At 57.9% G+C, this 57285-nt stretch overlaps 2 protein-coding genes and 2 long non-coding RNA genes across 5 annotated transcripts; 1 reads left to right on the forward strand and 3 right to left on the reverse strand.

Moving 5' to 3' along the window:
- Positions 1 to 13709: 13709 nt before the first annotated feature.
- Dhrsx (dehydrogenase/reductase X-linked) lies at positions 13710 to 28838 on the reverse strand. The gene is made up of 3 exons (XM_078035229.1): positions 28705 to 28838; positions 15935 to 16042; positions 13710 to 14881 (listed from the first exon to the last, which is right to left on the reverse strand). Exons 1-3 carry the CDS (start codon positions 28811 to 28813, stop codon positions 14778 to 14780), a joined length of 321 nt encoding a protein of 106 aa, XP_077891355.1. The 5' UTR covers positions 28814 to 28838; the 3' UTR covers positions 13710 to 14777.
- Zbed1 (zinc finger BED-type containing 1) lies at positions 19504 to 23063 on the reverse strand. Its single transcript, XM_005335560.4, has one exon. It carries the CDS (start codon positions 23061 to 23063, stop codon positions 20835 to 20837), a length of 2229 nt encoding a protein of 742 aa, XP_005335617.2. The 3' UTR covers positions 19504 to 20834.
- A 2414-nt stretch (positions 28839 to 31252) lies between the features above and the next one.
- Positions 31253 to 33184, forward strand: LOC110599144 (uncharacterized). Its single transcript, XR_002485084.3, has 3 exons — positions 31253 to 31939; positions 32080 to 32135; positions 32259 to 33184. It is a non-coding gene; the product is annotated as an uncharacterized LOC110599144 (long non-coding RNA).
- Positions 33185 to 38454: 5270 nt separating this feature from the next.
- On the reverse strand, positions 38455 to 49465 carry LOC110599150 (uncharacterized). Of its 2 annotated transcripts, XR_013431994.1 has the most exons (4): positions 48971 to 49454; positions 40891 to 41018; positions 39776 to 40054; positions 38455 to 39598 (listed from the first exon to the last, which is right to left on the reverse strand). It is a non-coding gene; the product is annotated as an uncharacterized LOC110599150 (long non-coding RNA). The 2 variants fall into 2 exon arrangements; XR_013431993.1 differs by lacking the exons at positions 39776 to 40054; positions 40891 to 41018 and having other exon boundaries at positions 48971 to 49465.
- Positions 49466 to 57285: the final 7820 nt, after the last annotated feature.

Below are 57285 nucleotides of genomic sequence, written 5' to 3' on the forward strand. Positions count from 1 at the left end.
AAGGGCAGTTGTCACGGAGCTAGAACGGAACGCGCCATCAGTGACGGCGGATTGGGCACGTCAGAGCCGGGGTGAGACCCAGGGAACCGCCACCTGTTCAAACACAGAGGACGACGCCAGGAGAATGTTCTCTTGCTCGATTGGGACGACATTCTGGAACATTCTCCGTGTCTTTTCATGGTCTTTTCTTTTCCATTCAAAGAGTGTTATTCAATGCATATGGCGGCTCCATCCAGGACTACTTCACGCATACAAAAACTCAGCACTAGTTAATGCATACGGCGGCTCCATCGCACGTCCACTCAATGCATATGGCGGCTCCATCCCAGGTCCACTCAAAGTCTCAGTACTACTTAATGCATATGGCAGCTCCATCACAGGTCCATTCAGACTCAGTACCATTCAATGCATATGGCGGCTCCATCCAGGTCCACTTAAAGACTCAGTACTACATAATGCATATGGCGGCTCCATCCTAGGTCCATTCAAAGACTCAGTACTACTTAATGCATATGGCGGCTTCATCCCAGGCCCATTCAAAGACTCAGTACAACTTAATGCATATGGCGGCTCCATCCCAGGTCCATTCAAAGACTCAGTACTACTTAATGCATATATATGGCAGCTCCATCCCAGATCCATTCAAAGACTCAGTACTACTTAATGCATATGGCGGCTCCATCCCAGGTCCATTCAAAGACTCAGGACTACTTACATATGGTGGCTCCATCCCAGATCCATTCAAAGACTCAGTACTACGTAATGCACATAGCAGCTCCATCCCAGGTCCATTCAGACTCAGTACCATTCAATGCATATGGCGGCTCCATCCCAGATCCACTCAAAGACTCAGTGCTACTTAATGCACATGGCATCTCCATCCAGGTCCACTTAAAGACTCAGTACTACTTAATGCATATGGCGGCTCCATCCTAGGTCCATTCAAAGACTCAGTACTACTTAATGCATATGGCGGCTTCATCCCAGGCCCATTCAAAGACTCAGTACAACTTAATGCATATGGCGGCTCCATCCCAGGTCCATTCAAAGACTCAGTACTACTTAATGCATATATATGGCGGCTCCATCCCAGATCCATTCAAAGACTCAGTACTACTTAATGCATATGGCGGCTCCATCCCAGGTCCATTCAAAGACTCAGTACTACTTACATATGGTGGCTCCATCCCAGATCCACTCAAAGACTCAGTACCATTCAATGCACATGGTGGCTCCATCCCAGGTCCATTCAAAGACTCAGTACCATTCAAAGCACATGGTGGCTCCATCCTAGGTTCATTCAAAGACTCAGTACTACTTAATGCATATGGCGGTTCCATCCCAGATCCACTCAAAGACTCAGTACTACTTAATGCATATGGCGGCTCCATCCAGGTCCATTCAAAGACTCAGTACTAGATGGGCGCGGTGGTGCTGCCTGTCATCCCAGCTACTCGGGAATTTCCCTTTGGATCCCTGTCTACTTCCTCTCCTTACGTAAACTTCCGGAATAGGTCCAGATGGATGCCATCTCCTGTTGACGTTGGACTTTTCCAATATGGAGAGGATCTCGAAACACCCTAAATCTCCTGGGATCTTAAATATTCTCACGGCACCCTGGGAACCGGGGAACTCACCGCCTCCCTGGGACCATCCGCTCTTCCCTGTGGCCTCTCCGTCCGTCTTTGGAGGCTGTCACCAAACTCCGCAGCCTGGGTCCTGCCCCTATTTATGGCAAAGTCTGTCCCTGGAGGGGGCCATCTATCCATGAACTTGTCACAACGTGAATGGATTCATCCATTTCTGGACGCAGAGCCCTGGTGACCACATCCCACTTGGAGGTGTCACCTGGCTAGGAATGGAACCCAGGGGGGACTTCACCACGGAGCCCCCGTCCCCAGCCCTTTTTATATCTTATTTTGACGCAGGATCTCACTAAGTTGCTAAGTGGTCGAGGCTGGCCTCCCACTTGCCATCCTCCTGCCTCAGCCTCCCGAGGGGCCGGCATTACAGGTGGGCACCTCCCTGGGTCTGGTTCGCCCATCCCTCCACCCACACCTACGCTCCAGTGTCCAGTGACGGCTGGTTCTCAGCGCCTCTGCGCGAAGAGTTTCTGGAGGCGGGGATTGGAATGAAGACCTGCTCCCGCCACGTCTTGCCCCGGAGGCTGTTCTGCGCACCGTGAAGGAAAAGCTGGACGCCGTGGTAAGGGGCGGGTGCTGTCCACAGCTGGACCCCAGGACCTGGGAGTGGGACCTGGTGTGGGAACAGGGTCTCTGCAGAGGTCACTAGTGGAGGGTCCTGAGATGGGCTCCTCCTGGGTCAGGGGGCCCTCGTGCCATGGCCGTGTCCTCCCAAGGGACAGAGGAGGGGACAGAGATCTCAAAGGTGACTTCCCAGAGGCACAGGTTTAACAAAGGACGCCAGCTGCATCGTCCTGGATCCGCGTCCTTCCGACGCACTCGGCTGCTGCAGAGTTCAAAAGAGCTGGCCGAGAGACGGTGGCACGTTCCTTCCCCACCGCGACGGTGAAGCGCGACAGGTGACAGACGCACGGAGTGTCCCCACTGGGTCGGGATGTGACGCGTGACTCTCTCAACCCAACACCCGAGTTCTTCTCAGTAAACATGAATGACGACGGAGTGACGTGGGGAACAACAAGAACAACACAACAAAAACCTGAAGACGAGGGTAAGGGAGTGAGGGGCCAGCTCCGCGGCAGAGCAATGGCCCTCCCGCGGGTCTGCGTGGGTCTCCGAGCGCCGTCACGGTCACCCCCGGGACACCGACCCCCAAGGACGAGAGGATCCCGGCAGCTCAGGGGTGGGAGGGTTTCATCCCCGGGTCTGGGGGCTACCTGTGCTTCGGGGTCCATGGAAAAGATGGCCTCATGGTGGACCGCGGGTGGGCGGCCACTCCCCGCCTCCAAACTAGGTCCTGTGCCCAGGTCTGGGGATTCATGTGGAATGGAGTTTGGGGAGAACCAGCATCAGATCTGCTACGACTGGACACAGCGCCCTCCTCACCAGGTCCTGGGTCCAGGGGTGGACAGGACCCGCCTCCACCATGGTGTCCAGCTCCCTCCAGGGCTCCAGGGGCTCCTCCTGCCTCTCCAGCTCCTGGGCTCCAGGTGGCCCTGGGCAGGGGGCCCCTCACTGCAGTCTCTGCCTCCGTCCCCACGGGGCTCCTCCTCTGGGCCTGTGTCCCCTCCTCTGTCCCTTGGGAGGACACGGTCATGGCCTGAGGGCCCCCTGACCCAGGAGGAGCCCATCCTCCACATGAGATTCCCACCCAGGGTCCCATCATGGTCAAGCAGGTCCAGCACGGATTCCTTAGACCGTCACCATCCTCCAAAGTGACGGCGTGGTGACCAGAGGTAGCTCAGGGCCCGCGTCCAAGATGAGAAAGCTCAGAGTCTAAGCAGGAGCTTAATGGCCCGTTGGGTCAGAGCCTTGCCCGGTCACCTCACTGTGTCGTCAAAGCACGACCCGCCACAGCATCTCGGAGTCCCCTTTACCGGGCCACCGTCACCCTGGACCTTCACCGGAGGTCCCAGGGCTGCTTCTATTTGTAGCTCCTGGGCGGGAGGTCACCGCAGCGGGCGCTGACCGGCGAGCCCATCTGGCCGGCTCCTCTCTGCCCTTGGGTACAGTGTGGCCTTCCTTCCACGTCCCCGAGCACAAAAATAGCTCCCAGGTCCACTCAGCAGCTGAGAAGCACAGGAGCCGTTCAGGCCCTTCCCTGGGAACTCATGGACGCCCGGGCTGGACCCCGAAGGGACTCTGCCTCCCAGCTGGCCCTGGGGCTCCATGGGTCACATCAGCCCCTCCCCGTGTCCATCCTGATGGCCGCCCGGCAGATTGAGGGCTTCCCACTGGACTATCCCACCAGCCCACTTCTTTCCATAGACACACACCTTTATGCATTCTGTCCCTCTGGGGGACAGTGACCCATGCCCACGGACCCTGCTTCCCTGGAACATCTTTCTGCAAAACCCTCATTGCCTGACGTCGCTGACCCTTAGGACATTGGGTCAGAGGGAGGTGACTGGGAACAGTGAATCCTCCTGAGATGGGACCGTCCTTTGCCTTCTGCAGAGTGGACGGTTGTCCAGTCCCTCTGCGTAAGGGACAGAAGGAGCCATCGAGGATCCATCCTGTGTCCTCCGGGTCCTCGGTGGGCGCCCACCATCTTGTGGGCAAATGGGTGACTTTTCCACCACCCGGTTGTCCCGCCTAAGCTGCCCGCTGTCTGGCGACTGCTGTCAAAGCTTTTCCACGAAATCGCACAAATCCCTCCGTCCTCCTCTGGTGACCTCCTCCAGCTGCTTGTCACCCTCAGCCTAAGTCATCTGGAAGGACGTCCACCCCCGAGTCTAACCCCTTTGTCACTCCTTCCCGAGGGCAGACAGAGTCACACAGCGTTGGCTCAGTACCAACGTCTCTGTTGCATATCACGGTTCAAGGGCAGCTCCTGACCCCAGGTGGACTGTGAGCTGCCCATGGGGTCCTCTGTCCTCGTGGACCATTGCTATGGTCAACGGGTGACCCCTCCTGCTTCCCCAGCTTCTCCAAGGGAGCGAGTGTCCCCACCAGTCCCTGCAGCTGAAGGATCTCGGAGTTGCACCTGCTGGACATGCCCCTGCTCTGGTGCAGGTCAGCTTTGGGCACAGGCTGTGTAGACAGTGGCTGGATCATGCAGGTGATGGGGGGATGGAAAGGGATTATTCAGGTCCCTGTGAGACCCCTGCCATGAGCAGAGGCACCAAGGGGTGCTCAGCGGAGCAAAACGGCATCCAGTGTCCTGCTCTGGACATTCGTGACCTTCGAGCTAAAAAAACCCATTTTCTCTACACGTGAAGGGGTCTCGGGTATCTCATTATAGCAACGGAAGGTGGACAAAGGGACCCACCAATTCCAAGCCCAATATCAGGCGTGGAACCCAATCCAGGTCCACCCAGAAAAGACGGAGAGAAGGTCATCAGGAGGTTGGGGAATGGGCATCCTGGGGGGCTTGGCTCTCAGGTCCTGGAAGTGGACACTGAGCCAGGGGAGGAGCTGACCTGCAGGCAAGGGCAATGTCGCCCACCATCTGGTTCCACGTGGGGTCAGTCCCTTGAGTTGTGACGCCCGCTGGGGATGGGCAGGTCTGTCTGTTCATTTTCGTTCACTGAAAAAAGTGGAGGCAGCCTCAGGAAAATGGCAGCCGGAGGACCTCCCAAATTTTAAAAAAAGGAGCCGGCAGATGTTGTGTGGGAAGAGGCACAGCCCAGATGGGAATCCAGCGCAAGGAAGGGGCCAGATGTCAGCCAAGGAATTATTTTCTCCCCCCCTCGCGAGGAGAGAAAAACAAGAGCCCTCGCAGGTACATTCTCACACGCGAGGTGTTAGGAGAGGGGAGCAGTCGGGAAATGTGTCATCTGCAGGGACGTCTCCGTGCGGGGAAGAGAACAGGGCGCTGTCACCAGGCTCTCAAACGCTTCCAGCTGCATCCAGAAAAATCAAGATACTTGGGTATCTCTCCCAAGGACACGAAATCCAACGACAAAGACGCATCTGTAGTCCCCAGTCCGCGGCTGCGCTATTGCAAATGGCCAGGGTATGGACGGACACTCGGCCAGTGTCCATCACTGGATGAGTGGATAAAGACAAGGGGGTAAGAATACCCAGGGGAAGACGATTGAAGTTGAACTGGGGCTCGTGGATTCAGAGGGTCAGTCCCTGGTGGCCGACTCCATGGCTCTGGCCCAAGGGGAGCAGAACAAGATGGCGGCAGGGCCTGGAGGAGGAGAGCAGCTCAGGACAGGGCACCAGGGAGCAGAGAGAGCTCTGCCCACCAGGGACAGGACAGAGACCCCAAAGGCACAGCCCAGGGACCCCCTCCTCCAGCCATACCCCACCTGCTGCAGTCACCACCCAGTGAGTCCATCCAAGTGGATTAATCCACTATTAGTCTACACCCAGTGAGTCCATCCAAGTGGATTAATCCACTATTAGGTTACACCAGGGAGCAGAGAGAGCTCTGCCCACCAGGGACAGGACAGAGACCCCAAAGGCACAGCCCAGGGACCCCCTTCTCCAGCCACACCCCACTTGCTGCAGTCTCCACCCAGTGAGTCCACTCAAGTGGATTAATCCACTATTATTCTACACCTCTCACAACCCAATCATTTCACCTCTGAATGTTCCTGCACCATCTCACACATGAGCATTTAGAGGAGGAGGAGAAATTGATCTGGGGCTCCTGGTGTCCAAGGCTCAGTCCCTGGTGGCCGACTCCATGGCTCTGGCCCAAGGGGAGCAGAACAAGATGGCGGCAGGGCCTGGAGGAGGAGAGCAGCTCAGGACAGGGCACCAGGGAGCAGAGAGAGCTCTGCTCACCAGGGACAGGACAGAGACCCCAAAGGCACAGCCCAGGGACCCCCTCCTCCAGCCACACCCCACCTGCTGCAGTCACCACCCAGTGAGTCCATCCAAGTGGATTAATCCACTATTAGGTTACACCAGGGAGCAGAGAGAGCTCTGCTCACCAGGGACAGGACAGAGACCCCAAAGGCACAGCCCAGGGACCCCCTCCTCCAGCCACACCCCACCTGCTGCAGTCACCACCCAGTGAGTCCATCCAAGTGGATTAATCCACTATTAGGTTACACCAGGGAGCAGAGAGAGCTCTGCTCACCAGGGACAGGACAGAGACCCCAAAGGCACAGCCCAGGGACCCCCTCCTCCAGCCACACCCCACCTGTCTACGGTCCCCACCCAGTGAGTCCATCCAAGTGGATTAATCCACTATGAGTCTACACCTCTCCTAACCCACTCATTTCACCTGTGAGCTTTCTCGCATGGTCTCACACGTGAACTCTGAGGGGACACCTCGTCTCTACACTCTAACATGGATGTCCTAAAATGATCAAACTCACAGAAGCAGAACCATAGTCATCAGAGACCAGGAGGAGAGAAGCCAGGTGATACATAGGTGCTCCGTTAAGCAAGATGGAGAATTTTAAAGACCCTCCGCACACCACTCCTAGGTTGACCGTGGCGCAGTGAGCCTGACCTTTTTTTTTTTTCCTGTTGAGTGTTGCTAACAAGATAAAATAGAGTCTAACAGAACAGGAGAAATTAAAGGAGGTTCCGTGAGCACTCAAGCACACCACGCGATTCGAGCGAAGACTGGTCACCCTTCCTTATCTGCTTTGACGAGGACACAGGGACGCTGGCTCTGCAGTATCCGCTACTGAAAATATCTTCCCGCTCCTATCAGGTGCCTTGACAGCTAGCGAGGCTGAGCCTGTGGCTGTCCCTGTCGACGGAGGGAGCAGCGGACACCACAAAACTTGTAGCGGGGGGAAAAAACACCACTCGCATCCTTTGAGTAACGGGATCCAAGATGGCGGCCACCCCATGCTTGGACCATTTGGGACCACTGGGCACACAGCCTTACAGTGGAATGTGGCCCCAAATACCTCGAAATACTTCAGTTTGTTAACATTTTTAACCAGAATTGGGAGGAACGGTGTTAATAATTCTCATAGAATGGGTGGACCCAAGAGCCCTATCAGTACCATCAAAATGGCGGAACTGAGTTACATCAGCACTGTCCCGCGAGAGTAGGACACCCGATGACATCTAATGAAGACAAGGAACTCTCTGTGAAGGACAGGGTGACAAGATACTAGAGAAGATCATCAGAGGGATGGGAAATTGCCACCCGAGTATCTTGTCACCCCAGCGTCTCGTCCAAGAGAATGTCACCCAGTGGATCTATTTGTCTGTTTTGTGTTGCTATAACACAATACCTGAAGACGAGTACTCCTAAAGGAAAAAGGGTTCTGAGCTCATAGTTCTGAAGGTCCCGGAGCACCCACTCACCTCTGGTGGGGACCTACTGGCTACACCACCACATGGCAGATGGCATCGTGGTAGGGAATGACCACAGAGGGTGACAAAAGGCCCTAATTACCTCCCCAGGGCTCCATCTCTTAAGGATTCCACCACGGGTCCATGGATCATCACGTCTGCAGCTCATGAATCGCGCTAACCCACCGCCCAGCCCCATCGGTGGGTCTCATGCCCTACACAGCTTCGTATCATTGTACCCAAGACACATGACGAGAACTTTGAGGAGGACAGGTCCCATTTTGGCCCTACACCTGAGGTGACACAGAACATCATGGCAGAAGGGCTTGATGGAGGACAGCTGCTCAGCTCCTGGCAGCCAGAAAGACGAGGGGAGACTGAAAGAGGGGAGAGAGAAGCCAGGGACATGATATAGTCTCCCAAAAAGCCAGGGACAAGATATAGTCCCTAAGAGCATGTTCCCAGAGACCTACTTCCTCCAACTATGACCCATCGACCTCTGGTCTCCACCTTCTCCCAGTTGCTCCTTCGAATTCTGAACCCATGAAACACACTGAGGAGGGGACAGCTCTCACCGTCCAATCATGTCACCTCTGAGCTTTCCTGGGCTGCCAAGCCCGGGAGCTCTTTGGAGGACACCCAAAATGCCAACCATAACGGGGACCCAGTGCTGGGGGTACGTGGCGTCAGTCCTCCTTGTTCCGAACCCTGAGGACAAAAGCCATCCAAAAGGACGAGCTGTCACCCTTCCCGGAAACGTGACGGTGCTTGTCTGGTGACCCCTTTGGGTCTTATCCCCGAGAGTGTTGGTCCCGGGACTTATCTCTCAGGCTTTGTGACTAAGCAGTAAGATGATAACTAAGCCCTCAATTCCGCGGGATTTTCCTTCTCTGCACAAAATGACCAGAGGGCACAAAGCCATCGCCTAAATCCCCGGGGGGACTTTGTTACCTAATCACGTCTGTGAAATCCCTACAGAGCCGAACGTCTTTTTTTCTGCAGCCATCAACGACATAACGTCCGTGGCTCTAGGGAGACAGTCGGTTGCCCTCTTGAACCTCGATGGAGGATTAGATGGACTCACAGAGACCGCAGGGGGACTGGCGATTTGGTGGCTTTCGTTACAATCCTATTCTTAGCTCCCTTGATGGCTCATAAAGCTCTAAATCTCTTGAGCTGGTCACTGCCCTCCAGGTCGGCCACGGCTTGCACGTGTGGTCTCCGAAATGAGGGTCCTGGAGGTGCCCACCTGCCAGGTTCTCAACTTGGGTACGTTTCAAAATGGCGCCAGGGAATGGATGCCTCCCAGAGACTTGTTGGACGGGACGGTGGTTTGAAGATAGTTTGCTGGAAGATTAACGGGACTGAGGTGGTGGGACCTTGAAGAGGTGGGATTAATGGTGTCCCAAGGGACGGTGTCCGTCCACTATGACAGAATTAGGTCTCATGAGAGTGGGTTGCTGTGCACCACACTCCTAGTACCTCTTGAATATGGTTGGTTACCGTCCTCCTTCTCCTCCATATTGTAACACAACTGGGTGGCCTCTACCTTCCTCCTTCCCCGCCATATTGTAACACAGCTGGGTGGCCCTTACCACAGCCCGAGGAATGCCATTGTGGCCTTCCAACCATCAGAATCCTGGGGTCTACCTTTTTCCTTTCTACTTCACCCCGCCTCAGGTATTTTGTGATAGCAATATTCACGGAAAGGACAGTTTTTTCAGGGACCTTGTGATAAAGGTTTTTAAAAGACTGTTCAGTGATTCTCCTAAGGACACTAGCGTGTCTCTGCCATGCACACCTTCTAGAACCTTCTGTGCTCTTCAAAGTCCTTGCAAACACTCGGGTCGGAGGGTACTGGGGCTTTGGGCAATGTCTGCATTTTCCAATTGGTATTCCAGAGTGAGTTTTTTAAAATGAGTTAATTTATTTTAATTAGGTATCTGTGTCAGCCGAATGCATTTTGACTCATGGTCTACGATGACAGCCCAACTTTACACGTCTACGGTTGTCCCCGATGTAGCGTCACACCGTACGGGCGGTCACGCGTGCACCGAGGGTAATGGTGTCCACCTCCTTCCACCATCTTTCAGAGTGAAATTTTTAATCAAGAGGAAAAGCCCTGCCCCACGATGGAGAGAAAGAGGACAGTGTCATGGTTTGGATTAGGAGGTAGCTCCCCAAAAGTCAAGCGTGGGACAGAGCAAAAAAAATATTCAGAGATGAAATAATTAGATCATGAGAGCTGTAGCTTAATCAGTGGATTAATCCACTTGGATGGACTCACTGGGTGTAGACTAAGTGGATTAATCCACTTGGATGGACTCACTGGGTGTAGACTAAGTGGATTAATCCACTTGGATGGACTCACTGGGTGTAGACTAATAGTGGATTAATCCACTTGGATGGACTCACTGGGTGGTGGCTGCAGCAGGTGGGGTGTGGCTGGAGGAGGGGGTCCCTGGGCTGTGCCTTTGGGGTCTCTGTCCTGTCCCTGGTGGGCAGAGCTCTCTCTGCTCCCTGGTGCCCTGTCCTGAGCTGCTCTCCTCCTCCAGGCCCTGCCGCCATCTTGTTCTGCTCCCCTTGGGCCAGAGCCATGGAGTCGGCCACCAGGGACTGGACCTCAGACACCATGAGCCCAAATTATTATTTTTTTCTCTTCTAGGTTGTCCTTGTTGGGTCTTTTGGTCACTAGAGGATGGCTGTGTTCCTGCAGATGCAATGTTCTGGATTGTTCCTTCAATGAGGAGGACGGTGGACCCCATCGTACATGCTTCCGTCAGTGGGGGTCACTGTGACAACGTGACACATGAGTCAACATCCCCAGGAAAAGGGCCACCTAAGGAGACCCCTGAGACCAGAGGCCAACTGCTTGGAATCAATATGGAGGCATTTCCATCCCAGTCAAAAACGAGTCCTTTCCCAACTTGGAAGAAGGGACTCAGAGGCATCAGTGTGGATGGGGGCTTGGGCCTGGAGGGACAGTGACGTTTTAGTGACTTCCCTCGCGATCATCCGACCCTGAGACCTGAAATTTCAGGGACAAGATGGCGCTGTGGTTGGGATGAGTAGCCACAAACAGACCCAGGGCTTGGTCCCCAAGGTGGACTACTGAGACGTGGTGGAACTTGTAGGAGGTGGAGCCCAATAGGACGCCTTCAGGTTGTTGGGGACATTGTCCCCAGAGAGAACTGTGGGACCCTCTTCTCTCAGTCCTTCTCTGCTTCCTGGCTCACGGTGTAAGAGGTTTTCTAAGCCACTGTCCTTGCCATGACGAGGTGTCCTTCAGCAGAGGACCACGACGTGAGGACACTCTGTCTTGGACCCCCAGATCCATGAGGGCAAGCAACCCTTTTTGGTTTTGTACATTAATTCCCTCAGGTGTTTCCTTACAGGAATAAACACAGGTAATGAATCTGTGTCTGTCTGTCTGTCTACCCACCCATCCATCCATCCATCCGTCCAGCGACCTGTCCATGCCTCCGTGTGTCTGTTTATCCACCTGATCTGCCTTTCACCTGTGGATCTACCCATCGATGTCAGTATCTGTGGTGTCCATTCATCTCTCTAGGACCTACCTGTAAATCCACCTGCCAACTGTTTACATCTGTCATTTATGTCTGTCCGTCCCCTTAATCCATTATCTATTTTATCCTGTCTCTCTGCCCACCTACCCAACGTCATTACCCATCCATCTCTCCATCAACCCCCCTACCCACCTACCCAACATCATTATCTCTCCATCCATCCATCTGTCCATCCATCCATCTCTCCATCCATCCGTTTCTCCATCAACCCACCTACCTACCTACCTGACATCATCATCTCTCATCCATCCATCTATCTGTCCATCCATCTGTCCATCAACCCACCTACCTACCTACCTGACATCATTATCTCTCCATCCGTCCATCTCTCCATCCATCCACCTCTCCATCCATCCATCTGTCCATCCATCCATCTGTCCATCAACCCACCTAACCACCTACCTGACATCATTATCTCTCATCCATCCATCTCTCCATCAACCCACCATCTGTCCATCCATCCATCTGTCCATCCATCCATTTCTCCATCAACCCACCTACCTACCTACCTGACATCATCATCTCTCATCCATCCACCTCTCCATCCATCCATCTGTCTGTCCATCCATCCATCTCTCCATCAATCCACCTACCTACCTGACATCATTATCTCTTCATCCATCCACCTCTCCATCCATCCATCCATCCACCTCTCCATCCATCCACCTCTCCATCCATCCATCCATCCATCCATCCATCTCTCCATCCATCCATCCATCCATCCATCCATCTCTCCATCCATCCATCCATCCATCCACCTCTCCATCCACCTCTCCATCCATCCATCCATCCATCTCTCCATCCATCCATCCATCCATCCATCCATCTCTCCATCCATCCATCCATCCATCCATCCACCTCTCCATCCATCCATCCATCCATCCATCCATCCACCTCTCCATCCATCCATCCATCCATCCATCCATCTCTCCATCCATCCATCTCTCCATCCATCCATCTCTCCATCCGTCCATCCATGTCTCCATCCATCCATCTCTCCATCCGTCCATCTCTCCGTCCATCCATCTCCCCACCTACCCCACTACTCCCCTACCCTCCTGACACCACGATTGATCCATCCATCTATCTACCTACCCACCTCTCCTGTGTGCGGTTCTCCAACAGGAGCAATTTCGCCCACCGTGAGGCCATCTGGCACCAGCCCGACACGTCACGGAGTGTCACACTGTGCTGATTCCTACACATGGAGACCAGATGCTCCTCAGCACACTCCCGGGCACCCAGCGGTCCCCGGGATGAGATTTAGGTGGCCTCAAATGTTCGGAGCGTAAGTTGGGAAACGCTGGTCTGCAAATATCAACATGTAAAACTCCGCATTTTCCAAACGCGCTCTGGTCACGTTCCACTCTGTGACGGAGGCTGAACCCTCCTCTCGCCCATGACCACAGATGGCGCCCGAAACTCAGACCGACCTTCTGAACGCACAGAGCTTTAACCTTTGGGGGCCGAGGTGCGGGTTCTACATTGTGAACGATGCTCGGCAAGGACGACCTCTCTGTCCTCTTCCACCTCACCGAGAATGGAGGCCAACGAGAGACCTGGCCAACCACCACCCAACCCCAAGGACTTCCCCTGCCGCCATTTTGCATGGTGTAGACTGAAAGTGGATTAATCCACTTGGATGGACTCACTGGGTGGTGACTGCAGCAGGTGGGGTGTGGCTGGAGGAGGGGGTCCCTGGGCTGTGCCTTTGGGGTCTCTGTCCTGTCCCTGGTGGGCAGAGCTCTCTCTGCTCCCTGGTGCCCTGTCCTGAGCGGCTCTCCTCCTCCAGGCCCTGCCGCCATCTTGTTCTGCTCCCCTTGGGCCAGAGCCATGGAGTCGGCCACCAGGGACTGGACGTTTTCTAAAGCTGTGACCAGAATAGACTTTTCTTCCTCTTCATTCTTCTTGCTGGGTCTTTTGGTCCCAGTGATCAAAAGGCTGATGGAAGCAAGTCCCCTTGGCCACGTGCCACCTTTTACCTCGATAAGGTCTCCGAGGTCATCTTCTAACAGACTGCAGAGCGCCTCCCTGTGTGCAATCTTAAAGCCTCTCCAGGTCACTTATGAAACCACCTGGTGACGTGCCAACGCGACGTGCGCCCGTCCACTTTCCACTAGCGGAACCCCGACCTCGGGTGATCGACAAACAAAACAGAAAGGGTTGAAGGCGGCTCTCGGTTTTGGAGATTTCAAAGTTCCTCGGAGCCCTCGCTCTCGAGGATCATCGTGGTGGGAAGGACGGGGTGCAGGAGATCATTCCCTTGTGGACAGGAAGTCGGGGAGGAAGAAGAAGGCACTGGAATCCCGCACATACACAGTGGAATATTACTTAGTCATGAAGAAGAATGCAATGATGGCATTTGCAGGTAAATGGGTGGACCTGGGGAATATCCTGCTCATGGAAATAACCTGGTCACCCCAAAAACCAAAGGCTGAGTGTCCTCTCTCTGATAGGCGGACGCTAACTGCATGCAGTCACTGCCGGAGGCGGGCAGCAGGTGGACACTAACAACAGTGCACGGCAGGTCCCTTCCTGCCTGCGGTGACAGACAGCATCTCCCCACCTCCTCTAAGCCCCCGGAACCCACAGGGGCCCCCTCCCAGCCCCGCGAGGCCAACAAGAAAATCATCAAACGGATCCTCAAAAACCCTACTTCTGCAGCCCGCAAAGAGACTCTGTAATACCGTTCCCACCCGTGACCCACATCCAGCTTACGGGGAGCCCAGCGCCGGCTCCTTTCACTCAGAGCAAACCTGAGAAATGACCGCAGCGTCCCCCAACCCCCGTCCAGCGTCTCAACAAGGATGGCGCGACCCACTGTGGGCGGGAGGTGCTCCACCTCTCAGGGCCTCACCGAGACGCTGGCTGGGGAGGGTCATTCAGGGCCCTGGCCAGTCGCCGGCCACCTCACAGAGGGGGCCGCGGAAGCTCCAGTCCTCAAGATCGAGGACTCAGCTTGTGCAATGGCTTGCACACATGTCCACCCAGAACGCTGTCCACCACCATTTGACCAAGTTCTCGCACTCCTCAGGTTATACCATGAGGACTTAAAATGGGCACTGTCCAGGGAACATGGCCACGTCCATGTTCACAGCAGCTCGATTCACAGTAGCTAAGCTACGGCCCCAACCTCGGAGCCCTTCAATACAAAAGTGGATAAAGAAACTGTGGTACGTATAGTAAGTGGAATATTACTCAGCCATGAAGAGGAATGAAGTGATGGCATTTGTAGGTAAACGGACGGAGCTGGACACTCTCATGCTCAGTGACATAAGCCAATCCCCACCCACCCCCCAAAAAAACCCAAAGGCTTAATGTTCTCTCTGATTCAAAATAAGGCGAAAGGAAGCGACAGAGCCTGACCTTTGCTGTTGAGCGTCTCTTCTCTGATCTTGCGGATGACTTCTTGGGCTTTGGCGTCATTGTTCCCAGCTACAAGGGAAAAGGAAAGAAAAAATTAAAAAAAAAAAATATGCAAACCGTGAGTGACGTGGCCTCCAACTTGCCATCCTCCTGCCTCAGCCTCCAGAGCCCCTGGGACCACACGAGATGAGACACGTGTCGGAGCTGACGGGGGAGCTTTGACGGACAGGTGACCAGAAGCTCTTGGGGGCCTTCAGAGGGGCAAGGTGGCCCGGGACACCAGCCAGAATCGTCGGAAGGGAAACCTCGGCCTCCATGAGCCGACCCGAACCTTTCCTCTCTCTAAGCTGCGGACCTCGGGTGTTTGCTCACGGCTCCGTCTCCGTCACCACTGAGACGCAGGAGCCCCGGCCACGGGATCCCAGGTCCTTTTACTGCTCAGGATGTGTCTGCTGCTTCGGGAGCTTCCTGGATAAATTTAGGGTAGGTGGACCATGGGAGCTATCCATCTCCTCACGGGGCATCCAACCCAAACGGATCCGCATGCGGGAGGGACATGGGCTCCGCCATATGCATTTCAGCAAGGTGCAGAAGCCAGTGACCTCGGTGCCTATGGACCACGGACAGGCAGAAGTGGTTTGTGGGTGGAATACTATACAGCCATGCAAAGGGACGCTGCTCTGTCATTTCTCAGCAGCACGGGAGGATCCGGAGGGCCTTCCGCTAAGCGAAATACACAAAGTACGGAAAGCAAATGGGCGGGATGTCCCGAGACTGTGTCACAGTAACGAGATGGCAGACGTTAAAAAGAAAAAAAACAAATGTTAGGCGGGTGCACACGGCTCATCCCAGCAGCTCGGGAGGCTGAGGCAGGAGGATGGTAAGTTGGAGGCCAGCCTCAGCAACCGAGCGAGGCTGCAGGCAACTCGGCGAGACCCTGAAGCAGAACGTGCATCCGCACGTCCCAAGGGGCTCGCCGGCCTCCGGGTCTCCCTGTCCCTGAGTATCCACTCCCCAGGGTCCGCTCGACCTGACCGTTGGGTCCACCTGGAAGTGGCCGCCTACAAGAGAAACCCGGAGTCCCCTCCCCGGGGGACAAGAGAAGCGATCATAAAGGATCACCTATGATGACGTGCATGCCCAGCCTGGCCAGGTACTTGGCGGTGGCGTAACCGATGCCATCCGTGCCTCCCGTCACGATGGCCACGCGGTCCGGCTGCTGGCAGAAAACTGAGGAAGAAGCAGAAAAAAAAAAATGAGGTTTAAAAAGTAGCGTCCAAGCCGGGAGGGTAGCGCCCCCCTGTCATCCAGGTGCTGGGGAGGCTGAGGCCGGAGGATGGCAAGGTGGAGGCCAGCCTCAGCCACTCAGCGAGGCTCCCAGCAACTTGGCCAGAGCCTGTCTCTCAATGGAAATCGTCACCAAAAATGTCCCCCGAAGACGAGGGGGTTAAGAGAGGGTCACTCACGGTGGCCAAAGGAGGCTGGTCATGGCCTCTTGGGGAGGCACAGTGCTCAGACTCCAGAGTCTGGGGTGGAGGTGTCGCTCTGAAACCCGACCGTGGGCAGCCACAACCCTTCGTTGTCCACGCCCTGGAGGACCCAGCTGCACCTCCCCCAGGACCGGGATCCACGGGGAAGCAACGGGTCCCCACTTTGTCCCCGTCCTGAGCACGCCGGCCCTCTGGGAGTTGGGTGGGCCTCACCCAATCAGTCGACGACGCCACGAAACGGGGTCAGAGCAGGGTGGGGCTCGCGCGAGCCGGCGAGCACTCACCATAAAGATGCACCATCTGCATGCAGTCGCGATGTGACCGTCCACAGAGTCAGTATGAAGGTGCAGCATTGGCATATGGCGTCACCGCGGCGTATTTAACACGATTTTATATAAAGGTGACGTTTGGGCAGACGATATGTCACAGGGAGTCATTGTCCCTGATACCAAGGCGCGACATTTGCATAGGAGAATCTCTACAATGGGGTGAAGTGGGTCATGGGAGACCCTCAGCACGATCACGGGGTGCGTCTGGGGTGCAATCCGCACGGGGGGGGGGGGCAGGTTTGGCAAACGTGTCCATGACGTAACATGACGTAATACGCAGCAGGAGTGACGTCATGGCGCTCTTCTTGCCCGGGGGGACCTGGGACGCTGCTTCGGGGACTAGGACCCCGGGTCCCCGCGCAGATGGGGGGTGACTCTCCTTTTGCTGCTTCCGGCCCGAGAATGAGCGCATCCGCGAGTGCAGAATGTGCACCGCAGAGCGCCGACTGTATTCCCCCGCGTGCGCCCGGGCGGGGGTCCACCGTGTGACCCCAGTGACACTCCCTGCACCTGCAGTGTCCCCCCGGGGGACAGCTCAGACCTCCCTGATGGGAACTGGGGGATGGGATGGGGGGAGGGGCGCACAGGTCAAAGCCGGACACAGGGCGCGGGGACTCGCAGGTCCCTACGCAGGACGCGCCAGGCCTGGGGAGCCACAGGGCAGCGGCGCCCTCCCCGGTCCCTCCCAGGCCTCCTGGCAGATTCCGTCACATTGTCCCCCGGGCTAAAGCCTCGGCGCCTTTCCCGCCTTTAATCTTGGGTTAATCCCGACTCCCAGATGTCGGCTCCTGTCCAGGGAGATCAGGGGGGGCCGGCCCTGGCCACCTCCCCCAGCCCCACCTGCAGCTGGTGTCCGGGGGACTTCAATCTGCAGGCTCTGCGCGCCCGCCCGCCCCCAGGACCGTGTGCAAAAGGATCCCCGGGCTGCATTGGCGCTGGAGGCGACCGTGCAACTGGACAGACAAGACACGCACCCATGGCCCCCCTCGCCCCACAGCTGGCGGGGGAAGCCCGGGCACGTCCCCTGCAAAGTTTAGAACCCGCTGAGGTCACGCCCCTGGGGCCAGAGGCTCAGCTGGGGGGCTGACCTCATGCCTTCGTGGAGGCCAGCCTCGACCTGGGCGAATTCCGGGCTCGGAGGGCTCCGCCCACCTGCTGCCCTTCCCGCCTCCCTCCCTCTGTGTGGGAAAAGAGGCCTTTGTATCCACCTCCCCGCGTGCAAAGGAGCAGAAAAGGCACAAACAGCCCCCCCCCCCCGGTGTGCAAAGAAAACACGGGCAGGGGACACGGTGTGCAGCCGGCCTTCTGTGTCATTCCAGGGGTCTAGAGGCTGAGGCAGGAGGACGGCAAGTTGGAGGCCCGCCTCTGCAACTTAGAAACCCCATTTTTCAAAATAAATAATAATAATAATAATAATAATAATAATAATGGTCGCCATTGGTGGCTCTGTGTCTGTTGGATTCCTCGGCGCATCTGCTGACCTCAGCGCTGGACACGCAACCCAGGCCCGAGAGATTCCAATAGCAACGTCTCGGGCAGGAACCCGCATGAAATGCACAGACCAGACGTCCGTCCTGTGCGTGCACAAAGTGCCTGGGGACAGGTCCTTTAAGCAGCTGCTTCTGAGACACAAAGAAAGCAGGAGGGGGGCGGAGGCCCAGGCGCAGGGTTTGCAGAGCCTCCTCCGCGGTCGGTTGCTCTCTGACCTCTGCAGCCAGAGCCCAGCCGCTGACCCCCAGCAGGCCTCCTGACCCCCACCAGCCTCGCTCCAAAGCCCCCTGAGGCCCCTGGACGCTCCGCTCCGCCGGCAGGAGCTGTGGGCCTTGCACCTGCCCGCGGCGGGCTCTGGGCATGTGCAGGAGAAAGAAGAGTCTGAGGTCCGGGAGGCCCGCACCACCGCCACCGCCTTTGCCACCTACTGGCTGCTTCCGGTTGCTGGATGTGTGGTTGGTTTTATTTTATTTTATTTTTCCGTGTCCCTTGGCAGGGCAGGTCGGCATTTGCAAGTGACAACTGAGAACTACCCAGAAAAATGCTAGAAAAAAAAAAATACTTAAATGATTTTTTTTTTTTTTTGAGAGCTGCACGGCTCCCTAAGAGTCTCCTGTCACAGTCACGTCGGGGCCGGATAGATTTGTCACAGGGGGAAAGGAAGGGGGAAGAGCTTCCTCTGGATCCCTGGTGCAGCCTGAGTCCCCCCAACCTGTGTCCCCAAGCCTCTACGTACCGTCACCTGAGGTTTTTTTTTTTGGGCACCAGGGATTGGACCCAGGGACACGTAACCACCGAGCCACGACGTCCCCAGCCCTTTTTATATCTCAGTTTTAGAAATAGTTGTTGCTAAGCTGCCTAGAGTCTTGCTTGTGCAGAGGCTGGCCTCCAACTGGCGATCCTCCTGCCTCAGCCTCCCGAGCTGCTGGGATTATAGGCGTGGATCCACCACGGCCAGTCCCAAGTTCCCCTTGAAAGGACCCCAAACCCCCAAATGTCCCCCGATCCCTCTCAAGGTGGCCTGCGCTCTGCCCCACAGAGAGCCCCTCTGGATTTCCTGAATAAATCTCCGTGCATCGACAAGTGACCGGTGCCCACATGAGGTCCCCCTGTTGGGGACCTCCTTGGGCGACTGCACCCACCGGGTCCCATAGGTATCTGACACCAAAGAGAGAAAGAGAACAGAAAAACGCAAAAAAAAAAATCCCCATCTGAACTCGAAGCTGCAAGACCCCAGGGTGAGACCTGAGCTGTGAGTGGCCAGTTCAGGTGTCCTTTAAGGCCAGCGAGCACGGCCACCCCTCCCGAGGCCAGCCTGTGGGCAGACCCGAGGGTCCCGGGGACGGACGCACGCGCAGCAGACGAGCCCAGGAGCAGCGGCGGCTTTGCGTCTCTGATTTATTGAGCAGAAGCCAAGGTCGGAGCTTCCAGGAAGGCAAGGAGAAACCGGCAAGAAGCGCAAAATCCCGACATGGTCGCGACGCTGTCCACCCGGCCCCGCCCAGCCCGGCACCCTGGGTGCTCCCAACTTGCACAAGGAGCTGGGCGCCTCTGGACCCTTCCCGTAAGCCAATTCCGAAAATAAATAAGTTTTATTTTATTTTATTTTATTTTTGCAAATTAAATCTCCCCCATGAGCTTGAGTTTTTTTTTTTAAAGAATTCGAACGTCTTCTCCCGTCCAAGAACCTCAACTTCCCACCTCCATGCCGGGAAGCCGGCCTCAAGCAGGTTTAAACAAAAGCAGAAAAAGAAAAAAAAAAAATAGGGGTCTTTGACTACCCCCCCCCAAAAAAACCTAAAAAACAGCTCACCTCGGCTCATGCATCACAAATAAAACCCAGAACCGCAAGATGCGTGAACTCCCCGGCTTGCAAGTGGCTTGAAAAGCGGGAATGCTTATCATCGCAGCAGCCCCGGAGGCTGAGGCCGGAGGACCTCGAGTTCAAAGCCGGCCTCTGCCAAAGGGAGGCCCTGAGCCGCTCAGGGAGACCCTGTCCCTAAATAAAATGCCAAATAGGGCTGGGGACCGGGCTCAGGGGTCAAGTGCCCCTCTGGGTTCAACCCCTGGACTCTGTGGTCTCCCCGACGGAGAGCAACACCGTGCAGAGTCCCCGGGGAGAGAAAATCCTCAGGGCTTTGACGGACAGGTGACGCTCTGCTCGGTGGCACTCGGCCCCCCACCCAGATCGGGATGGAACTTTCCAGACTGACTCAGAACCCTCTCTGGAGACACCCACGGTCACTTCTTGGGAAGGAACAGGCGGAGAGGGAGGGGAAGGAGGTTCATGCAGAAGCCGGTGTTGCCTGAGGTCCCCCACCCTGTGTCCCCAAGCCTCACCCCACTGCCACCTGGTTTTTTCTTGGGGGGGGGAGGGGACCAGGGGTTGAACCCAGGGACAGTGAACCCTGAGCCATGTCCCCAGCCCTTTTTATATTTCCGCCTTAGAAATAGGGCTGCGGAGGGCCTCGCTGGTTGCAGAGGCTGGCCTCCAACTGGCGATCCTCCTGCCTCAGCCTCCCAAGCTGCTGGGATGATAGGCCCTGACCACCGTGTCCAGTTCTTGGGGGGGGGGAAATCAAGCTGTGGCCTTTGGTTTGTGGAAGGTGACCGAGGACAGGGCGCGAGTCTCTCTGCGCCCCTGGGCACCCCCAGCCGCGTGCGTCCTTCCTTCTCGGCTCTTGACGGTCCAGTGTGCACGGACAGCGTCCCCTAGAGGAAGCCCCCGTCCCTGAGCCCGAAGAAGCCGCCGCTGGCCGGGTCCCCGAGCGGGAACAGCTGCTCCTGGTCCAGCCCCCACTCGCCCTCGTCCTCGTCCTCGGGCTCGGCCTCCGCGGAGGCCGCGGAGGCCCGTCCGTTCTCGTAGAGGAACACCTGCTGGTCCACGTGCGCGGGGGCCAGGCGGTTGCGCTTGGCGCTGACCACGTTGGCGGCGGAGCCGAAGAGGCGCTCGGGGGGGACGCGCGTGGCGGCCACGCACCAGTACTTCTGCAGGACCTGGGGCAGCACGGGGAAGAGCGCCAGGCGGCCTGACCACCACTTGAGCGGGTCCTCGTGCAGGCCCAGGACCTTCTGCGACTTGAAGTTGCTCAGCTCCTCCAGCAGCTGCGCCGTCACCTCCTCCTGGTCCTCGGCGCCGGCCGCCGGGCAGAAGATCTCGGCCAGCAGGCTGTGGATGGCGCTGGCCGGACGCTTGGCCGGAGGCTCCTCGGGCCCCGCGCACGGCTTGTCCTCGGCGGGCAGCGGCGGCGGGGGCGCGGGGCAGCCGCCGTCCTTGGCCCTGTCCAGGAGACTCTTGGCCTCCTGCACCACGCGGTTCTCCACCTGCTGCCTCTCGAAGGCCGACAGGAAGGGCAGCCTCTTGTAGCGCGGGTCCAGGAAGGTGGCCACGTTGAGGAACAGGTCCGTCTCGGGCGCCTCCTGGTAGGTGCGGGTCAGCTCCTTGGCCATCACCTCCTTGGCCATGCTCAGATCCTTGGGGTCGCCGTCCTTGGCGTGCAGCGTCGTGTTGAGCAGCATGTGCAGCAGCGGCTTGACCATGCTGATGGTCGGGTGCCGCGCCGCGGCCAGCACCTCGGCCACCTGCTTGAAGGGCTGCAGCAGCTCCACGAGGCCGTCGATGGTGGCCCACTCGGCCGCCTCGAGCATCAGGTGGTGGTTGTTGCTGTCCTCCACCAGGACGCCCGCGATGGCGAACTGCTGCTCCCGCAGCCGCTGCAGCATGGCCAGCGTGCTGCCCCAGCCGGCCACCCGGTTGCTGACCAGCATGCCGCGCGCGGCGCCCTGCAGCCTCTGCTTCTCGGCCAGCATGTACCTGGCCACCGACGACTGTTGGAAGTAGGCCACCAGGCGGCGACAGCGCGCCAGCAGCGCGGCCAGCTTGGGCAGCCGGAAGGCCTGCTGGATGGCCGCGTCGAAGGCGCGGCCCAGGCACGGCATGTGCACGGGGATGTCCAGCAGCGAGCAGGCCTGCGCCACGTCCTTGCCGCCGTCGGTGGTGGCGCCGGACACCTTGGCGCTGACGCCCCACTCGATGAAGGTCTCGTAGAGGACGCGCGTGATGGTCTCGGCCGCGTTCTCCTCGGGCACCTCGAACGTCTTCAGGCACCGCGAGGCCACCGACAGGCAGTTGGGCGACGCCAGGCCCAGGTAGTGCGCGGCCAGGGTCACGTAGGCGCGGTTCTGGTTGTCGCTGCGCCACAGCTCGGTGGACACGCCGCACCACGCGGCCTCCGCCAGCTCCTTGCGCACGGCCTCGCGCACCGCCCCGTAGCGCGCGGGCAGCGCCCGGCTGCCGAAGAAGCGGGCGCTGGGCAGCTCGTAGCGGGGCTCGGCCGCCCGCAGCAGCGCGCGGAACGCGGGCTCGTCCACGGTGGACGCGGGGAAGAGGCCCTCGCACAGCAGCGCCAGCACCGCGCCCGTCAGCTCCTGCTGCCGGCGGCCCTCCAGCCCGGGCTTCCCGGCCAGCGCCTCCTGCGCCCCTGGCAGCTGCGACGACGCGGACGGCGGGGGCGGTGGCTGCGACGTCGAGGGGGACGAGGAGGAGGAGGAGGACGAGGCCGCGGAGGAGGAGGCGGCGGCGGCGTCGGGCTTGAGCTTGGAGAAGGCGGTGGCGAAGGCCTCGCGCATCTGCTCCGTGTTGCTCTTGATGAACTCGCAGAACTCCTCGGGGTGGTTCTTCTCCAGGTGGTAGGAGAGGTTGGACGTGTTGCCCGAGTAGGCGATCTGCGACATGCAGATGCGGCAGTAGATCTTCTTCCACTGCAGGATGCACCCCTCGGCGTTGGTGTCGAAGCCGAAATACTTCCACACCTTGCTCTTGGCGCGGGGGTGCGCCACCAGCTTCAGGTCGGCCTGCGACGACGACGGGTCCCCGGCCTTGCTCTCCATGGCGGCGGCGGCGTCGTCGTCGTCCGCACGGCCGGCCGGGCGACCGCTCATGCGCGGGCACCTGCTAAATAAGCACCAAGACAAACACAGCGTGAGAAGAGACGCGCGCCACGGCCCCCCGTGCGCTCCGGGAGACACAGCCAGGCGCAGGGCAGGGCCCAGCGGGCATGCGCGGAGCAGCACAGCCGTCCATCAAACGCACCGCGCACGCGCGTGCGTGCGCCTCGCTCTCTTGCAGAGCTGGGAGCCCGACTCTAGGGGGCGCTGCTCGGGTCACTGCAGACGCCCCTGTAGCCCATCGGCCTTGGGCCAAAGACCCAGAGGGTGCACCATGCGGCGCACGACGCGTGGAGACCCACACCCTTCAGGGCCCGCGGGGAGCAGCAACCAGCCCCCAAGGTCAACAGAGGTCATTGCTGGGAAGCCCAGAAGCGGACACCGGGATGTGGCTTTGGCTACCAGGGTCCTGGGTTTGGCCAAGAAGCGCTGGACCCCCAACTTTTGATGCTTCCAAACGAACTGGAGGCCCTTGGTGAACGTCGCAGGCTCCGGAGCAGCCTAAGTGCATCTGAGCTTGGGGACACCCATGCACCTGGGAGCTCTTGGAGCAGAAGATGGGATGATCCGCGACACAGCCACATCCCCAGGTCCTTGGAGCCGCCACCCAGGGTCCCCTCTGTGCGCAAGGACCTCCCACACAGCTCGGTTTTCTTGAGACCGGGGACCCCTAAGCCAGGCACAGCGGTGGCCCACGCCTGTCATCCCAGCAGCTCAGGAGGCCCAGGCAGGAGGATGGTGAATTCCCAGCCGGCCTCAGCCAAAGCGAGGCTGGGAGCCACTTAGCAACGCCGCCACCGCCGCCACTGCCACCACCGTCCTCTAAATGAAATATGCAAACGGCTGGGGATGCAGCTGGCTCCGTGGTTCAGTGGCCCTGGGCTCAGTCCCGGTTTAAAAATAAATTAAAAAATAAGTTAAAAGAGAGAGAGAGAGAGAGACGCAGGCTGGGGACACTCGCAAGCTGTCAGCGCTGAGCTGAAGCCAAAACCACGACGCAGGGCTCAGAGCCAAGCCAGGCCATGTCCCCCACGGCCCGGGCAGGCTGCAGAGGGCCCACCTCCAACCCAAGGCCAGGTCCTCCCAAGGGACAGAGGAGGGGACACAGACCCAGAGGAGAAGCCTCATGGAGACGCAGGCGGAGACTGCAGTGAGGGGCCACCCGCCCAGGGTGGGGCTGGGGACCAGGTTCCTTTGCAAGACCCCAGAGCCCTGCCTGTGCCGCGCTGGGGGGTCGGGAGAAGCACTCAGCAGGACAAGCAGGTGGACTTCCAGAGAAGGGAGACCCCTGAGCTGCTCGCCACTAGGCCAGTGAGGGTAGCATACCCAGGGCGGACACGTGGGCCAGGGGCTTGGAGATGACTTCCTGCTGCCCCAGGGCCTCCAGTGTGACCGCAGCAACAGCGTGGGTCCTCGTCACCACTGTTGTGTTCCTATAGAGTGACCACCAGGGCCACTTTTATGTTTTACCTAAAACAGAAAAATTTTACATCCGATTTATTATTATTATTCTTGCTATTATTATTGGGCTGAATAGGTCCCTGGTACCTGTAGGAAAGTTTCCAATTTAATATTTAATTTATTTATTATTATTATTAGGCTGAAGAGCTCCTGATACCTGGGAGAAAGTGATATATTCAATTTTTTAATTATTATTATTATTATTATTATCTGGTAGCGGGAAGAATTTATTACCTGGCATTCAGTAATTATTTATGACTTGCTATGATCCTCATTCCTTCTTGGCAGAAAAGAGGTCGCAGAACATGAAGGAAAATTTTTTTTCAATCTTCAATACTGGTGATTGACTTTATCATTTGTCATGATTTATTTATTTATTGCCCAAGCATCCGAGTGTCTCCGGAGGCCAAGGCCTGGAGGATCGCCAGTCGGAGGCCAGCCTCCACAACTTAGCAAGGCGTGAAGCAACTCGGGGAGACCCCTGTCTCTAAATAAAATATAAAAAAGGGCTGGGGGCGGGGGTTCCGGGGTGAAGCACCCTTGGGTTCCATCCCTGATACCCCCCCAAAAAAATCATTTATTATTTTTGTTATTCTTTGGAAATAAGAAGGCCTGGTACCCGGAGAGAAGTTTTAGCATTGGATCATTCTTACTTTTATTGTTGTTACGGCTCTTATTTAAGTCCTGAACTTGGAGGAAAGTTTCCTACATGTTGTCATTATTGATCATTTATTATTATTATCATTATTATCCCTTTTATTAATCAGGCTGAAAGGTTTGGGCACCCAAAGGGGAAAAAACTTTCGATTATTCTTGTTTATTATTACGGATGCTAAAATTTGGCTAAAAGAGGTTTTGGTGGCTGGAGAAAAGTTCCATATTCAATTATTATTATTATTATTATTATTATTAGGCTGAAAGAGATCCTCAGAAAGTTTATTATCATCATTATTAATTTTTACTGCTATTTTTATTATTTTTTTTGTTCAAAAGAGGCCCTGGTACTAGAGGAGCATTTTATAGTCATTTTGAGTTTCTCTGTTTGTTTTGGGGGTACTGGGGATTGACTTCAGGGACCCTCGACCCCTGAGCCCCGTCCCCAGCCCTATTTTGCATTTTATTGAGAGACGGGGTCTCCCTGAGTTGCTTTGGCCTCCCTTTGGCAGAGGCTGGCTTTGAACTCGCCATCCTCCTGCCTCAGCCTCCGCTGCTGCTAGGATGATAGGCGTGTGCCGCGGCGCGCGGCTTATACACCATCATTTTCAGCGTGAAGATGATTATTCTGAACAGGGTCCTGAGGCCTGCTGGGCAGCGTGGGATTGGACTGTGGTCATCCCTATCATTATTGCTCCTGTCTGATTGACAGGCGCTGGCAGCGGGAGAATGTCTTATCAGCAAGTGTCACAGTTACAGATAGGACCTGGCCTCGACCCAGCTTCCAAGGACCCCCGCCTGCAGGTGCCGCCTGTCAGTTCCTCAGAACCCGCAGCCACAGGGACCCGGGAGCCCCTTCCCTGCAGCTGGGTGGAGCGGGCTCCCAGCTGCAGGTACAGTTGGCTCCAGGCGCTCCCAGGCTGGTCTCGGGGTCCCTGAGCTGCTGCCCAGGCAGCGGGTCTTGCCTTTTCTAATTGCACATGAGTGAGCCAAGGGGCTGCATTGTCCAGCTATTGTCCCCCAGACTCAAGCAAAGCCACAGTATTTCCTCAGAGACGCAGTGACCTTGAAAAGCAATAAATATCGCCTACAGGCAAAAGAGGGAAGGGTACAAAAAGATATCCCTGGAAGCTCTGGTGTCCATCACATGGGAAAGGAAGAAAGGGAGGGAGAGAAGGAGGGAGGGGAAAGACACAGGGGCTCGGGAGGCTGGGGCAGGAGGACGGCAAGTTGGAGGCCAGCCTCAGGCACTTAGCAAGGCCCTAAGCAACGTAGCGAGACGCTGTCTCTAAATTAAATAAATCAATAAATAAAAAGGTCTGGGGATGTGGCTCAAGGGGTTCACACCCCTGAGGTCAAACCCCAGCACCAAAAAATTCAAACTAATAAGCACTATATCCTGCAAATATTTATATATATATATTTTTTTTGTCTGTGCATGAAAAATAAAATACACGTCTGCAGGGGTCGCTCCCTGGTACAGCGTGAGCTTTGCAAACCTGAGGCCCTGGCTTCCGGTGCGTGAACTTTGTTTCCCTCAGGGTCACCGTTCGGTGATTGACAGGCCTGCACCCCACACCTCTGCACCCCGGTGCACTTTGAGCTACGAAATGCAATCCTTCACCTCCCGCCTCTTGCGATGTGATTGACAGGCCAGGCCTTCCTTAGAGTGTGGGCCATTTAAATGTGGCCTCCTCCGGGAGGTGGGGGACAGACCCTAACTTGCCCGGCCAACCCCTCCCAGCTCAGGAATGCCATTCCTTGGCAATTAGTCTGTTTTTGCAGAAGGCAGTTGAACCAGGCTGGCAGTCAGACTCCAGGGTGGACTTTCCCCGCCCTCAGGTCGCTGTGCCCTCCAGCCACACCGAGGGGCACAACCCAAGCTGGATCCAGCCCCTTTATTAAAAAAAAAAAAAAAGACTCTGAGAGTCCGGCTTGTTTGCAACCCTCCTGCAAAGGCCAGGGTGTAAAGGTCAAGCTTTGCACGTTCAGAACGAATCAGAAGCTGGATCCACGGCACAAAATGAAACAAAGTGGCATTTTTGAGCGCGGACAGAACATGGAGGCCTCAGGCAGAGAGGGCAAGGCCCGGCGTGCTCTGCCAGCTCCAATAATGGCCCAGGCGACCGGAGGGGAAGGACGACACTTGGAGAATGCAAAAACTGTCAATCAAGGTGCACATGCACCGGGGACACCGGTTCCTGTCCACCGAGAGCTTTTGGACGACTTTTTTTTTTTTTTAAATCCACAGGTGGGACCCACAGTGGCCCCAATGGCAGCTGCCCAAGTCCCCCGAGGCCGTGTCGGGCAGGCAGCAGCCTCGCTGAGCTCAACTGAGCTGAAATCCAGTTCTGCGTCCAAGGCTGCGGCTCCGCTGAGCGCATTCCCGCGCAGGTGACGCGGCTGTCGCAAAGCAAAACTTGCACGGGCCAGCACCGGCGGGCAGGGTGCACCTGGACCCCGCCAGGGACTGCCCCTTGCAAAGGGGACCTTGCCCCGCAGCGCCCTCCCAGGGCCAGTTCCTTGCACCACCCTCTCCAGTCACTCGCAAAGGGCTCGAAAATACGGAAAGTCACTTTATCAGGAAGCAGAAAGGTGACCCCAGGCGATATTCAAATGGACCCTTCCCCGGGTTGCAAGGCCGAGCGCCCCACGTGGCTGTGCCTCTCCGAGCGCGGCCCCTGGGGCTGTGTCCACACGGGAAATCGAGTCATTTCGTAACCACACGCGCCTGCCACCAGCGCGGCCCGCCCCCGGTGTCGCAGGGGCGCCCAGCGCAGTTGGCCAGGCGGAGAGGCAGACCTGGCCCCGCCCGCGGGACGCCAGGGTGCAGACTCGCGCCCTGAGGCCGGGGAGAGATTTTGCTTTAAGAGTGAAGCTGTCCTTTGGGGCACCGCATCTCGGTGGCCTGTCACACTGGCCTGTCACGCCCCGGGACTCCGTCCCTACAAAGACGCCGGCGCTGGCTCGGACCCCCACGCCGAGCCGTGCAAATGCGCGGTGCGCGCGCACACACCCCGCGGCCTCCCCCGGGCCTCGCAGGCGGAGGCGCGGAGGCTGCGCGTCCCCCGGGCGCTCCCCGGAGGCCCCGGGAACAAAGTTGCGCCGGCGGAAGCGCCGCCCCCCGCAGCCTCCCCGCGGCCTGCTGCGCCGCCGGCTCCGCCTCCCGGAAGGCCCGGGCCCCCTCCCCGGGGGGACCGAGGGCTCGGGGCGCCCCCTGCCCCTGCCCTCCCCTCCCGGGACGCAGGGGGCGCGCGGCCTCCAGCAGACCCCCGGCGCCGAGCGCCAACCAGAGCCGCCCGAGGTCGGGCGCGCACGAGCCCCGGGGGCTGGGCCACGGCCGCGGGGGACGCGGGCCCCTCGGACGACCCCCGCCCGGTCCCCCCCGCAGGGGACACCGCGAGCGCGCGGCCGCCCGGAGCAGGAGCGCGCGGGGGGCGCAGCTGCGCGGCCCCGACCCGCCGCCCCCGAGCGCGCGCCGCGGACCCCAAGGTCACCCCCGCCCCCGCGCCCCGCTGACCTGGCTCCGCGAAGCCCCCGAGGCAGCGGCGCAGCAGCTGCGCCACCAGCACCGCGGCCCCCGCCGCGTACACCCGCAGGGCCGCCCGCGCCGCAGACAAAGGCGACATGGCCGCCCGGCCGCGCCACCGCTCCGCGCCGCCCTCCGCCCGCCCGGGACACGGCGTCGCCCAGCGGGACGCGGAAACGCCCCGCGCCGCCCGCCCTCCGCGCGCCGGACCCGCAGCGCTGCCGCCCCGCCCCGGCCGCAGAGCCACCCGACCCCGGGACCCCTGGGACCCCCGACCCCGACCAGAACCCCTCCAGGGACCCCAGACCCCACCCCGGGACCCCAGACCCCACCCCACCCCCAGACCCCAGACCCCAACCAGAACCCCTCCAAGGACCCCAGACCTCACCCCGGGACCCCAGACCCCATCCCCCCCCCAGACCCCACCCGAACCCGGGACCCCAGACCCCAACCAGAACCCCCCCCAAGGACCCCAGATCTCCACCCCGCCCCCAGGCCCCACCTGACGCCGAGACCCCGGGACCCCCAACCCCGACCAGAACCCCTCCCCCAGACCTCACCCCACCCCCAGACCCCTGGGACCCCAGACCCCAACCAGAACCCCTCCAGGGACCACAGATCACCCCGCCCCCAGACCCCCATCCCGACCTCCACCTGACCCCAGACCCCCACCCTGGCCCCCCGCACCCCAAACCCCACCCACATCCCAGGACCCCAGACCCCCATCCCAACCTCCTACACCCAGACCCCCGGGACCCCAGACCTCACCCCCCCCTGCAGACCCCTGGGAGCCCCAAGACCCCAGACCCCAACCAGAACCTCCCCAGGGTTCCCAGAGCTCAAACCCACCCGCCGGGACCCCAGACCCCCATCCCGACCTCCTCCACCTGGACCCCAGACCACCATTCCGGGTCCCCCACCCCACCTGAGACCCCAGACCCCCATCCCAACCTGCATCTGGACCCCAGACCCTCACCCTGCTCCCCCACCCCAGACCCCACCCACACCCGAGACCTCAGCCCCCCATCCCTCCCCTCCCCCTTCTGCAAGAGCAGACCGTCCAGACCCCCAGGGACCCGTGGACCTCAGATCCCCATCCTGACTCCCACATGCACCCCAAATCCCCACCCGGACCCCAGGGACCCCAGACTCCACCCAGCCCCCAGCTGCACCGCAGACCCTCAGAGAAAAGGCAGACCCCCCCCAAGGACCCCAGACCTCTATTGGGAGGCCCCATCTAAGCAGCAGAAGGCCACCCACCCTATCTGCACCCCAGGGGTCCTGGACAATCCCCCCTATCTGAGGGTTATGCTGCGGGGCGCCCCCTGGTGGAGGGGGCGGGGAATGTCACCAAGATGGCACCCTGGTCCGTAGGGCCTTCTGAGGGGCGCCCCAAACTTTGAGAGGTTCACAAAACTGCTTTCAGTTAATTTCTCTTAAAATCTGAAAGTAAAATTCCATTTAATCACAGCAAATATAAATAATGCATGGTTTGGGTTTTTTTTTTTTTAACCACCAAAGTGGCTAAATTTCTAATTGATTTAAATCGTGCAAATTTAGGGGTACCCGGTCATACTGGATGCATGAATATAGGGTGCCATGATTAAATTAGGGCATTCAGCAGTAGAACCTATTATCATGAAGGAAAGGTGTCCAGAGGGGACAGATCATGAGGCTTCAGGGTGGGTGGGCAGTCCCCAGAAGCCCTAGATATTTATTTTTATTATTTTTTAAAAAATTTTTTTTTGGTTTGGGGGGGACTGGCGTACTTCACTTCGCTTGATAATCTCCAGTTCCAGACATTTATTGGCGAATGCATTGATTTCATTCCTCTTCGTGGCTGAGTAATATTCCACGATCCGCCCGCCCCCCCTTTCTTCCCTCAAAACCCACTGGGGTCTAAGTGTGGGGTCTAAGGTCCTCTCCACCCTGACCCCTAGACAGAGGAGGTCACTTCTGGGCGTTTTCTTAAAAACTCTGCAGAATTTGACTCGTGCAATCGCAGGCCACCCAAAGGGCGGGGTTTGGGGAGGGCCTTTGGGTTTCTTGGGGGGGTTTGTGCGTGCATTTTTTTTTTTGCATTTTGCATTTTGCGGGCTTGGGCAGGGGGCAGGCCCCCACCCTGGGCGCCCACACAATGGTGTTTGTGTCTGAAGTCTCTCTCTGAGAGGGCGGGAAGACAGAGACGGTGCCTTTGGAATCGGTTTCTAAATCCGCTCTGCAATTTTATTCTGTTCCTTTGTGCGAGGGGACAAAGGACGCACGTGCATGGTGCCAGGCTGCGGGGCTCCAGATGCAGGGGCGTGGCTGTGTGTCGGCTCAGTCTTCAAAGTTGGTGCTTGAAATAGCAAAGGACCGTTGGATGCCACCAAGGCTGCTCCGCGTCATCTAAGCACAAGTTTCTGTTTCCCCCCCCCGCCCCCACCCCCGCCGAGGGATTCCTGCCGGTCGCACTTGTTATCCAACCACATGTTGGGAGAAGGAAGAGATCAGGAAAACATCGACCGAACGCGGCATAAAATTAATATAATAGGTGCGTATCTATGCCTCAATGTTCCTGCTTCCCTTCCTCTTGGATCCCTGACGACTCTGGGACGTCCACTGGAAAAATCAGTCCTGACCCCTGTGGCTGCAGCCGGGCACCACGGTGCCCACTTGTTATCGCTGTGGCTCCTGGAGGCTGAGGAAGGAGGATCTCAAGTTGGAGGCCAGCCTCAGCAACTTAGGGAGGCCCTGAGCCACTCAGCGAGACCCTGTCTCTAAACAAAATATAAAAAGGTCAAAGGACAAGGACCCTCCTGGCCCAGCTCTGGACCTTGGGGACCCTCGACCCCTGAGCCCCGTCCCCAGCCCTATTTCGCATTTTATTCAGAGACAGGGTCTCCCCGAGCTGCTCAGGGCCTCCCTCGGGCGGAGGCTGGCTTTGAACTCGCCATCCTCCTGCCTCAGCCTCCCGAGCCGCTCCGGGGATTCTGCGCTCCTCCTGGGCGGCGCCGGGTGTCATCCATCTTCTTGCAAATTAACCAGTTTCTCACGTTTCTCTGCAGAATCTCCTTCTCAAAGCGCCCGATCCTCCAGGTGGGAAAGGAGGAAAAATAAAAATTAAAAAAATCTTAAAAATGCCGTGATGTGACAGTCCCCAACCTGGTCTCCCAGCCGCGGCGCTGCGAGATGAGGCGGTTCCGTCCCGACTGGATTTTCCATCTTTCTCTCCTTTTATTTGTTGGTGTGTTTATTTATAGCCACTGCCCTATTTTCCTCCCCAGGGCCACGGCGGTGATCTCTGAAAATAACATCTGGACCTTTCTTTTTTTCTTTTCTTTTTTTTTTTTTTTCTCCTTTTTTTGGTGAATTTTTCTTCTCAAGGTTTAATGCACCTGGAGAGAACTAGAAGGTTCCGCGGCCACCTGCCTCCCATCCGGGTCAGTTTGCATGCAAAGAATTTCCCTTGCACAACGTCCTTCTCCCGGAGGTTACGCTTCACCAGAGCCAGGAGCTGGAATCTCCAAAATCATGCCCCGACGTGGAACCTTTCGTCTCTCTAGGTGGACCGTCCCGGGTGCTTTGTCACAGTAACGGAAACCTGACGAGTGCATCCGTCCCGCTTTGAGACACAGAATCAGGCGCAGGGCTTACCTGAGGTCACCCAGGCAGGAGGGAGTGACGTCCCTGGGTGATGTGTCCCTCTGGAAGCAGGTGGGACTGTCCCCTTCTCTCTCTCACACACGCAAGGAGCAGGACATTCACTGGGGGCTGTGACAGGGACGAATCGTTTTCTGCAAAATTCTCAGCGCCTGCAGGGGTGGTGGGTCACGGCTTGCCACGTGTCCCCTGGGCCCTGAAGGACGTACTGAGATCTGGACCCTGGTCCCCTGTGCATGTTCTATGAGGGACCGCAGCCCGTGCACATGGTCTGGGGCCCCGAGGTCAGCCCGCTGCTTCGCTCCAGCAGGTTGGTCCTCTCTGCAGAATGCTGACCCGTGTCCCCTGCGTCCACCCCCGGGGACCAGAAATCCGTATCTGGGTACCAAGGTGGTGCTCCTGCCTCCCATGGTTTTATATATATTTATATAAAATAAGCCACATCGTCACCCACTTTCAAGTTTTTTATTTTGAGACAGGAGCTCAGTACGTGGCCGAGGCTGGCCTCCGACTGGCCATCCTCCTGCCTCAGCCTCCCAAGAGTCGGGAGGATCAGCGGGCACCGTGGCGGCTGCAGATGCGGAAGATGTTAGCGGAAGCCGAGTTTCTGGGGCGCTCGGAGATGGACGAGCAAGAATCGAGTCGCGTGCACCGAAAATGTGTTTCCCATTTTATCTCCTCCCTGGGAGACACCGGGGGTAGCCTCCGCGATGTAGATTCCGTCCGGAAAGAAAAACTGAAAAAGGGGCCAGAAGCCAGCTCATTGATGGACTGACTATAAATAACTCATAAGAATCGATAATAAACTGAATAATCAACATGATTTAAATCTATGGTGTCCCCCGGAGGCTCTTGAGTTGAAGGCTTGGTCCTGGGGAGGCAGGGGGCAGTGACGGGTTCCTGGTGCGCTCTGACCGTGTGAGTGAATCAATCCACTGATAGATCAATAATTGGAAGGGAGTATTGATAGGAGGTGAGCACTCGGCATGTGGGGCTCAGTTGGAAGGAGATGAGGGCGGAGATTCGCTCCCATTGGGACTATATCCTGTCCCTGGCCCCGGGACTATATCCTGTCCGTGGCCCCGGGACTATATCCTGTCCCTGGCCCCGGGACTATATCCTGTCCCTGGCCGGGACTACTTCACTGGGCGGAGGGTTAGGGTCCCTGTCACCTCTCCGCCAGGCAATGCCCATTTCTCTGGGCAGCGAGACCAATGTGTCACCTCATTAACACCAATGGATTTTTCTCCCCCTGTGGGTTCAGACGGGGTGACTCACGTAGGTGGTGACGTTTGCAAGTAAAAAAAAAAAAATTTAAAATTAAAAATCAGAGACACAAACCCAGAGAGAGGAAATGCAGAGCGTGACCTGTGCGTAGTGCCAAGGGATTCTGGAGCTGGACCCTGAGCTGGACCCCCGTGGGATCTCAGCGGAGCCCAGGACCCGACAGGAGGTCGAGGGGACGTTCTGGGGGGTGACCTGGTAAACCCCTGTGTCCTGGCAGCGCGAGTGGTGGTCTCTCATTTGTCCCTGATGGTTCCCCAGAGCCCTGACAAGCTGCTGCAGATTCCCGGGGGAACTCGGTGCGGGGCGCAAGATGCAGCCGAGTGGCCCAGAAAGGGACCAGCCCCGCTCCGTCCTTGGGCACCTCGGAGCGCGCGCTTGGTGCTTTGCATGGAGTTTCCGCCTCGTGGATTTTAATGTTTCTTTTCGCAGTTGGGAATGATTGGGCCCAGGGGCAGCTGGTTAGGAGGCACTGACCAAGAGGACCTCGGAGGCCAGGAGAAGCTCTGCTCTCTCAATGACAGCAGACAGACAGGCGGACCTGGGTGGTGGCACATGGGGATCAGGGGACAGTTCTATCAGTGGCCCCCGGTGCTGACCCCACAGCTTCCTCCCCAGAAGCCCTGGACCTGCAGCCCTGCCTGGCCTCCGGGCACAGCCTCCGCCACCGTCCTCACACACCCCCTGTGACCTGCAGGGGACATGCAGGCGGGAAGTCACGTCCCTGAGAGGAGCCAGGGGACCCTGAAGGGGGGACTTGTGGGACCCTGACGCAGACCAGGTCCCGGGACCCAGGGGGACGAGGCTCCTTCCTCCAACCCTAAAATCTGCAAGAACAGGTTCCACCGAGCACCAGGCAGCAGGGGCCAGGGGGACCCAGAGTGGCCATGGCCCTGGGGACTGCAGAGTCGGAGGTCACCCTGCTGTCCGTCAAAGTCAGGAGGGGACCTGGGCGGGGCTCTCTGGGGACTTCCCTGGGACCCCCATAAACCTGGAGGGCAGGAGGGGCGCGCTGTCCCTGTCCTCTCTGAGAGGACCCCTCTGTCCCTTGAGAGTGTCCCCTTCCCCTTTCCACCTCTTCAATAGGCTCCTGCCTGTCACCCTGAGTGACAGGTGTGACGTCCTGCTGGCTTGGTGGCAGGAGTCAGGGGTCTCTAATGTGCAGCGTGGCTCAGCCCTGGAGCAGGACTGTCTGCATTTTGTGGCTGTCAACTCCAAGGAGGCGACACACTCAGATGAACTCCACGGAGGGACGTCAGGGACCGTCACCAACTCCATGTCTCTGGGTTGGCTTGGCGGGCCGCTCAGGGACAGTCATTAGTCGCGGGCCGTGCGCACGGTAATAGCTTCCAAATGTAATTTGGTTGTAAAGATGCAATCTCGGCCGGGGCTGGGCGTGGAGATTAGTCCCGAGGTTGGATTATTTACGGCTCCCGGTAATGACAACGGAGGAAGGATCCTCGGGATGGGTCCCCGCGTGGGCGCCTTGGAGTCACTGGGAACCACGGCCCGAGAAGGAAGCCGACATCTTCCTGGCCAGGAGGGAGGGAGGGAGGGAGGGAGGGGGCCGGTTTTCTTTCTGTGCACCTCGAACCCGGCGTCACCTGTCACCAAAGCCAGGCTTCCGGGTGGACTGGGAGAGCCGCTGGTCTCGCTGGGTCATTTGGTGACTCATAAACCGCTGGGGGATGGACGTAGTGTGTTGGACTTGGGCTTCTTCTCCTGACTGACCACCTGAGGTCTTCATGGTTCAGGCAAAACCAGGCTCCACGGAGGGTGGGTTCCCACCAACCCGCAAAACAGACAGCCCCCTGCATCGTGCGTGGAGGTTTGCTCTTTTATTTTAACTGGACACAGCTGATATCCTGATGCAAGAGAGCTCACAGGTCAAATGACCCACTTACGGGAGGTGTAACCTAATAAGTGGATTAATCCACTTGGATGGACTCACTGGGTGGTGACTGCAGCAGGTAGGGGGTGGCTGGAGGAGGGGGTCCCTGGGCTGTGCCTTTGGGGTCTCTGTCCTGTCCCTGGTGGACAGAGCTCTCTCTGCTCCCTGGTGTAGACTCATAGTGGATTAATCCACTTGGATGGACTCACTGGGTGTAGACTAATAGTGGATTAATCCACTTGGATGGACTCACTGGGTGGAGACTGCAGCAGGTGGGTGTGGCTGGAGGAGGGGGTCCCTGGGCTGTGCCTTTGGGGTCTCTGTCCTGTCCCTGGTGGGCAGAGCTCTCTCTGCTCCCTGGGGCCCTGTCCTGAGCTGCTCTCCTCCTCCAGGCCCTGCCGCCATCTTGTGAAATGATTGGGTTGTAAGAGGTGTAGACTCATAGTGGATTAATCCACTTGGATGAACTCACTGGGTGTAGACTCATAGTGGATTAATCCACTTGGATGGACTCACTGGGTGGAGACTCATAGTGGATTAATCCACTTGGATGGACTCACTGGGTGTAGACTCATAGTGGATTAATCCACTTGGATGGACTCACTGGGTGGTGGCTGCAGCAGGTGGGGTGTGGCTGGAGGAGGGGGTCCCTGGGCTGGGCCTTTGGGGGTCTCTGTCCTGTCCCTGGTGGGCAGAGCTCTCTCTGCCCCCTGGTGCCCTGTCCTGAGCGGCTCTCCTCCTCCAGGCCCTGCCGCCATCTTGTTCTGCTCCCCTTGGGCCAGAGCCATGGAGTCGGCCACCGGGGACTGGACCTCGGACACCATGGGCCCCACATAGCACAAATGGAGGAGGAGGAGTTGATTTGGGCTCATGGTGTCCGAGGTCCACTCCCTGGTGGCCGACTCCATGGCTGTGCGTCTCGGTGGCACCGTGAGAGCCGGGAGTGCAGAGCCGTCATGGAGAGCGTGGTGGTGGTGGCGTGTGCCTCTTCACATGCACTTGACGATGTTCCTCTCCAGCGGCTCGGGAACGAGGTCAGCCGTTTCCCGACCGCAGGAGCCTGTCGACCTCGCTCTGAAGGGACATCTCTTTCCTTCCGAGGCCCCAGAGCCCACAGCTCTCTGGGTGGAGGCAGGTCACAAAAGGGCAGGGTTGTCATCCCCCGTGGGGAAGACGAATTTCCTATGTAAATCCCAAGGGGGTGACGAGCGGTGACACACCGTGATGCAGAGCTGGGGACTGACCTCAGGGCACTCGGCAACCCAGCCGCGACCTCAGCTCCTTTTACTTTTTATTTGGAGACCGGGCCTCACTTAGTTGCTGAGGGTCTCCCTGATTTACTGAGGCTGGCCTCGACTTGCCATCCTCCTGCCTCAGCCTCCCGAGTCACCGGGGCTCTAGGTGTGGACCACCGTGCTGGGCTCAATGATATCATAAGAATTTATTTGGGGACCGGGGGTGGCGCTCAGCGGGATAACCCTGGCCGTGCATGTGTGAGGTCCTGGGATCAATATTCAGCCCTGAAAAAGAAAATAGAATTTTCTCCTTTTTTTTCTGTGCAACTTTTAGCAGGAATTCTAAGCCACGGGCAGGAAATTTAGGGTGTCCACATTGCGGGGCGTGTTCCCCCGGGATGGCGGGGGATGGTGCAAGGTTTCATCCAACCGCCATCCCTCACCCAGGGCTTGGGTTAGGGACCGATGTTTCTATTTGTGTCTGGAACTTTTGCAGGAACCTGAGATAATTGAGCGTCTTTGCACCTTCCTGCAGCTGTTGCATTCCGACCTCAAATGGAGGTTTTTCATGAAAAAAAAATAAAATACTCAAAATAAGGTCGCATGCACAGAGACCCGCGGGCTTGGCTCTTCTCAGCTAACACGCAGCGGTGGCCTGGCCGGTGGCTGGTGACAGGGCCCCGCCCCCTGGGTTGACAACATTCACACTTAGAGTCACACGTCTGTGGCTTCTAATTTGGTTCCTGGGGGGACTTGAAACATCCAGGGCCGAGGTGGCAGCAGAGGGCGGGTGTCCACAGCTGCCCTCCCGCCCTGTCCAGCTGGGCCTGGGCTCACCCTGATTCCAAAATGGCGGCCGTAGACAGACCGGGACCTCCGTGGGGCACCAGGTAAGTCCCTTTCTCGGGGTACCCCGGGATCACGTCCCCAGCAAGGACTCCAGTCGAGGCAACTCCATCCGCGACCTCGCGGTGGGCTGGACGCGGTCCTGGGGGGCCCTGAGCCGTCCACCCATGGGGACTCCCAACGTCACCCCTGGCTGGGGACACATGGTGGAGGGACTTTGTCCGCATGGAAATTGACGATGTACCAGGGTGTCACAGGAGCTGGGTGGCCCCAGGTCATGGGGAAGGGTGTCCCAGCCTCAAATGTCCCCCGTGTCCACGCTGGGGCCCCTCTCACAGCGCCAAGGCCAACACTGTTCCCCTGTTCTCTTGGATGAGCCCCGAACAACTGTGTGTCACCCCCCAACCGAGATCACGAAGCCCTGTAACCTGTCCCCGTCCACCTGTTCAAGCACCAAGTCACCTGATGGGACGTGACCCAGTGGACACCGCGGAGTGGCCAGGCGTGGGCCGTGGTATCTTTCTGTCAGTTTTTAATAAGTAGGTGACAGCTTTGGCTCTGTCCCTCGCAGAGCCACACTGAAGCCCGCCCTCGCCGGCCCTGACCGGCTTCCAGGACCCGGGGAGGTCCAGAACCTTTTTTGTGCATCACCCAACCTCAAGCGTTTTGTGACAGTCACAGCAAGAAACAAAGGCCTCATGGGGGGACTTAGGAGCCGGCCTGAACTCCCCTGAGGTGCCGGGAGGGCAGGTGGCCTTTAAGAAAGTGACCTCAGCGTGGCTCTGGGGCTCAGGTGACCGTCGGGTGGGCGGGTGGCCGTGCGGTGTCACAGGGAGACCCAGCGGCGGTTTCAAAAATATTTTATTTTCTGGAGCAGCCATGGGTGTGGGGACGCCTCAGCCTCGTCCGAGGGCCTCTCTCCGCACGAGGAGGCGGAAGCGATGGAGAGATGACACGGAGGGCCACACGTCACGCCTACGAGACTCCACAAATGGCAGCTTTGGGTGTAGAAAAGGCTCACGGGGGACACGCGGACGGACGGGAGGAGGAGGGGCCGGCGTCCCCGTCGGCGCCGGGGACACTCCCGGGGGTCATCTGCGTCCCTGCCTCTGGGCCTTGGCCGTCCAACGTGACGCAGGCGTGCCCCGGAGTCCCCACGTCACCCCGGCTGCGTCTGCTCTGGGCACCTCCTGGGACTCTCCGGCGGTCCCCGGGCAGACGGTCCCACCCGGGTCTCGCCGGGGGTCCCCTCCTTCCCCGGCGCCATCTCTCCTCTCTGCAGCCGACTAGGTGACCATATCGGGGTGACGACGTGGCAGCGAGTCCCCGAGGCGATGTCCCCGGAGCTGGTGGCCGCGCGGACACGGGAGGAAGCCGGGAGCGCGGGGCGCGCGCTGAGCCTGAGGGTCGCGGTGGGGACCCGGGGGCACCCACCCCTAACGATGGCGATTCGTGGGCAGTGGATGGTGCCCCCTCCCCAGGGACAGGTGACAGGAGCAAGTCAGCATGTCCCCTAGGGCCCCCGAGGGCTTGGGACCCCGTGTATTGCAACTATGGACGAGGGGACAGCCATGGAGACCTCAGACGGGGAGCGCCAGGCAGGCAGCTGGGCGGGGGGCGGCTGGAGGGGACCACGGGGGCAGATGGACGCTACGGACACCAAGATGGCCCGGAGGTGACAGTGCCCGAGGCTCCTGGTTGCCTGGGGATGGCTTGCCAAGATGAGTGGCGGGGAGATGGCCTTAATCCTCGTGGACCGTCACCCACCCCGCGCCCCGGTGCCGCTGGACTGGCATGCTGGCCGGCTGGCGGTCCCCGGAGACGGGCGGCGCGGTGACCCGGGCCGGGCGCGAGCCTCGGGTGCTGAGACGGTGCCCGCCGCGGGCTGGTCCTCCAGGGCTGGTCTCACGACTTCCCGGCTCCTGCCTGCCGTGCCGTTTGGTGGAGGTCACCACCGTCACCTGCGCCCTCTGTCACGTCAGACACCCTAGGTGACAGACAGAACAGAGGGAAGAAAAACACAGGAATCAGAGACGGGGGTTTAATGGTGGACCGTGGAGACGCGCCTCCTTCCCGCCACTCAAAACCCGATTCTCGTTTCCTGTTACCGTGTTGGACACTAGGGACGAGGACCCCCCCCCACCAGGGAAGCCCTGACACCTACAGTTTGGATCTAGAGTGTCCCCCAGAGGCCATGGGCTCAAGACTTGGTCTCCACGGTGGCCTGTCGCAGGTGGCGAGGGCTCAAGGAGGTGGAGCCTGAAGGGAGGAAGTTAGGTCTTTAGAGAGTGTTCTTAAGGGGGCTACTGGGACCCCAGGCTCTTCTTCTTTTCTGTTTCCTGGACGTCAGGAGCCGGGCGCCTTTGCCACACCAAGTGATCCGCCATGATGTTCTGCCTCCACACAGACCCCAAGCCAAGGGGTCGGAATTGGGCAGAATTCTCTGAAATGGTGAATGAACTATATATATATATCGGTCCTCAAAAGTTGATCCTCACGGTGAGGACACATTTTTGTCACTTCTAGGACGAGGGTGTCCCCGAGCCATCTCGTAGGGACCAGAAACTGGGCAAATGCTCAAATCCATCCGCCCCCAACGAAGAATGTCTAAGAAACCAATATGAAGGCGTTCCCAGTGCCCAAAGGTGGAGCAATTTCACGCAGAAAGTAAAGGAATATGGAGGAGTGGCCCCAAATGTGACAGAAATGTCCACTTAATCATTGACGAATAAATAAATGAAGGGGGCAAGATAAGTGTCACACCCAGATTCCAGGCATTTTACGCCGACCCGCGTTGCCTCAGCCGTTGGACCAAGGCCAGCGCCGACGGTGACATAATGGAATGACAAAACGGGCTCGGTCCTGCAGTCCACCGATGGGGTCACAACGGGTCCTCCTCCATGAAACCAGCCACCCCCATCCACCCGCGAGAAAAACACACCAGACCAAGCCCAGTGGACGCCACTCCAGAGAATCCTGGTTATGTCCTTCTCGGAACTCTCAAGGTCACTGAAACTGCCACCAACCACCCAGAGTCAAGGGACTCTATGTCACCGAGGATGCAGGGACATGAAGAGGAAAGTGCAGAGTTTGGGCTGAAATGGGTCAGAAAGCCGAGCAGATGCACCTGAGCCACATTTTCCCACCGGCGGCCATTTTTGCATATGGCGGAACACGAGGAGCCCTGTGCCTCAGCGAAGGCTTTGGAGACCCTCAGCCGAGCCCGGAGGGAATTCTGGACCCCACCACCCTCGGGTCAGCGCGAGAGGCAATGCTCACCAAAGAGATGGACCCGTCACTCATGCACGGATGTCCCCGGGGGGGTGTGGGAACGATCGTCCACTGGGAATGACTTGGGCCACGTCTTGGGAACCAATGGATGGTTGAGGAGGAAGATGGAGGACCTGCTGTGGGGACGAGGGACATGTCCTTCAGGACTGGGGCAGAGGAGTACGTTTAAACAGCAAAAAGAAAAGCTTTTTGTGTGAGGGGACCAGGCACGGTGGTGCACGCCTGTCATCCCAGCGACTCAGGAGGCTGAGGCAGGAGGATCGAACGTTGGAGGCCAGCCTGAGTGATTTAGCAAGGCCCTGCCTCCAAAGTTCACAATAAAGAGGCCAGGAGTGCAGTCCAGTGGTCGAGCAGCCCCCGTTAAGTGTCCATTGTTGGTGTCCCCCGTCTGTGAGACAGTCTGTGTTCCAACGGCTCCACCCACTAAGACCCTGAAGGAACCAAACAGGAGCCCATCAGAATTCCACTGGCCGCCATCCAATATGGCGCCATCCAATATGGCGGCCACCGGCCACATGGGCCTCCCTCAGTTTAACTGAACTCGATTTCAGTGACACTAAACATGCAGGATCCCCACGTCGCCCCATGGGATCGGAGCCTGGTTGTCACTCGAGGTTGGTGGCCCTCGTGCTACAAGTGCCTCTGGGCTCCCCCGTCCATCTTGGGGTGGATCCATCTCTTGGTCCCAGGAAAGAAGATACCGCTGGTCCCAGCAGACCTCTGCACCAAACAACCCTCGAAGCTGCTTGGATGTCCTTGAAAGGGTGGTAGTTCTGTCCCCTACGGGGTCACCCTTCCGAGGTGCCAGATGGCCAGTTCTGTCGAGTGTCCATGCACCCACCACTCACGGCTCTCCATGGCTGCCCCGTGACGCTCGGATCCTTGAGTCCCCTTGAGACAGGACACCCACCACTTCTCTCCTCCAAACGACCTTGTCCCGGGCGCCATTTTGGTTCTGCCATTGGGTCTGAGTCCCCTCCTCCCCGTCGGTCTGGGTCCCCCTAAACCCTTGGGGCCAAGCGCTGACTCCTCACGGGCTGCGATTTGGCATCTGCCATCGCACCCAAAGCCCTGTCGTTAGCGGAATCTAGAACTCGGTCCGCCAGCCCCTTGTCCCAGGGAAGGTCCTCGTTCCTGGGAGCCTGGGAGACCGGACGGAATTCCGGGGCTGAGCTGCCTTCGGAGACTGCGTTGGAGACACCAAGGGGGGACCCCTCTGCGGGATCCACACAGTGTCCACCAGGTGCTTCGAGGGGACAGCCAGACGCGGGGCCCCGCCTCTTCCAATGATCCTTTGGCAGCTGGGCTGGTCACACTCCTTTTCTCTCTTGATAAAATATCCCGAAGCCGGGCGCGGTGTCTCACGCCTGTCATCCCAGCAGCTGGGGAGGCTGAGGCAGGAGGATCTCGCAAGTTTTGGAGGCCAGCCTCAGCAACTTAGCCCTGAGCGATGCAGCGAGACCCTGTGCCCGTCTGCCTTTCACGAACAGCGGTTGCCTGGCTTTCCATTTGGAACCAAGCGTTCAAATTTGCAAGCTCGGGGACCCACGGGGAGGGGACACAGAAATGTCACCGGGCGGGACTGGCCAGCGTGCACCCAGATGGAGCAGTTTGGGGTGCGGGGGGGGGGCACGTCTGTCTCTGGTGGCATCAGAGCTCGGAATGGCTGAAGCCAGCCGAGCCAAGTCCCCTCCACCAGGGAAGCCACAGAGGACCAGGGAAATGGAGGCCCCAAAACAGGTCACCCGGTTCCGCCGGCGGGAAGTAGCCTGTCTTTAGACTAAATAAAGCCCCGGGGTGTGGCAGCAAGGACCTGGGGGACGTTTTTGATTCCAGTGGAAGAATAATTATCTGCTAAATATAAAGGGAGACGGAGCCCCTCCTCCTTGGTGTGCACCCTAGAAATAACGGGGAAATGGAGAGGCCAGGGCAGAGTGGACACCCGGCTGTGGATTCCTTTAAACTGTCTACACCAAGCGTGAACATGTGCGTCCGAGCCCTTCCCATCCTCCCTGGAGGAAAACACAAAAGCAATAAAATTATAGCAACGGTCGGGCACGCCCGGTCATCCCACCGACTCGGGAGGCCGAGGCAGGAGGATCGCAAGTTGGAGGCCGGCCTCGGCAACTGAGCGAGACTCTGAGCAACTTACCAAGACCCTGTCCCTTGGTAAAAAAAAATAAATAATAAATAAAAATAAAAAGGGCTGGGGGATGTGGCTCAGGGGGTGTAGCACCCCTGGGCTCCACCCCTGCTACCAATAATAATAATAATAATTTAAAAATAGGGGGGAAAAAAAGCGCCAATGTTTGATTGCAGTCAGTTCTGCTGCAAAGCTACCCATATGTGGGTGCAAAGAACTGAACTATGCAGATGGACAAGGGGAAAAAAAAAATAGAAAAAAAATAACCCAGGGGTCAGGGTGACAATCCACACACCAGCAACACACAAAATCCTGCTGCGTGCCCAGATGATTCGCTGCCCGGAATCGGGTGGCCACAAATCTGCGCTTTGCCAACAAGCATTAATCGGAGGCCCCCTGTTTCGTGACTGGTTAATCTCCTGCGCGCATTTGGGTATTTATCAGTGGTTTTTTTTTTTTACAGCCTGGAGACGTTCCTGGGGGACTCCTGTCTTTGTAAGCGTCTTTGCGGGAAGCGTATTAGCTGCACCACTTTCCACTTAATTGCTTCTCCCATTTTGGGGACGGGGGGGGGGTACAGCAGGTGCCTAATAAATGCACAAGTCCTAAACAATGCTGCTGAAGAGGTCAGTCTGCAAAAAACACATTGCATCTGCCCCACCACCATCACCACCACCACCACCACCTTCCTGCTCCGGATTCTCTTCTCTCAGCTCTGTGGGCCCTGCCTCCCCAGGGCCAGCCTCGGCCTCACCTCCTGTTCACTGCTATTTTGAGCTAAAAGCTACACCTTATTAAATTGGTTTCTAAAGTTAGTGCCCAGACTCGGCTCCGGAGGAAGCTGAGGTCTTTCCAAAATCCCCGGCTGCGTGGACAGACACGGCTTGGAAGGTAGTTTCCATTCTCGGCCCGGTCCCGGGGAAGAGGCCGGGGGTGGAGGCCGGCCCCAGGAAGGCCACAGAGGCCGCTGGGCTCAGCTTCCCCCCCCCACCTCCCGCTGGGCCTCGCTGAGCGAGCACGGCCACGAGGTCCCCACCCCGTGCTTTGGCTGGCACGTCGTCCTCTTTGAATGGACACAGTGCCCGCTGCCAGACCAAGTCTGCGGGGGGTGGAGGGCGGAGTAAAAATAACTGGTGGAGACAGGGATCTTTTTAGAAATGGGATTCCTTCCTCCAGCTCCAAAGGCAGGCCGTATTTAGAAGGCTTCTCCGTGCCACATCTGTGCGTGGAGGCTCCGGGGAAGCCCCCAGCCTGGGCGCCGGCCTTGGAGAGACGCGCGTAAAGGTGCGTGAAGGCGCGCACGGCGCAGGCGCCCCTTCCTGCCAGCCTGCTTCCTGCGCCTCCTCCACCTGGCACCCTGCGTCCAGCCCAGTCCTGGGGCAGGTCCCCGGACGCAGCTGCATCTCGGGGACCAACCCCCCCCCCCCACAAACATCTTGCAACTCCGTCTCATCTTTACGCACACGCGCCTGCATCTGGTTTTTCTGATGTGTGTGCAACAGGGGGCGAGTCTGAAGTCCGGCCAGCATCTGTGGGAGCCGGGCCTGGACAGGCAGGCGATGGGCAAGACGCATCGTGGCAGACAGACAGAGGCGCAGGCCTGGCCCGGTTTCGGGGAGCCGAACGGAGCTCCGGACGCCGGAGTCGGGGTTTTTCTAACGTAGCGGTTTCCCGCCACGCGCCATTTATGTACAACCGCACCATGTTTACCTTTGCATAAAAATAATAATAAAATAGAAAAATACCTTGTTTGGTTTTCTAGGATTTGGAGAGGCACCGCAGGAGGCTGCCCTCAGCCGAGTGGAGGCTCAGATAGTTCTCTTGGGGGGGGGGGTCGTGTCCACTTCTGAAGGGGGCTTTGGGGACGCTCTCTACCCTCAAGGAGACACTGACCACTCAGCATCTCTTTCCTGCAGGATGCAACCTGCAGCTGGTAGCCTCTCCCCGCAGTGCACGCCACACACCCCGGGACTTTGCGCTTGCTGGGGCCCGAGGGTCCACACCCACCGAGGACGGCCCTGGACCTCTGGGATCCCGGACGCGTTACGTAACCTGGGAGCTCGCGCAGCCTCCTGTTTGGGCTCGGAGCCGGAGGATGTGCCCGGGCTGCAGCCAGGAGGAGGGAGCACAATGTCAATAACTCGGCAGCCGGCTCCGTAGCGCACGCCGCAGAAATACTAGGTGAAGTGGCTATTTATAGGACGCCAGGGGTGTCTGGGTTGTAAGGCACCCGGCTCTTGTGTTTTTATTTTCCTTCTTGCCCAGGGCAAATGATAAAGGTGCTGGTAGCTCAGGCCTCTTTCTTTTTTTCCTTTTTCTTTTTAAAATTCTGCCTGTGCAGGGCTGGTCACTCTGCAGGCTGACCCTTAGCGCCCAGTCCCCTTTCAACACCCATGAACTGGCCTCTTGCGGAGGCCTGAGATGCCCAAATGGCCACGGCTCGGAGGTCAAGGCTTCTCCGTCAACGCCCCGGCTGTGTGACCTTGGGCAAGAACCACCTCTCTCTGTTCCGGTGCCTGCACCCCAAGGGGACAGAGCTCTGCTCTGCCGTCTCCCAGGACAGCTGCCCGGGTGCTGGGGAGGGCCCCGTGGTGGTGGTGGGGGGGAGACTTTGTAGGTCACAGAGGGATGCCTGGGCCCGAGTCACTGATTTCCTGTTGTCTCGGACACTCTGGTTGTACCCTTGTCTGCTTGGGCAGGAACCCATCTTCCATCCATTAATACATCCTATCTCCATCCATCCATCTGTGCATCCGTCTATCCATCCATCCACCCATCATCCATCCATTGATACATCTGTCCTATCTACCTATCCATCTATCCATCTGCCCATCCTCTCCATCCATCCATCATCCATCCATTGATATATCTTATGTCTATCCATCCATCTGTCCATCCTCTCCATCCATCCATCCATCATCCATCCATTGATACATCTGTCCTATCTACCTATCCATCTATCCATCTGCCCATCCTCTCCATCCATCCATCATCCATCCATTGATACATCTGTCCTATCTACCTATCCATCTATCCATCTGCCCATCCTCTCCATCCATCCATCATCCATCCATTGATATATCTTATCTGTCTATCCATCCATCTGTCCATCCTCTCTATCCATCCATCCATCATCCATCCATTGATACTTATCTATCTATCCATCCATCCATCCATCCTCCATTCATTGGATACATCTTATCCTATCTATGTATCTATGTATCCATCCATCCATCCATCCATCCATCTGTCTGTCCTATCTATCCATCCATCCATCCATCCATCATCTACCCATTGATACATCTTATCTATCTATCCATCCATCCACCCATCCATCTTTCCTATCTATCCATTCATCCATCCATCATCCATCCATTGATACATCCTATCTATCTATCTATCTATCTGTCTGTCTATGTCTATCTATCTGTCTATCTATCCATCCATCCATCCATCATCTATCATCAATCCATCCATCATGCATCCATTGATACATCTTATCCTGTCTACCCATCTCATCTATCTTTTATCTGTCTATTTGCATCTATCGTCTGCCTATCTGTCCACCCGTCTTATCTATGCATCTGTCCATCCACCTCTTATCTAACCATCGCCAATTCATCATCGATCATGTATCTTCTGGCACCCATCTGGGTCTGTCCATCTTCTCTACCCATCATCCATCCACTTCTATCTTCTATGATCTATCAATGTCATCCATCTATCCATCCACCCACCCACCTTATCTATCTATCCATCCACCATTAATTCATCATTTATCATCTATCATCCATCCATCCATCCATCCATCACCCAGCCACTGTGTATCTTCTGTAATCTCTCCATATCTGTCCATATCACCTATGAATCCATTTATCCATCCACCCACCCATCCATCCACCCATCCACCCACCATCCACCCATCCACCCATCCACCCATCCATCCATCCACCATCCACCCATCCACCATCCACCCATCCACCCATCCACCCATCCACCCATCCATCCATCCACCCATCTACCATCCATCCATCCATCCATCCATCCACCATCCATCCATCCATCCATCCACCATCCACCCATCCACCATCCATCCATCCACCCACCCATCCATCCACCCATCCACCATCCATCCATCCACCCATCCATCCATCCACCCATCCATCCATTCATCCATCCACCATCCACCCATCCATCCATCCACCCATCCATCCACCCACCCATCCACCCTTTGCCGAGCACTTATCTATGTCTATCTGTCTGTCCACAGCTGGCCTTTGTGTCCTGAACCAAGCGTGCCCAGACCCGTGGGCTCCATGCCCTCTTGGACACCTTGCCATTTGGATTCGCGGTCCCTCGACTTGGTTCTGGTTGGGTGACGAGTCTTTGCAGCAGAGATGGTAGGGACCACGGGGCAGGAGATGGAAGTGGCCCTGTGGGGGGCTGCCTTCTCATCCCCGGGAGGGATTCTCGGGCAAGCTGGACCTACACTGCCCAGCCAGACTGGACATCACAAGGGAGGAAATCACCCCCAGAGAAACCGAGATGGCCCCCACTCCCAGAAGCCACCAGATTCCAAGGGAGCTCGATGCCCACCAGCACAGGGGGCAGAAGGAGGTGCCCAGCACTGGCCCCTGACCGTGTGAGGCTGGCGTGGCAGGTGTGTGAGTCACGAACTGAGTTTGAATCCTGCTTCTTCCTCGGACCCCACAGGTGGCCGAAGCCCACAACCCGATGCTGCCCCAGGGCTCAGGACAAACCGGCTTCTCGTGATGTCTACCTCCCTGCTTTGTGTCTGGCTTTGGGGTGCTGCAGAACTGGAGGGGGGAGGGCTCGGTCCCCAGCAGGGGACTGGCGTTCACCCTTGAGACTGGGACCTGTCACGCTTCTGGCAGTCCCTTCCCAATCACGTGGGACGTGTTAGTACGACGTCCTGTTGCCTGGGGACGCTTCGGGGACCCAGCCATGAAAAGCCAGCTCAGGGTTCTGGTGCCCAGTCTCCGGGAACCAGCCCGGAAGGTCAAAGACGCGCTGGCCACTCGCTCCCCCCGAAATGGGGCCACCTGCCCCTCGGCACCTCTGGTCCGCACGGTGGCTCCTGGGGACAAGCTCCATAATTGCTGTCTCCACACCAATTTCCACTCCAGCCCGCAGCCGAGGAAGCCTGTTCCCATTTACAGATGTCCCCTTGGCCAGCCCTGGGCGCCTGGGCATGTTTCCTCTGGGTCCCTGCTGGATCCCCGGCTTTTCCAGAGGAACATTCAAAGGGAAAGCGATTCTTTTCTCTGGCGCGAGCAAAATATTTCCTTAAGTCACAGATGTTTCTCGGCAAACTTGCCAGGAGCACTTGGAGAGGGGCGGGGGGGACAAAGCTCCGTTCTGGTCACGTCTGTCCTTCTCCTCAGGGGACAGGGGACCTTGGAAGAGATCTTTCGGGTCCCCGGGATATGGCTTTTCTGGAGTCACCACTACTAGTTGACCCCAGACCTGTTTTTCATTTGGATTCCTACTGTCTCCTGAAGGGGTCCGTGCGCTGCGCCTGGCACCGGCCCCCAGCACCGCGCTACCCTTCTGTGGCTCAGCACCGGGGGTCCTCGCGCCTCCCTGCGGGCACAGGGCTGGGGACGGGGTAGCGCCCGGTGCGCAATGGCACAGCGGACCTGGCAACCCGCGCCCCAGTCGGCACCGCGCTGCCCCGCGGCTGCCACCAACCACCGGAGCGCAGTCGCGTCCTCGCACCCAAGACACCCGGTGGGTGGGACGGACCCCGAAGGGCACCCCTCTGCGTACCCACCTGCAGCTTCCCCCCCAGCTCCTCGCACCCGCAGGGGGCGTGCGAGGCGCAGTGCGGACCCCGGCTCCCGCGTCCTCCCCAAAGTTGCGTCTCCCGCACCCTCGCCCCGCAGAGCGGCCGCAGGAACTCACCCAGTCGCCCCGGTCCACCCCTGAAGGTCAAGGCCAGGTGGCGGAGGCGGGCGCGCGGCGGGGCCGCGGCTGGGGGTCGCGGGCGGCGGGCGGAGGACCCCGCGGGGCGGCTCAGTCCCCCTGCCCCGCGCGGCGGCCCTCGGGCCGGGGGCGCGGGCCGCGGCGCTCAGATGCCGTGGTCGCAGTCCACATCGCGGCAGATGTACCAGAGGATCACGTAGAGGATGAGGAGGATGGCGAAGATGAAGAGGGCCACCAGGATCGCCTTGGTCACCGGCGAGATGAGCGACTGCATGGCCCCGGCGGGGCGCACGGGCGGGCGGGGGGCGCGTGGGGGCGCGGGGCGCGGCGCTCACGACCCCCGAGCGCGCCCGGAGCCCCGCGCCGGCCCCGCGCCGCATCCGCAGTGCCCGGTGCCAGGGACCGCGCTCGCGGCTCGGCGGCGGCGGCGGAGTCGGGCTGCTGCTGGGCGGCCGCGGCTCGGCGCCCGCCGCGCTCGCTCCGGCGCGGGCGGCTGCGCGCGGGGCTCCCGCCGCCCGGGCCCCGGCTCCTCGCCCTCACCGCGCCCGGCGGCCGCGGGGCTGGGCGGGCGGCGCGGGGGGCGCGGGGCGCGGCCGGGCGGGGGCCGCGGCCATGGGCGAGGACGGAGGCGAGGACGCAGGGCCGCGGGGGAGGCGCGCGGGCAAGTCCCCGAAAACTTGGGTGGCGGCGAGACAGCGGGCGCGCGGTGACAGGTGGAAGCGCCGGCCCCGCGGGGCGCAGCGCGCAGCCGTCCACCCGCGCGGGGGGCGCGGGGGCGGCCGAGGAGCGTGTGCGCGGGAAGGCGGCGCGGGGGCGAGCCCGGGGGAGGGGCTGCGGCGAGGGGGCGCCCTCCGCAGACGGGGGAGGGGAGGCCCCGCCGGCGCCCCTGCCGGTCACCCCGCCCACCGCGCTGCCCTCCCGGATCCCCCGGGTCCTGCGCGCTGGCGGCTGCCTCCGGCCCCCCTGCCCCCAGATGCCACCCCCTCCTCCCCGCGCCCGGCCACCGAGGAGCGGCCCTGGGATGGCGGAGGGCGAGGGGCGCCCCTTCCCCTCCCCCGCGGGCGGGCGGGCGGGCGGGCGGTGGCCGCGGGGAGGGGGCTGCGCATTGCAGCTGCGGTCGGCGACACCGGGCAGGAGCTAGCGGGCGGTGGGAGGGCGGGGCGCGGCGCGCAGACCCTCGCCCAGACTCAGGACTTACATAATGGGGAGGGGGCGCCCGCGGTGCTGCTGGGAGACAGAGGTGCAGCGGGTGCGGACCTCGGGGCGCGCGGAGGGAGGTCTGGTCTCTGCCCTGCGCGACACACGGGGTGTCTCGGACATTCACACATCTCGCTGCGCGTGCACACATACACACACACGCGCGCGCGCGCACCACACACATACACACCTTTCCCCCCAGTGTGGGCTACGTTTAGGGCCGAGACCTGGAGAAGACGATGGCGGAGTAGAAAGCACAGAAAGACCAGGAACACCCCCCCCATCCCACCCCACCCCACCCCAAAATAAAGGCCCCCTACCGGGTGGTGCATGTGCCCTTCCCAACGCGGAGTGAGCTGGTGTGGCGCACAGTTCTGGGGCCTGCGCTGCGAATCCACGTCTTGGAAGCACCCAGGGAGCCCAGTTCTGCAGCCAAGGGCCCCTGTGACCTCTGCCTCCGCATCACCTGTGGCCCCAGCGACAGCCACCAGGGCCTGCCTGGAGTCACCTTGGAAGGGACCCGGCTGTCCTGGGGAGAAGTCAGGGTGGACCCCTGCAGATGCATGACCTCCACTGGGTCTGGCCACCTGTGTCCTGAGCTGCCAGGTTGGGTCTCCTGCTGTGGAATTCACACCCGGTGCCCTTCATTCCTAAATGGCTTCTTGCTGGGTTCCCTGTACCGCGGGATACCTAGTATGTCAGGAGCAAGGAACACTCTTCCTAAGGGTGTCCCCGACAGCGCAGGGCCCCTCAGTGGCATCTCCAAGCTCGCGGATGATAACCTGCCAACCCTTGAGCAATAGATTTGATGACTCTTCAGTCAGAGAAAGAAGCTCCTAAAAAAATCCGGGTCCGATCTTCAAGGGTTCATTGGATGCGGAACCGTCAGTGTAGACAGAGTGAGAAGCCATTCTCCAAACTACGGGGTTGCAACCCAGTCAAAGAGCACAGTGTCTATTCAGAGGGTGCAAAGAGAATTAGAAAAGAAAAAAAAAATCAGGTGGATTTTTTAAAAAGTTGCAATAAGCCAGGATTCTCTAAAGCAAACGGCTGGCTGAGCCCCGTGGGTTGATTTTCATTTTATCTCCCAAGTAGTTTTGAGAGATTCAAAGGCAGGTGGACCCAAGGGCCCCGGGGGCAGGCCTAGAAAGTCCAGCGATGGTCCTGTGACTCTGGAGCGTGTGGGGGAAAGGATTCCCTGACGGATTGGCTTTTGCCGAACTGGGGGTGGAACTCAGGTCTGGCTTGTTCTAGGCGATCGCTCCACCTCTGCGTGACCCTCCCAGCCAGGATCCCCCCGTTTTCTGACCGTGGGCTGTGTTTTCCGCTCGGTGTCCATCTCAGCAGGACAGGCGTGGGCCCTCAGGCTGAGGTGGACAGCCCTCTGGAGACGCGCGTATCCAAGACGCGCGTGTGGCTCCCTCTGAATCGGCTCCAGGGCTCCTGGCCATCCCTGGAGAGCCCTGGGACAGGGCCAGCAGTTTATTTAAAAGGTGGAACCTCATCCTTGAGGGCTTTTGGACGGCCTCACGTCATCCAGTAACCATCTCCATTTTTGCCCTGAAGGCTGAATTTCCGGCCACAGGAAGCTGTGCCCAGGGCATTGGAAGGCTGCGGCCCTTGGGGTTGGGCCGCCCAAGCTTGGAGACCCGGCTTCCCGGCTTCGCTCTCATAAAACTCGATTTGCACACGGCCCCTTTGGTCCCTGAATCGGTGGCCCACAGGTGCCCTGGGGTGCCCTCGTGGGTTGGAGTGGAATACTACGCAGCCAGGCTGATTGCAAGTGCCCGTCATTTTCCTTCCTGATGCTGTCCAAATAATAACCTAGGATTTTTTTTTAATAGATACAATTCATACGCATCAGCTGCCGGGTGCAGGGGCACACACCTGTCTTCCCCGGGGCTTGAGAGTCTTAGGCAGGAGGATGGCGAGTTGGAGGCCAGCCTCTACAACTTAGCAAGGCCCTAAGCCACTTAAATCCCGTCTCTAAATAAACCTTTAGTTTTAAAAAAGGGGCTGGGGAGGTGGCTCCGTGGTTCAGTGCCCCTGGGTTCAAATTCTGCTACCAAAAAAGAAAAGAAAAAAAAAAAACAACACAAAACTGTAAGTTAATAGTTTTGATGTCTCACATTTGCAGCTGGGGACAGAGAAAGGAGCCCAAGGATGTCCACTTGAGGGGAAGCTGCTGTGACCCGGTGCCCTGTGGGGGAGGGTCCTTTGCAAGGGAACATTCTTCACATTCTCGGGATCACGTGTTTGCAAAGACAGACGCGGGACGTCCCCCGTGCATCTGACCCAGGGTGACAAATGACCCCAGCTCAGGGCAAATTCACCCTGAAGCCTGCTTTTTTTTTTTTTTTTTCTCTATTTTATCTCATTAAATCTGAGCCCTCGACCCCCGTGAGCCCCCTCCCCAGCCCTATTTTTGCATTTTATGGAGAGACAGGGCCTCCCTGAGCTGCTCAATTGCGGAGGCTGGCCTCCCACTGGCAGTCCTCCTTCCTCAGCCTCCCGAGCCTCTGGGATGACAGGCGGGCACCACGGAGCCCATCTCATGCCCCCAGTTTTCAAAAAGGGACCAACGTCCACCGATGTGTCTGTAGGACTTGACCCCGGCCCTCCCTGGCCCTCCCTGTCCCTCCCTGGGGACAGGACTCCGCTCTGCAGGCCGCGCGGAGCCGCCGCCGGGCGCAACCTTGTCCGGCAGCGCCACCTACCGGCCGCCCGCGGCATAGGCTCCCCGTTCTGCCCACGTGGGAGCAGAATTCGCTCCATTTCCAACCCCAGGACTTACCCCGAACTTTATTTTATTTTATTTTATTTTCCCTTTTATGAGCTTTTTGGATGATTTACGTCTTGCACAGGTAGGAGGAGGGTGCAGGCCTCAGGGCCTGCAGATGCAAAGGGCGATGCACAGCGTGCAAACCCATTCTCCTCTTTTTTTTTTTAACCTCCCCCGAAGCAAGTGGTTGGCCTTAAAAATCGCAATTTCGGTGACTTTGCAGGTTGCAAGGGTTTGGGTGGCGGGTGATCCTGCTCCTGGAGCAGATTCCCGGGCTCCAGGCTCGGACCAGATTCCTGCATCCTCCCCCCCACCCTGCACACACCCAGCAGTGGAGGGGGATGGCGAGCCGGAGACCCTGCAGCCACTCTGGGCCAGTTTCCCGACCGGCAGGAAAGTGGAGCGTGACCCACTTATGCGACTTATGCGACTCCGGGGACCCGAGGGGACCTCGATAGCACAGCCAAGATGGCTTTTCCAGGACAGTGGAGCCCGGCTCAGGCTTAAAGTCTGAGCCGCAACCGGAAATTCAGACGGTACCAAGGTGTGGCCCATTGGGCATGTCGCCCCGAGACCCCCGTGTGGAAGGCTTGGTCCCTCGGTCCAGCAACGTCCGGAGGTGGCCGTCGACTCTCCGACCTGGGCTGAGCCTGAGGGAAAGGCAGGTGGCATTTGGAATGTGGAGGAGTGTCCTTTCTGTACCTTTATGGGCATTAGGACAAGTGCAAGATCTGGGGACTCCAAGGGCCCTGGCTTTGCCTATCGGGGTCCCGGGAGCAAGATAGAGGAACCTATTCCAGGGGCGGGTGGGGCCAGCCCTTCCCCTTTCTCTCTCCCATTTCCAGCTCAGCTCTTCCCCACCGTTCAGTGCCAGAACCAGGCGCAGGACCAAAGGACCATGCACTGAAATCTCTCACGTGACTCAAAGCAAACCTCTCGTCTCTGTCAATCGACTGCCCTCGGGTATTTTGTTACAGTAACGAAAGCATCGAGAGGGGTGTGAGCATCCACAGAAAAGTGATTCCCTCCCCAAACGCATCCGGCATTTCAGTGTCTTTACAGACCTGGAGTCTCGCCAAACCGGGCAGCAATTTAGTCTGGGATTTTTTTTTTTTTTTTTAAATTAACTCGATATCTGTTTGGGGGTGATGAGTCCTGAACAGCCTCAGGTGGAAGGTGGTAGAACTTTCCACCTGGGAGAGGTGCTCATTGTACTTCCTGGGTCACAGGAAGGTTGTGGAACTTCCTGGTTCCTGAAGATGGTGGTTGGACTCCTGGGCCACTGGAAGGTCATAGACGTTGGAAGGTCATAGAACTTCCTGGAGATGGCGGTTGTACTTCCTGGGTCACAGGAAGGTCATAGAACTTCCTGGTTTCTGGAGATGGTGGTTGGACTCCTGGGCCATTGGAAGGTCATAGATGTTGGTAGGTCATAGAACTTCCTGGAGATGGCGGTTGTACTTCCTGGGTCACAGGAAGGTCATAGAACTTCCTGGTTTCTGGAGATGGTGGTTGGACTCCTGGGCCATTGGAAGGTCATAGATGTTGGAAGGTCATAGAACTTCCTGGAGATGGCGGTTGTACTTCCTGGGTCACAGGAAGGTCATAGAACTTCCTGGTTCCTGGAGATGGTGGTTGGACTCCTGGGCCATTGGAAGGTCATAGATGTTGGAAGGTCATAGAACTTCCTGGAGATGGCGGTTGTACTTCCTGGGTCACAGGAAGGTCAAAGAACTTCCTGGTTCCTGGAGATGATGGTTGGACTCCTGGGGCCATTGGAAGGTCACTGATGATCCTGGCTCCTACAGGCGGTAGCTGAACTCACAATGAGGTTGAATAAATCTGTTTTAAGATGGAATAGCATCACCCAGAGGAGCACTGGATGCCCCTAACTCACCCTCCAGGATGGCCAAGCCGACCCTACCTGGAAGGTACTCGGATACCCACATGCGCCCAGCATGAGCCTCGGAGAAAAATCAAAATTCAACAAAAGCACAGTTTCTCCTGATGGTGGATCATTTTGCACCACGTAAAGTTAAAAAAAAAAATCTTAATTTGAAAAATCGCCAAAGTCAGGGATTGCATGTAAGTCACTGACCTTTAATGTGTTCTTACAGTTGGGCATCGCTCAGCGCCATCCATTTGACACCATTTTCTTTGTGCTCCAAGGAATCCCTGCATCCCTTCCAGACGACCACGAATCTATGAATCACACCCCCTGGATTTGACAATTATGGGCACTTCAGATTAATATCATCATGGATATCTGTGTCCTTTTTTCACCCAGAGTGATAATTTTGAAGTGCAGCCCCAGGGTGTCCCATATGAGAACTCCTTTCCTTTTCAGGGCTGAATAATATTCCACTATGTGGCTGGACCACATTTCATTTCTGCAGTTTCAACTGTACGTTCCCGGAACTCCTCTTTGTCCATGCAAAATTCCCCTCTTGAGCACAGACCCTGGGGTGCCTTCGGGGCTTTCAAAAGCACCAGGGGATAAAATAAATGCATATTTCGATTTAAAATACCCACGTGGCTACCCCGTTTGTCATGAGAGTGCATAGGTGAATGTTTGGAACTCGGTCCTTTTACATGTAGGAGTTTATTTATTTATACTTAAGACGCATCTTTAAGAAACACAGATGTGGGCCGCGTTCTCTAAAATCAGGTCCAAAGCACGTCGCCGCAGAAAGTTAATTCCTAATTTATGGTTCAAAAAAAACAACACCCAGAGCATCGTATTATTTTAGCCACTTCTTCTTTGTGAACTTGGCATGTTTTACACTGAAATCCACATCCCTTTGTCGTCCTCCCTTTTTATACTGTATTTTAAAAAATCGCCATTGATGCGTGCGGTGATGGGCTTACTGTCACTTTCTGCACCGGCTGCCCTTTTAAAACGCTCCAAGACGCTCATTCCTTCCATTACGCACGGCAAACAGTCAACAGATAAACTCGGTGTGCGTTTCGGGTGTCCTTCAGAACCTCCTGGGTGAAGGCAGGAAGGTTCAGGGGTGGAAATGAGTGGGTTGTGAGAAGTGTAGACTAACAGTGGATTAATCCACTTGGATGGACTCACTGGGTGTAGACTCATAGTGGATTAATCCACTTGGATGGACTCACTGGGTGTAGACTCATAGTGGATTAATCCACTTGGATAGACTCACTGGGTGTAGACTCATAGTGGATTAATCCACTTGGATGGACTCACTGGGTGGAGACTAATAAGTGGATTAATCCACTTGGATGGACTCACTGGGTGTAGACTAATAGTGGATTAATCCACTTGGATGGACTCACTGGGTGGTGACTGCAGCAGGTGGGGTGTGGCTGGAGGAGGGGGTCCCTGGGCTGTGCCTTTGGGGTCTCTGTCCTGTCCCTGGTGGGCAGAGCTCTCTCTGCTCCCTGGTGCCCTGTCCTGAGCGGCTCTCCTCCTCCAGGCCCTGCCGCCATCTTGTTCTGCTCCCCTTGGGCCAGAGCCGTGGAGTCGGCCACATGTGAATGGAGACCTCTGAACTTATGAGCCCCAAGTCCAGTCTTCCTCCTCTGATTGTTCTTGTCGGGTCCGTTGGTCGCCATGATGCAGTATCTCATTTAAACCCTCTGTGAGGTCGGCCACAGCGGTCCCCACGTGGGGCGCCATGTTGGATCCATGGCTTCCCTGGTGGAGGGAACACAGCCACGGGGACCTCCCGGAGCCCTGGAGCCAGTGCTGCAGGAATGTGGCCGTTCCCAGTCCCTCCGTCTGGGGTTTTAATAATTCAGAGGCCATTTTCAGTCAATAGCCAGACGCTGCCCAGAGGCCAGCCCCGTCCTCTCCTGGCCCCACAGAGCGGCCCTGGAAATGTACATTTTTAATATCATGGGGACACCCACCCGAGTCCCCGGGATTAATGAGAAAGTCAAGGGCTTCTTTATATTTTTAATAAAAAACAGAACGTCGTCCGCCCCCTGGGAAGAGGCTGATGAGGAGCCACAGGGAACGCGGGATTCGCTCCTCCTCCATGTCCCTTTAGCGACAGGAACTCCTGTTTGTTCAGGGCAGGATCATGAAATATGCAGAGCCCCGGTCTGTAGCCATTGGCCTTCTCACGTCGTCGCGATAAGCCTTAAACATGAAAAAGTGGAGGCTGCATCGCAGAACAAGGGCCTCCAGTAGCTGCAGGAACAGCTCGGAGGTGGCCGCCGGCACCTGGGATTTCATCTTCTTGGAGGAGCAGCTTGGCTCTGTGGTTGCTGAGGCCGGAGGACCCCACGGGGACAATTAGGGGATGAAAAGTTCACATGGGGCTCCTGGTGTCCGAGGTCCAGTCCC

The sequence above is a fragment of the Ictidomys tridecemlineatus genome, chromosome Y, assembly GCF_052094955.1.
Source record: "Ictidomys tridecemlineatus isolate mIctTri1 chromosome Y, mIctTri1.hap1, whole genome shotgun sequence".
Lineage (NCBI taxonomy): Eukaryota > Metazoa > Chordata > Mammalia > Rodentia > Sciuridae > Ictidomys > Ictidomys tridecemlineatus.

Bases quoted from the DNA above. Each gene is read 5' to 3' on its own strand.
- Zbed1 (XM_005335560.4), bottom strand. From the start codon at position 23,063: ATGAGCGGTCGCCCGGCCGGCCGTGCGGACGACGACGACGCCGCCGCC.
- Dhrsx (XM_078035229.1), bottom strand. From the start codon at position 28,813: ATGTCGCCTTTGTCTGCGGCGCGGGCGGCCCTGCGGGTGTACGCGGCG. The intron at 16,043-28,704 runs GTCAGCGGGGCG...CTTCTTCCTCAG, and splicing joins CGGGGGCTTCGCGGAGCCAG to TTTTCTGCCAGCAGCCGGAC. The intron at 14,882-15,934 runs GTGATCCTTTAT...TTTCCCTTGTAG, and splicing joins GGGCATGCACGTCATCATAG to CTGGGAACAATGACGCCAAA.